The 70,074-nt window shown below is 49.0% G+C and overlaps 1 protein-coding gene across 3 annotated transcripts; it reads left to right on the top strand.

Moving 5' to 3' along the window:
* Window positions 1-17,354: 17,354 nt before the first annotated feature.
* On the top strand, window positions 17,355-57,641 carry PMEPA1 (prostate transmembrane protein, androgen induced 1). 3 transcript variants are annotated; one of them, XM_030963012.1, is made up of 5 exons: window positions 17,699-17,810; window positions 32,736-32,774; window positions 50,003-50,157; window positions 55,927-55,980; window positions 56,071-57,641. In XM_030963012.1, exons 1-5 carry the CDS (start codon window positions 17,708-17,710, stop codon window positions 56,626-56,628), a joined length of 909 nt encoding a protein of 302 aa, XP_030818872.1. In that variant the 5' UTR covers window positions 17,699-17,707; the 3' UTR covers window positions 56,629-57,641. The 3 variants fall into 3 exon arrangements, with proteins under 3 accessions (XP_030818873.1, XP_030818872.1, XP_030818871.1); XM_030963011.1 differs by having other exon boundaries at window positions 17,708-17,810; window positions 56,068-57,641; XM_030963013.1 differs by lacking the exon at window positions 32,736-32,774 and having other exon boundaries at window positions 17,355-17,810; window positions 56,068-56,870.
* The last annotated feature ends 12,433 nt before the right edge of the window (window positions 57,642-70,074 follow it).

Raw genomic sequence — 70,074 nt, 5'->3', positions numbered from 1 at the left:
GGTTCAGCCCCTGTGGTTATTTCAGACTCACCGTTGCTCTTTACTTGCTGAGGTAACTTAAAAACCTGTCTCAGCACTTGTTCTGCTCGTGCCCAGGAACTGCCCTGAACATTTATCCCAGCTGTGCAGCCAGGCCAGCAGAAGTTTCTCGTTCCTCCTGCCCTTCCTCAGTTGAGGGGACCATCTCCTCAGCAAGCAGAGCTGGACAATTTGGCTGTGTTTTGCAGAGCATCATCAGCCCAGGCTGGTGCAAACCCAGGGTCATTTATCATCTGGGGCTGTGATGGATGAGCTGATGTGAATTGGTGGCTTTGCTCCATTAGTGTTGGAACCAACTGATCTCCTTGCTGGCAGGCCCAGCACGAAAGACTCTTGGTGCCCTGTGGCACCTTTCCTTTTTGGAGAAGGCCTCTGTCCTTCAGAGGGGACTGTGAGCAGTCAGCAGAGTGACCTCTGAGATTTTGCTGCCTCCGCTTCCTGGAGCTTTCCTACTGTGCCAGGGCTCAGTGGATACTCCAATTCCTGCTGTGAGGCTGCCTCAACTCCCTGGGGACAGTGCCCAGGACCCCCAGGCAGGGGAGGCAGATCCCACAGCTACTTTGCAGCCTGGGATTTGCGTGTCTGCAGAGTGGCTGCTTTGCAGCACCAAGTTATTTGCATTTGTGTGGGGTTTTTTTCTGCCCCAGATCCCACAGAGGAGCTGCTGCCTCTCACGCAGCACAGCCCAGGCTGGCTCACCTGGTGCTTGCCACAGATTCAGCACTTCAAGTTAAAGTTAGCCCTGGCTTTTAAGGTCTATTCCAACCCATTTAACTCCTCGGCTTTGTGTGAAAAACAAATGGGAAATATAAAAGCTTACATCAGCTCCTGCAACTCGCAAAGTGAATGGGAAAGCTGCAATAAATTTACAGTCAGAAAAAGAACTCTGTGTAAACTCCCACTTTGTTCAAAGACAGTTTATTATCAAAGGATAAATTTAGGTGACAGTTGTTGCTGGGGTATTTTGTGCTTTTTTAAAATTATTACTACTTTTTAGTTATACAGCGTAATTCTTGAGCAGATACTCAAACAAGCGAGATTGGCTCATCATTCCTCTTTAATTCCACATCATGTCACTTTGGAAGGGAAATGGCTTGGTAAAAGCCAGAGAGTTCAGATACGATGCTGGCAGATCGTTATGAAATATTCACAAGACATTTAGTTTAACTTGGTGCTAATTGAACACTGACAGCACAAGTTACTCCTGCCTGCAGCAATAGTCTATCACGTTTAGGCAAGTGGCATTCCTTCCCCTTTGATGCTCTCCGAGACTGGAGGCTGTCAGGGAGCACAGTTAACAACCAGTAAACACTCGGGGAGCAGCACTGGAGAGGATCCTGCACGGAGAATCCTCCAAAAAGTGGAGAGAGTTTATTAGAACAGGGGCTGTGACAAGGTTTCCACTTTGTCTATGAAAATACTCAGTATTAAGTGAGGAGTAGCTCTAAATTATACAGTTTTTTTTTTTTTTTAATATCCTCCTGAGCGAAGACACTTAAAAGCAAGACTATTAGCAGACTACCTAATTTCTGAAGCCATGGCCCAGAAGGTCTCCTTGCCCTGAGATGAGAGGTTTCCAGGGCTGTCATAGCTGTACTGGTGTAACTCTATTTTTCTATGGAGACATGCCCTTGCTTACTTCTTTCCTCTTTATTTCTATAGCTCAACATGCTGTTTGCTGATATTTGTGACTTTGTTTCTTATTTGTCAGGTCAGCTTCACCATGGAGATTTAATAACAGGAATTTTCCTAAATTTTTAATTGTCTCTTATTCCAGAGCCAAGCAGAGTTTGAAGCAGAGCACTAATACCATCATTTTAGTCATCAGACATGATGTGTGGTCTAAATATCTTGGATAAAACTCAGTGCCCAGCTTTGTCTGAAACCCTCTGGCCATCTGTGGCTGAGATGCAGTCATCTGCCTTGGGTGCCTCAGTTTCCCAGCTATGGAGAAAGGCCATGTTGTTACTCAAGGACTTTTCTTATCTTCCCACTTGGAGGGGTTTGCTGCAGGCTCCTCCTGTGGCCAGCACAGGGGGTACCCAGCAGGAATGTGCAGGAACAGCTGCCTCAGCAGGGACCCTGCCCCCCCTGCTCTGCAGCCCGTGCCAAGCACATTTTGTCACTCTCAATGTAAATGAAGGACTGAGTGACTTCCATGTGCAGCAAAATATTAGAGAAGTGACCCAGAATATTTTTAATCTACATGAGGACATGTCCCTGTCTGCCTAACTCACCAGTCCCAGGGAGTTAAACTGGAGAGGAGTCACATATGAGGTGTTAATGAAACTGTCACTGAGTCCTGAGGTGACAGTGGCTTTGATTTCAGGAGTCCCTGTAGCAAATGAGGTGGTGACTGAGCACTCGCTGGCTGTAGAGAGGCAGCCAGAGATGCCTTGTGAAGGCTGACCTAGAACAGAGGCTGGACAGAGCTAAAGAATAAAGTAGGGATTTCTTAGGAGGCCTTCATGGATCCACCCTGGGCAGCACAAGAGCCCAGCCAGGTGAGATGAACCAAAATGGTCACAAAATACACAAGCAGTCATGGGGTCTCTCAGTTTGATAAGTTCTGCTCCATATTGGAATTAATTGTCCCATTACAGCTCCAGTCCATGAAATCCTATCCTTGTTTTTCTCTCTCCAGCCCATATTGTTTGTGCTCTTGGGCTGAGATTTGGATCATTTGTCCTTGGTCCCAGCTGGAGCAGGAATTGTTTTGTCTCCCTGCTCTGTGCACAGAGCTCACCATCCCCTGATATGAAGCCCAGACCCACACACTAAAGCAGCACAGAATCTGAAAATAGAAAAGGTAAAAGCTGAGGCATCACAGCAGTGCAGCCACTGTGACCGACCAAAGCAGCAGTAGCACAACTGGTAGTAACTATCTGAGAGCTCCATCAGCTTGGAGTAAAGCCCTGCTGCTCAGTGCTTGTACAAATGCAGGGAAAATGGGCATCTCCTTCCCCATAGCCTGATGGGAAGATACAAATGGGTGTAAACAGCCAAGGAATATAAGTTAAAATGTGAGGAATATTGCACACGCAGCAGTCACAGCACACACTGGTGCTGAGGCTGTGTTTTGTCCCTTTTAAACAGAAATCATTAGAAATGGGGAGTGCTAAGAAAGGATTTAAAGGAGGTATCTGTGATTTCTTTGGAGTTTGGGGTAGAGTGGAAGGTGAAGGATGGTTTCTGAGCTGGACAGACTGGAACCAGCAGCCTGAGGACCACTCCCCTTGCCTCCAGTGGCAGTCATGGTGAAATAGAGATCACCCCAGAAGAGCTTCTGTCTGAGGTGGGGGACACCCAGCTGGGATTGCAGAGAGGAGGGACCAGGGACATTTAAACAACTAAGAAAAACATAATTTCATTAGCAGAAGGTTTTTTCATCCCAAGCAGATTCTGGATATAAGGTCATGGCTGAGCTGAAAGCCACAGAAAGGAGCTTTCCTGCCCTGGAGTTTTACACGAGTTGGTTGTGCCTGTAGATAATGATCTGCTGGGAAAACACACCTTGCTTTCAACAAAAACATATTTTCAAAAGACAAGGATGTAACACTGGACTAGAAGAGCTTCCAGACTTCCTTTCCATAGACCCCCCACCCTTGGATTGTTGAAAATCACTCTCCCAGTGATGCTGTCCTTGGGAGGGTTGAATAAACTAACAGTCCCCCTCTGCAGAGAAGCAGCAGCAGAGGGAGGAACATGAAATGTCCCATCTTCCCCAGAGTCCTGCTCCAACCGGCTTCCATAAGCATTGCTCCTCAGGAGGGAAAACAAATGAGGCTTTCAAAACTGTTTTACTTAATTCATTTCATTCTGGGCCAGAGCAAGGCAAATAGACAGTGGGAGGATTACACTGATAAAGTTTTTTGGTTTTTTTCAAAAGCTGAGAATACCAGAAGATAACACAACAGCAAATTAATGCATATTTTAAACCCTTGTAGCTAAACATTCCCTTTTGGGGCTGCGCCAGGTATCTCGTGGTGCCAGTGAAAATGGGATACAGATGTTCACTTGTTTGGATGGAGACACTGCAATAATTCATGCCTGCTACAAATGATCAGCTGCCTCGTGCTCACAAAAAAATACTCTGATCTTTTTGTCAGGAATAAGGAAATATATCCTCTGTACCTATCTTAAGGAAAATAAGGACTGTAAGAACTGTGAAATGTGTTTGTCAGTTTTCAAGATGTAATTTCTGTTGTAGCAGCACAGCCTGTGTTGGTAAAAGTGCAACCAGCCCGATTCCAGTCCAAGGATGTCCTCATCCAAGGGGAATGAGTGTCTGGGACAGGTATATGGACCATTAAAATACCTGATGTGAAATGTGTATTCACAGAGGAGCTTTGGGATGCTGTCCTGAGACTTTTTTCTTTGTTTCCATTTCACAACTTCAGCTTTAAATATTTGCGTCTTTTTGTAGGATGAATTTAGGTGGTTTTAACATGTTTTACCTCTGACTTTGAACTCGCTTGTGGTGAAAATAACCTCACTGAAGACCACAGTAACAGTGCTCAGGAATGTGGTGTGTCTGTTTTAATGGCCATGATGGAAAAGGGAGCTGTATCCCCCAAAACCACCCAGGGACGTGAGGAGAAAGAGCTGAGGCTCTTCCATCAGGCTGCAGCACAGCAGCAGGGCTGACACTCACCTTCTGCTTTTCCATGTACAGCAGAGCACTGCAAAGCTGGCAGCTGCCGGAAGGATTTGTTCCATCCCTGAATACCTGCGCCGCTGCTTGCCCCCGTGCTGCTGTCAGGAGAGGAACAAACAGGTTCACACCTGCTGCATAGCTCGGGGTTGAAGGAATGCATGTGCAAATCTGGCAGGTAGGAATTGCTCCCTTCAAATCACTTCTTGAAATAGGAGCTCTCTGCTTTTCCTGCCTGCTGGTCTATTTTTCACTTTCTTCTTGCAATGCCTATATTAAAATGAAGATTTTTATAACTTTTTATTTAATGTTCTTAATTCATTTTCATGGTGGGGCTGTAACCAAATCCAAAGTGGCACTTCTGGGAATCCAGCCCCAGTGGTGTATGAGGGTTTTAAAGATGTGCACAGTTTTTTCTCTCACTCCCCCAATTTATTTTTTTCTTGGTAATTTTTGCGATGTGGATTTGGACCTGACACAACTGGCATCATTTGGGATGTAATGACTTTTTCTCCTGGTTTATTTGGGAGTTGTTTAACCTTTTGCTTACCTTCCTCAAGTTGTAGTTTGACTTCTAATTGAATAATCCCATTTAGAATCAAAACCCACTGAAAATCTTTGGATTCAGTGCACTTAAATGCAATGCTTTTTTCCCCCTATTTTTTTCAACTGTTTTTCTTGGCTTAAATGACTCACCAGATTTTTTTTTCCAATTTAATGAAAAGTTTTGGCATTCTGAAAGGGCATTTTTTGCAGGACTAACTGTTAACTGATTGTTTTTTCCTGTTACTGTTTACTACATCGTAATTGTAGTTTTTCACATCAGTGCAGACCATGGACAACCCCAGCTGGACATATATATATATATATATATATGCAGACTATTCAAAACTTTCCAAGAGAATTGTGGATCCCTGGATAGAAAATTTCTCTCTCTAACAGCTGAATACCTTTTCTCATTTCTCTGTGGACTCCTCGAAGTCCCCAGCCCCCAGAAGTTCACAGAGCACAGCTAAAAACTGTTTCAGGTTCATTCCCACTTGCTCACAGAATGTAGTAGCTCAGCCAAGACGTGCTGCCCCACTGGTGTTGCTTCACTGGAGCAAGTCACAGCCAGAAATAAAGGCAGGGGCTATTTTTTTCTTCTCTAAGTATGTTCAAAACATGAATTTCCATGAGTTTCCAACATAAGACCTATATCTGCATGGTAAGTAGAGTCACTTTCACTTGCAAATGAGGTTGGATCTGCTAAAAAATCTGCTAATTTGCAATAAAAATAGCATCCATCTTTGCTCTGCAAATATAGTCTCTTTGAAAACTGTCCCATTTTCAGAACTGCAGCAGCTTGTAGGATGGGAGAAAGGGGAAGGAGGAAATACCTTGCATTTGAAGTCACTTTGTGTTTCTCCAGGACTATTTCACACACCTTTAGTCATTATGCTGCGTTTTGTGTTGTCACATTAATTTTCACAGTAACAGACTGATAGAAACAGTGTGACTGCACTGCAGAAGCAAGGGAAGCTGGATTGATTGGGAGGGAGAAGGATTTGTTCAGACATAAATATCTCCTGCCATATTGAGGGGAGTTTAAAAAAAATGGCCAGCCAAGAAATTGCTTTTTTGTAGGAACGTTCTGTTTCTCTCTTTTTCCTATTTTTTTCCCTTTTAATACATGCTTTAATGTGAGAGACCAGGAACAAGGGGAAAGCAAGTGGCTATTTAATGAGTCTGAGGTGGTGGATCCAAGTGCTCTTACAGAGGGTGAAACTGCAAGGAATGGGAGACAAGGAAGGTGAAAGGGTGTGTGGAAGATGGTACTAAATAAGGAGGCCTGGTCATGTAAGGTCTTGTTGGGGAAACTGCTGACTTTCTTGCAGGTTAAATGCTTGAAGGAATTGCAGAGTCAGGCTCCTAGAAAATGAGGGCACACACCAAAAAATCAGCACCTCAGCACACAAGCAGGTGAGAAGATCAGGTGCACAGAGGAAAGCCAGTGCAAAGCCTTCTATCCCAATCTTCCTGCAGCCCAGGAAGGATGCAGAGATTGCAGAGAGGAGCAATATTGCTGTCCCTGCACAGCAGCACCTACCTGACCACCAATTTATCCCCTGGGATGGGTTCCCTGTGCAGCCATGCTCAGACTTTGAGAAAGCTGTTCCAGCACTCACATCTGCTGGCTTGGCAATGCTGCTTTTGCCCTGCCAGGGCCAGTGGGATGACCTGCAGTGCAGGCTGGAAGCATTCCCTGGGCTCCCATGGCTTTTCCTTTAAGGGAGGAGCTGAGAGATGCCTCAGCTTTGGAGCTGAGTTCTCTGCTGGCACTTGTCACTCCTTGAGTATTCTGGGCTAGAGCTTGTGGTCTGGTGTAAGAAAAGAAATCTGCCTCTGAGGAGGCTTGGAGAAAAGTCCCAGTATCTGATCAGAGGTTTTGCTATTAAGGATGGGATCAGTTGCAGCTCTAGGAATGCCTTATTCCTCACACTTCTCCTGTGCTAAGGACAGCTGGGATGGGTCACACTGTCCCTTGTGCAGCATCTGAGCCTCGAACTGAGGTTTCCACTTGATATGTCCAAGTTTCTGACACCAAAAGCCTTGGGTGGAAAGTTGCTTGTGTCTGGCTGGTTGGCACCAGGAAAAAGTCTTAAAGGAAGAACAGCTAATTGCATATTCATAATGGCACATGCTTGAGAAAAGCCCTTAATTTCTGCTGTGGTGGATCTGGAAATTCACCCCTGTCCATGCTCAGCAACATCCACCCCAGCCTCTGAAGGATGTGGATCAAGCAGAGCTTTTTGGCCCTTTTCCTTTGAGAAAGAACCACTAATTTCTTCAGTTGGAGCACATTATTTTTTTAACAAAAGAGCATGATACAGCTCTATACGCCAGTTGGAAGCAATGTGATTTGTGTCATGAATACTAATATGCATTTGATGGTATCCTATAAATTCAACACGTTCAGAAGAGCGTTAACAAGAGTTGTAGAAACCATACTTAAATTCTTCCCCTACTTTTTTGTCAATTAAAGGAAAAGGAAGCTAGTGAGAGTCTGTATTTGTATCCAAAACAAATATGGCTTGGGTCACGACAAGACTTCTGCACGCCATGCTAGACCTGGGTCTACAGCGCATGCATTGATTTTTGTCTCCATGAATCACCCTAAAGCTATAGGCAACAAAAGCTGAAGCTAGGTAGATGTGATTTCTAGTTCATTTGTTGTTCATTAGAAAGATTTTGTCTCTCTCATTTGCAGCACCCCTGCTGCTGCGTGTTCATTAGGAGAATGGAACGTATTCCAAATATTTCCTAGCTCTGGCAGGGCAGATGGTGGAAAGTAATTTTCCAAACTCTTCTGGAAAAGAATGGGGTGGGGGGGAAGGGGGGGAACACACCCAAATAACCCCAAGTCACCCCCTGCATGCCAGAAGAATTTGGTATTTCTGAGTGCAGACGTGCCGTACACTCTCTGTCTCTCTGGTTGTACAGTGCAGCATGTCGGAGTGGTGGGAAGTGTGTATGAATGGGAATGTATCACATTACATGTGGGATGTTAGCAAGGCTGGGATTTTTTTTCACAGGAAACTGCATTTGCAAAGAGCACACAGCAACACGCAGTACCCTAAAAGATGTGTGTGAAGGAGTGAGCAGGATTCATTTCCCTAAATCTTCTGGGCAACCCAATGCCTGAGGGAATCCCAGGGAGGGAGGACAGAGCCTGGGCCCCACTCCAGTTTCCCAGTCCAGCGCTGTGCAGAGGCGTGAGGCAAACTGGAAGCTCCTCAGACACCCCATCCCCAGCGCCTGGCCTGGCAGAAGGATGTCCCAGTGCTCAGACAATGGTGGAGGAAGCGGCTCTGGCTGCATTTCCCTCCTGCTCCCTGGGGAGCCAGGGCAGCACACACAAGGCAGGGCCAGATTTAGCTCTTGGATCCACATGAAACACCCCTGTGCCGACTGCTCCCTTCCTCCCTGCCCGGGCTCCCTCACGGGAGTGGAAGTGGCGCTCACAGGGGAACAGAGGGGCCGGGCCGAGAGCAGCAGCAGGGCCGGGAGCACAATGAGGGGGAAACAAAGAGCGGGGCTGTGTTTGCTGCCTTCCCGGGGCCATTCACTTCTCCTCTTGGAGCCTGTTTCCTCTTTTCAGGAGCCTCTTGACCTGCAGCTCCCTCTCCTCAGCTCAGAGCCCAAAGCCCCGCGGCTGGATCCTAATGCCTCTTCAGATCAAACCCCGAACCACTCGGAGCACAGAGCACGAGCTGTGTGTTCGCAGCCAGGATTTAAGCTCCTTGCTGCTGGCACCGGGGGCTCCTGTTTGTTTTCCAACTCCTGGGGACAGCAATGGTGCTCTCGAAGTCAATACAAACAAACCAGCAAAGGCTTCAGGCAGCGCAGCAGAGCTTATCCAAGGGCTGCCATCGCTGGGACTGGGCTGTGCTGATGGAAGGTGCCTCCAGCACTGACCTGGGCTGTCAGCTCAGGCCTGCACGCCCCAAATCTCACACAAAGAAACCTGGCAGAACACAGAACTTCCTCAAAAGAAGGAGGGCAATTGACCCATCCAAGCCAAGCCACCCAGCTTGGGAGGGAGGTGCTCTGCCAGCTGCTCTAAAGCCCTGTCAGATTTTCAAAGCTCGCTGTCAGTGATGGATTTTCAAGCCCCCTCTTCCTCCAGGCACTCTCACGGTGCAGTGAGTGGGTGCAGGTGGAGGTGTTGGGACTCCCACCGGATTCATTCCATAGAATCACAGAGTGGTTTATGTTGGAAAAGCCCTCTAAGGTCATCAAGTCCAACCATTCCCCCAATGCTGCCAAGGCCACCACTAAACCCTGTCCCCAAGCACCACATTTACACATCTTTTACAAGAGACCCCTCTGAGCCTGAAAAATCAGGAGCAGAGCTTCCTGCAACCAGGACTGTCCCACCAGCTGAGATTCAAGGGTTTATGTACCCCACATCCAACACCTAAACCCGAGTTTTAAACTTCTCTCCATCAGCTACAGCTGGCAGCCTTCAGAGATGAGCAGAGGCTGTAATTGATTCGTCAGGGCTCCTGTTAATTGGGCTTTGCTCAATTGTTGTGATATATTTCGTTCCCGATTATTACGCTCTGGAGCCAAGGTTCCTTTAGGTAATTTACACTGTAGCCTACGTATGTGTAAAAAATTTATTGCACTCATGTTTTTAATTAAAATGCATGTGATAATACTAAAAGCAGAGAGGGAGAGGGAGGGAGGAGAACACAGATTAAGTTTTTAATTGTTTTAATAGTGAGATTTGTTTCAGAGAGAACAGGGCATATTGGTTTCCTTGGAAACATTGGCGATGTATTAGCTGTATAAAATCTAGCATAAAAGATTTGAGAAAGTGAAGCCTTTAGGTTTCAACTGATGTTATAACTCTTTTCATTTGGAAAATCAGATTCACACATGCTCCCTGGAGCCCCAAAATGGTGTCTTTTTTGTGTTTTCTCTTAAACCTTAGAATTTGTAATTTCGTAGATTATCAGAATCATTAGAAATCCAAAACTGCAATAACAACAAGAAAAAAAAAACCTTCAACAATTCAATATCCCTGATTCATACAATTTAATTAGATGTGCTTGTAACTTCTCTTTGTGCCAAACAGTACCAGGCTCAGGCAAGACTCCACGTGATTTGAGAAAGAAGTGCAAAAAAATTGGCTTTTAAAAATGTTCCAGTAAAACTAGAGATTATTGGTAACGGACAAGGGGTGATGTTTTATATACATCCTGTGTTCAATTGTTTTATTGTACATCACCTGGATGTACAATATACACTGCACAGATGGCTTCAAGCTCGGGGAATCACTGAGGCTGATGATGATGATGATCTGCCTTCGCACAAAGTCTTCAAGGCCTCTATTTTTCCTGGTTTTAGGAACCAAAGGACCCCCAGAGATTCTCATCCCCAGAAATGTCAGCATGTCAGGTTTGGGGTTACAACACTCCAAGGCAGTACAGGAGATCAAATGTACATTTTAAGGGTCTTCTCATCTGAAATTAAAACACTTTCTCTTCATTCTCTTTGAAAAGCAGGCTCTCCAATTATCAGTTTTGTCTCTTTGAGAGAGGCTTCAGTTCTTTGCAGCCGAGTGGGACTGAAACAACCACTTTTAATATCTCTGATTCACCTCTGAGCCCAAACTGTGATGATACAGAGCATCTGGGGATCAAATACTGCAGAAACGCTCTCTTTGGAACAAAAGGGGGGAAAATAGACTGCAGATAAAGTACCAGATGTAGGATTTAGGACCATTGGAGAAGAGAATGGATGGCTTGGTTTTAGCATGTAAGACTAATCACTCAGTTGAAATCATTTCAGCAGCTGAGTAAATAGACTTATGGAAAAGACATTTATGGGAGCATTTGTGTTCCAGGATCCTCCTTCTCTCCTAGCCCTGCCGTTTGTTTGCTTTTCTGTCTCGCTGCTGCGGAAAGCTCCCCTCTCGCAGGTTCGGTGTGACGGTGTCAGCCGTGCCCCGTGCGAGCAGAGGGGCTGGGGCTGCCCGGGCTGCCCACCCTGCCCGGGGCAGGGCCCGGTGGGACAGGGCCCGGTGGGACAGGGCCCGGTGGGACAGGGCCCGCTCGGCTCGGGGCCGGCAGCACCGGCCGGGCCATCGCACCCAGCACCGGCCACCGCCATCAGCGCCCCCGGCTTAGGCAGCCCCGGCAGAGGCACCGGAGGGTGCGAAATGAGCGGAGCCTAAAGGAAAGCGGAGCTTAAGGGCACGGAGCAGGCAGGCTCGGCTTGCACAGGGAATGGCGGACTTCATGGTCGAGCCCTGTCTGTCTGTCCGTCTGTGCTGCCCGGTGCGTGCAGACAAACCCTGCCTGTCCGTCTGTGCTGCCCGGTGCATGCAGACAAACCCTGCCTGTCCGTCTGTCCTGCCAGGCCTGAGCCCCGGCTGTCCGTCCGTCCGTCCGGCTGGGCACGGCGGCTGCGCCCAGCTCAGGGCAGGGCACGGTCACCGCTCGACGCCCCGCAGAGGTGATGCCATATGTCCCTGCCTGCTGCGCGTACGGGCGGCTGAGCCGGTTCATGACCGGGGCAGGAAGCGCTGGCAGCGCCGCGGGTGCCGCGGCACGCCCAGGGCGCACAGAGCGGCCGCGCCGGGGGTCGGGCCGGCCCCGCCCGGCCGCGGTGGCTCGGGCGGCGCGGGGCCCGCGCTGTCCCTTTAAGGCGGCGGCGCGGGAAGGCGCGCGCTGCGCCTTTGTCGCGGCCCCGGGTCACGGCGCGGTCACGGCCCCGCCCCACGTGGCGCCGCCGCCCGCATGGCCGCGCGCCACGCCCCCTGCGCTGATTGGCCGCCTTGCGCCCCACGGCGGCCGCCGTCACTTCTGATTGGCTGAGCCCGCGCGGCCTTTGCCGGCGGGGGCGGGGCAGCGCCTGCCCGTGACACCGGGGCCATCTGGGGCTGCCCCGCGGCCTCCGCGCCATTTAAAGGGGCCGCGCCCGCCGGGCCAGGCGAGTTCGGTTCTGCGGGCACGGTCCCGCTGGGTTTCCATACGAGAGCGAGGGCGCATTCCTGGGGATACCCTTATGGTGCCCCGCGAGTGATGGTGATGGCGGGAGGAGGGGTCGGGTTCGCCCTGTGCTGCCGCTGAATGGCGATTTAAGGCAGGGGCATCTTCAGCGCCTCCTCCTCTTCCTCCCGCAGATTTCCCCGTGGCAGGCGCGGAGGGGCTCCCGGGATGGCTGCGGAGCGGGGCAGCGAGCGGGGCCCGCCCTGGGCGGCAGCTCCAGCCCAGCCCGGTGTGCCCGGGCAGGAGCACGCGGAGCAGAGCCCGGCTCTGAGCTCACCTTTAGCGCAAGAAACGAAAGCACCAAAGCGCAGCAGATGTGTTGTGACAAACACGAGCTGTGCGTGTGCAGTATTTGTGCAGGGAGAGCACGGGGTGGGTGTAGATGGACAGCAGACAAGGACAGTTCCAGCCATGAGCTCTCACAGCTGCTCCCTTCCAGAGCTGCCTTCAGCATCACTCGGGTGCTTCCTCCGATCAGCCTGAAGTCTTCACGTGGCTGTGGCAGAGCTCAGGGTCACCTCTGTGTGCTTTCCAGAGCGCCATTCCCCTCTCCCATATGCCCGTTGTTCCCTTAAGAAAAGTCGGGGATGGTTTTATGTTTGTGCAGTTAGAACTCTCCCCCCGGCACTGTTTTGTTTGACGTGTGCCATCCTGGTTTCTCTAGCACAAGGAAATGAAGTGTGCTCAGGCAGGGAGCTGTGAATTCAGAGGGTGATGTATGATGTATTTCCTACCAGTGCCTCAGTAAAATGTAAAGATAGGGTGGAGTCTTCCCAGTGATGTCAGCTGGAGTTATATCAGGCCCCAAATAAGACAAAATGGGTTAGAATTACATTCTGGTGGCTTCAGTGAGAAATTTTCATTACAAACAAATACTCACTGACTTTTTATCCCTCCTGGTTGGGAACAAAACCTCCTAAGTGGGACCCTTAACTAAAGCTGCTGAGCATCCACGTCCCCATGGCATTGTTCTCCTCTATGGCAGCAGAGAGCCTGTTCTAATTGCTGGGGAGAAAACCTGACTTTCTGGTACCAAGCAGTTAGAAAAATAAACTTAAATTGAGAGGTTAGTCACCAGAAAGTGGAAACCATGTCTGGAATTGTTAGAAATAAGGCTTGCTTGAAAATAAATATAGAATTATTCACCATGGTAACTATTGCCCTATTGCGTTAGTGCCTATCGATTTAACATTAATCCAAAGACTAATGCTGTGAAATATTTGGACTCTTTATTGGACAACTGTTTAGTTAACAAAGCTTTGGGTAGTTGTGGCGGTTTTTTTTGTTTTGTTTTTCCTTAGGTTGTCTTGAACACCATTTGACTCTTAAGGTTACTTATTTCTCAGATGGCTCTTGCTTTTCCATTACATTTTATGAATTTATCCATAGCGCTGCACTGTAATGGTCTAAGTGATGCTGGAGTGTTGCAGTCAGGAATAAAAGGAAAGATTTAAATGTGACTGCACAGGCAAATGCCTGACTTCTGGTCTGGCACTGAGTGAAATTACATTACAATCCCCAACTAGCCATGGCAGACTGCTTTGCCCATGTCCTTCAGCTTGTCCAAGGATCCCAGATGATCTCAGAGCTGCTGTGGGTGCCTTTCCATGGCTGCAGAGCCCGAGGCCCAGGGAGCAGCCTTGGCTTTCCCTGAAATTTGATGGCAAACCCAGGAAGCGAAGGGAGATCTCGCAGTTCCGGACTCATCCTGGAGCTGTCTGAGGTGTCTCCAGGGAAAACAAAAAAAGAAGTGGAAAAAAGCTGATCAGTGACAGAACACAGGAGCCAAAATCAACAATAGTATGTTCTGGAAATGTCCCACAGATGAGCAGCACCCGCTGCTGGGACAGAAGCTCTGACAAATGCATTGGGCTGGAGGCTGGATGGTGTCATTACAAAGAACAGAGTGAAGCATTTAAGTTAGATGATGTACTTTTAATTTTTACAAGCCCATCTGGGATGACTTTAATTATTTGTTCTTAAATCATGGTGGAAAAATGCTGATTATTCTTAAAGCCACATGAGTCGTTCAGATGAAATGGGGATGGTGGTAAACAGCATTTTTAAACCAGCATCGACTTGCAAACAGTTATTTTTTCTTTATTTTTAAAGAAGGTCGGGAAGATATGTGAACTTGCAGCAGCCTGCACCTGAAACGGGAGCCTTTATCCACCAGAGCTTTGTGAGCTTGTAAAAACTCCCCCTAGAACAAGCTGATTCATGGGGTGAGGGCAGGAGCTGCCTCTGCCACAGCTCCAGGGCAGCCTGGGCATGGGGTGCTGGCAGTGCCAATGCTCAGGGCACCCCATCTCCTGTCCCTGTGCCCAGGGTGACGCCTTCTGGATGGCAAAACCTTTTGGAAGGCAGGGTCGTGCCTGTTGCAGCAGAGATTGCAGAGAAGGACCCTTCACTCAAGGAACTGACCTGCCTCAGAAGAATAATCCATTCCTTGGAGCTGCATTCACTCTCTTGAGACTGTTTAAGGGTGTCCCAACTGTGTTAAAATCCAAGAATTCTGAATCAAACGTGAACTGTGGCCACATCCACATGGCTGAAGAGCTCAGAGGGCTTGGCAGTGGTGGCAGGGCTGGTGCTGCCAGCTGGGACCTCACATAACACAGGGACACGTGCAGTCCTCACCTTGACTTGTTTATGGCACTGCTATGTGTTTTGAGTGCAAAGGATGTTAGTTGCAAGCTGGTAGGCTCAGATAAGCTTCCAGCCACCTTTTCTGGCCAGTCAAGAAAGGTCCTTTGGAAAAGTGTCGCTAATGTTCAACTACCAAGTGTTTTAAACATAATATAAAGATATACTTCCAGATAATAAAAGTAGGTTGATTGATAAAGCATATCTGAACTGGAATTTGTCTTCAGAATTTTGACCATGTGTGTGCCTGGCTTTAGCTTTCTTGATGTCCTTTCTGGGGCTGGTGGGCCGAGTGTCCCTGTAATGGGGTAATGTTTCTTCCTTCACATTTTCACAAAGCATTTCTAAAAATCTGACTGCCATAAAATAAATTGAGCCCCCAGAAATAACCTGAACGAATCAGGATTACCCCTCCTGCGTTACTGACGAGGAAACTGAGGCAGGAAACAAAATATAAAATAGGATTGGGAATGTTTTATCTCCAGCTCTAGCACAGATTTTTTTTCACATAATTGCCCCTAATCTCCCAGCACATCGATTCCCACCTCTGGTGCCACCCCAGCACCTCCCCTGCCTTTGGGAATGGCATTTGTCGGATAATTCACGTGTGCTCAGTGCTGGGGAGCACAAACTTCTCACAGCCCATTTTTATCCGAGCCACACAATCCCCTTCCGCGTTTCCTTTGGGTCAGTAATTGTTGGGAGTTACCATCTGTCGAGTGGCAAAGAGTAAAAGATTAAACAACCTGGCAATTCCTTGTTCCTGCTCTCCAGGCATTTTCACAGGACTGGATGGGCTGCAGGAGTAAAGTACGGGTGGGTATTTAACATGAGTTTGTAGAAGTCATGTAGAAATGAATTCCTTTTCTGGGCAGGGAAATAAAGGTTAAACCTTAGCAATGAGTGCCACAGAATCTGACCCAAATTTTGAGACCATCCATCTTCTGTGATTGCTTCAGCTTTGTAGGAGTAGGATTTCTGCTGGTGGGTTGCCTGTCCCCACCTCAGTGCATCTTCCCAACAGCCTCTCTGGGGAATGCAGGCCCAGCTGGGGATGCCTCAGATACTCCCAAATGCTAAATCAGAGCTATCAACAGTTACAGGGAAATGTGCTTTCTTAGAAGATAACTGAAGCTGCCTTTATCTCCCAGTAACAGGATTCACCAAGATTTATAGCAGCTACTTCGCACCACTGTGGTTAAGCTTGTTTCAGCATTTTCATTATAAACCTTTGTTTTCACAGGTTTATTTCCCAGAAAAAATATAAAAATCTGTCTCGACTAAAGCTTGGCACAATGAGCCCTTAGGGAAGAGATGATGCTTTTTCCTTTTACCTGTCTTGCAGTGAATGGGGTCACTCCATTTTACAGTGTGTGGTTTGAAACAAAAGTGGGAATGTGTCGGGAATGGTTCCTGAGCTCTGAGCAGCACCACTGGCACCACCATGGGAGCTAATGAGAATTTTCACTGAGCTCAGCCATGGTCAGACTGGGTTATCCCCTGCATCTCTTTTCCAATCTTTCCCATTTTTCTGTCTGAAATGCTGCACTGGGGACTGGCTGTGTGAAGTGAGCCTGGAGCCCTGTGGCTCAGTGCTGTGGGGCCAGGGCTGAAGGGGGTATCCACTGCTGGGTGGGTGTTGTGGGGTGAGCCTGACTTTTCCAGCAGGATACACAAATCCAGGTGCTTTTGGAGCTGATCTGCAAAAGCTCTGCCAGGTCCTGCAGGAGGCTGGCAGCTGGGGGTGCCACTGGACCCACCGGGGTGGGCTCAGTGCAGGGGGTACTTTAAAGATCCATGTGGGTGGGTGGCTGGGTGCAGTACGACTGGAGCATCTCTGACGAGGAAAGCCTGAGAGAGCAGGGCCTGCTCGGACTCAAGGGATGACGGAGAGGGGACCTCATCAATGTGTGTCAATATCAAAGGAAGGGTGCCAAGAGGGACCAGGCTCTGCTCCGTGCTGCTGAGCAATAGGACAAGAGGCTACAAAACAGATGGCCAGGAATTTCCACCAGAACACGAGGAAGAACTTTGTTTCTGTGCAGGTGAACGAACGCTGAACAGACTGCCCGGAGAAGGTGCGGAGTCTCCCTCGCTGGAGATATTCCAGAAGCTTGGACACAATCCTGTGCCCTGTGCTCCGGGATGTCCCTGCCTGAGCCGGGACATGGCACACCGGCTGACCCACGGCGGTCCCTTCCAGCCTGACCCGCTCTGCGGTTCCGGGGGTCCCGCGCCCCCCGGCAGCCGCCGCCGCCCCGCCCGGGCGCTGCCCCCAGCCCCGCTCCCGGCGGCAGCGCGGGGAAGGGAAAAAGGAAGGGAAGGGAAGGGAAGGGAAGGGAAGGGAAGGGAAGGGAAGGGAAGGGCAGTCCCCGTCTGGCGCTGACGTCACGGTCCCGCCCGCGGCGGCGGCGGCGCGGCCGCGTCCCCGTGGCCGTGAATGAGCGCGGGGGGCGGGAGCGGAGCGGGAGCGGGCGGGCCGCGCTCCCACCGCGCTCCCACCGCGCCGCGCCCCACAAAAGTGCGGGGCTGCCGCGGCCGGGCCCAGCGCTGCCGCTTCCCGGGCCGGAAGGGCGCGGAGCAGCCGCGGGGCCGAGCGGAGCCGCTGCCGGGGGCGCTGCGCCGTGCCGGGTTTTTTATTTCCAATTTCTGATCGCAGCTGCATTTCCCTCCCTCCGCCCCCCCGCGCCGAGGAGGAGCCCCGGCTTTATGTGGTGCTGCCCGGGGAGCGCTCGGCGGCCGGGAAGTTCTTTGTGTCGCCGTCGCCTTCCTTTTTTTTTTTTTTTTTTTTTTTTTTTTTTTTTTTTTTTTTTGTGTGTGTGTTTAAATGTATAACTTCATGGGGCTGAACAGCACGGCCGTAGCTATTCAGCCCAATGTGTCCTGCACATGCAACTGCAAAAGGTCTTTGTTCCAGAGCATGGAGATCAGTAAGTACCAGTCCTGCTGCTCCCGGGGAGGGTGCGGGAGGTGCCCGGGCTGCGGGAGCGCCCGGCGGCCCCGCCGCGGGCGGGGAAGTTCCCGCGGGGGCTCCCGGCGGCGCCCGGGACCCTTGGCTGCGATGCGCCTTCCCGGAGTGCTTTTCCTCCCCCCTCCGTGCGAGCCCCGCTCTCTCATCTGTTGCCGCTGGGATGTCGATGCGGGTGTGACACGGCGCGGGCCGGGCTGCCGGAGCTGCCCGGGACCGGCCGCTGCCCGCCGGCACTGGGCTGAGATCCCCGCTCTTCCCCATCGCGGCTCCATCACCGCCCGCGTCTCGCCCTTTTCCCGGTGCCCCTGCCCCGCGCCTGCCCCTCCTGCGGGGGTGATGCTGGGGCGCTCCCGAGCCTCCCCGGGGGGGTCTGCGCTACCCCCGTGTAAATCCCGCTCGCCTCGGTACCGGGGGGCACCGCGGTCTGGGCACCCGAGTAGGGTTTGTATTTGGGAACCTGTTCCCCCCGTCTCCAGTCCCTCGGGGCTTTTTCTTCCGAAGGGCGATTTGGGTTTTTTCATTAATATTTTTCAACCCTCGCAGAGTAGCAGTGAGGGCAGTGCCTGACCTAAATATTCACCACTTCTCTGTGTGCTCTTTCCCTCTTGGAAATGAAGTGCACGGAGGTGAGAGAGCAGGAATATTACTGCTGAGGGGAGAGGAATGAGTTGGGCTCTTTGGCAGTTTTAAGCAAATGGTATTTTCTGTAAAGGGAAGGTTTTCAAGGTATCCCAGAGCGGGAGGGTTGTCAGGATTGTACCCTGCTAAGCACCTCGTTCAGTGCCTTGAAATCCAAACCCTGCACAGCCTAATGCAAAATGGCCCAAAAGGAAAACTTGGGAAAGAGTCTGGATTTTGCATATATGCCTGGCACTGCGACGGGGCAGGCTGGCGCTCGGTGCGTGCAGGGAGAGCCAGCTGAGCTGTGCCTGTTTCTGCTAGCGCAGGGTCTGCCCCGTTACCTCCAGCGGGGCTGCAGAGCATCTGTCCCTTGGTATTTGGGATGGCTTTTGTCCAGCGTCGTCTGCCTTCTCCTTCTCCAGCTTCATCCTTGTTTAATTCAGGTGTCTGAGTCCCGGAGAAGGTCTGCAGGCATTTGTATACTGGGTACTAAAATGCGTTCATTCTGAATTTTAGCATAAACCATACCCTTTGTACTGTATGCACTTTTAATCTTGATTTAATCTCATTCGTGTTCAGACAAAACTAAGCTGGATTTGCCTGATTTTATTAACACTACCGGTACTGAATAGACCATTATTCTTCCCTGACTTTAACAGGCCGGGCTAGATGTGCATACCAATAGCAGTGTATAAATAATGAAGATACAGTTCTTTTTTGTGTCAGCCAGTTGCTGAACATAAACTGTGTCCCACAGAATCCCAAGGATGAGACTTGGTGTCTGAGCAAGGCTCATGGTTGTGATAGAAGTTGTGAATTAAAATGTGTAATGTCTTTTGAAGAAAAAGCTTCTATTCCAGTCTAACTCTTGGCATGAGGTTTTGTTGGAACAACTCAGGCTTTTAATTTCACTCTTTGACTTTTTAGAAATGGCATAGTTTATAATTGTTCCCCCCATTTTTGTCAGGGCTTGGTAAGAGGCAGGTGCTGCTTATGGATGGGGGGTGTGAGAGACAGGGAGCAGTGGATGACACCGGAGGAGACCTTGCCTGGACTGGGAGGGATGTTGTGGGAGCCTCGTGCCTGATGCTCCCGAGGTCCTTCCCTGACTTGTCCCCTGTCCTCTGTCAGCTCTGGGGTCCTGACACTCCGGCGCTGAGTTCCTGGGAGCTTTGGGGTTAGCTCCCTTATTGCTGCCCTTCCTTATTTCATGTTGGAGTAGGTTTCTTATCACCGATGTTATTATTTATTTCCTGCTGATGGCGGGCAGCACTGGCTCACCTCTGTGCTACAGGAGCGCTCTGGTGGCACTACAGGGGCTGTTACCTGATCGCCTCCTGCACCTGGCTCCAGTGGAAAGGGCAGAGCGGAGCCTCCCTGAGATAAATTCATTCTACAGCGTTTTTCCTCCTCCAATCGCTTGATTTTTGTGTATCTTTCTGATACGACTTTGAGGGAACCTCAGAGCAGCTACCACCAGATGCTCCTTAATTTTTCAGCCAGAATTTTCAGTTACCAGGCAGGAACGCTTCAGGAAAGTGGCACGGGGAGGAACACGCAAACTCCTCTGATTTACAACCCTCTAAATAGGTTAACTGTCCAAGCGATGCCCAAACCCCTTTTCCTCGCAGCCTTCATTCCGTATGGCGGCTGCGGCGCTGCGGTGGAGGCAGCAGCTGGTTTCTGTGTGTGGCGCTCCCAGATTAGGATTAGAAAAGGGTTTTTTGGGGGCGGGGGCGCGAGTCTCGCCCGCCGCCGGGCTGCAGTGCCAATACGCCGCGCGGTGCTAAGCAGCCAGACGTCTGCAGCAGTGGGCTCTAATCGCCTCGGCTGCCTGAAGCAGGTCAGGGGTGACCGGCGTGGCGGAAGAGGCTGTAAATAACTAATTATTGGCGCGGGGAGCGGAGCGGGGCGCTGTGCCTGCCTCCCCCCCCCCCGGCACCGGTACCGGCACCTGCCCGGCCCGGGCATCCCGCGGGCACCGGGGCATCCCTGCCGGGGCGGCTCTCGGCACAGGCTGTGCAGCCACTTTGATCGTGCAGGATGTTATCCGAGGCGTTTGGGGTTTTTGGGAGGCATCCTTGCATCTCCCAGGATCGAGGCCGATCCCCCCAGCTGCAGCGCCCGTGAGAGCAGGTTCTTGTCCAAGCCATGACTTCTAGGTTTTCACGTTCTTTGGTTGAATAACAAACCAAATGCATATGGCTCAACCAGGGATCACGTCTTCTTTCCACTTTCACAGTGCTTTTCTGACAAATGCATTTCTTTCCTGACACTCTATCATTGGCAGTTATGGCTTATTCCAGGGCTGAGTGGATATGAACCACGTGCTTCTTTATTTCCCCCAAAGTTTTCCTTATGCAGGGAAGCCAGAGCTGCTCCCAGCACTTCAGCAAGCCCAAAAGTGCTTGCACAGAGCATGTTCAGTTTGTGGCATCTCAGTTTGACCTCAGCCAAACCAGGGAGTTCCCTATGATTGGCTCTGGTTATGTGTCTGTGGTAAGCTCTGCTTTTTGCTGAGATCAGCATACCAAGGTGTGATCCTGGAGGAGCTGAGCACGGCTGGCTTTACTTATGATGGCCCAGGAGCTGTCCGTGTGTGCCCTTGGCCATCCCAGGGGAGCCAGACTCTCTGCAGTCCCAGCTCTGTGGGTCCCACCTTTCATACCCAAGGAAAGGCCTGATTCCCTGAGCCTGGAGAGCACAGGGGTCTTTATTAAAATTACAGTTTATTTGTGCCCTCAGGTAGTGATTTTGGTCTTAGTGTTTTATAATTGATGTCGAATGGGAGAATGGAAAGATACAGAGGGGGAAATGCATGGGAAATAGTCAAACTTTGTTCTTTTCCTGTGGGTGAACACCTGGATTGTGCTGTGCTGCACAGCGGGACTGGCACACGGCACCAGAGGTGATCCTGTATAATTGGAGGTGATCATTTATAGTGCCAAGTGGAGGCAAGACATGGCTCATTCTTCCTTTTCAGTCAGTGTCAGGGTGTTTGCTGCAGTGAGTCCTGTTAGCTTCTGGTGTGGAGGCATCCTGCACCCCCTGAATGTTTGCCTCCATAGTGTGTTTTCAGATCCTGGCTGTGAGAACACCAGAACTGAAGGGTGTGTGAGGAACAGCAACATTTAAGGCAAATATTATTTTCCATAAAGCCAGGAATTCCCAAGGTAGGATCTGGGATTAGCTCTAAATTTTTGGGGTATTGAATTAGCTGCTACCACTGCTTCTTTTGTGAATGGAGAGAAGAGCACCCACAAACACGTTCTTACTTTTATTTGCTGTTGCTTATAAAAAAACCAAATAATTTTATATTTCCCAGTTGAAAGTTGGTGGTTTGATAAATCCAGTTTTAGAATGATTTTGTAAACATAAATTATAAGTGGAGAGACATGAGGAGACCTTTCCAAGGGAAGTACCAAACTACATGGTGTCACTAATAAAGGGTAATTACAATCCAGCTCCTTTCCTGAGTAACTCAGTGTACAGTCATGTCTGTCGATGTTGTTTCATTCAGGTAGCAGCAGCTGTCAGAATTTGCTAAGCCTAATTAGTAAAAAAAAATTAATTTATTTGCAGTGATGTCTGATGTGAAGACTTCCAACCAGTTTGCTTCCTGGAGGGAGATCCCGTACTGGTGTGGGGTTTGCCTTATCAGATCCCTCCTGTTCTCTGACACACGGTGTGTCTGCCCCTGGCGGGTTCCATCAAAGGGACAGAGCCAGGCTGGAGAGCTGCTGAGGACGAGGTACAAGGGCCACTTCCCTGCAGCGAGTGGAAACTTGGTTCACGCCATGAGCACACTCACAGATGGCCATAAAGCACAGGAATCATTGGTGTCCCTGGCGTGTTTTCATGCAGTGTTCTTCCTGTCTGTGTGGCTGAATTGCTGGGTGATTATTTTATAACTATTTTGGGTGGCAGGAGGTAGGTCACTCGGGCAGGTCCCAGGTGAGGAAATGCATCCCAGACCTGCTCCGTCTGTGAGTGGCGCGGCCGAGTCCGGAACAGGGAGGAGTTCTGTGGCAGCAGGATCTGACCCCTCACTTCCATCTTCCAGAGCTGATCAGTGGCTGCTGCATTGCTGCTTCCCTCTGCAGGGAATGCAGTGGTGGTCTGGGAGCTCCTCCAGGAGCGATGGGTGAGTGAGGAGTGAAGCGGAGCGGGACAAGGGCAGTCCTGGCGCTGAGCATGGGAGCAGCTCCCTGAGTGCCAGCACCTGGAACCTGGACACAGTGCTGGGAGCTGGAGAGACCCTGCACACACACACACAGACCCCTCTGGGAGCTGGAGAGACCCTGCACACACACACAGACCCCTCTGGGAGCTGGAGAGACCCTGCACACATGCACCACCAAGGGCTGACAAGTTTTCAGCGCTTGAAGAGGTCTCAGGGTACTCTGTGTGTGTGCATGCAGGCATAAACATGTCCATGAAACTTAATTTAGTAATACAGGAAAGTGGCTCCAATGAACTGGTTAATGAAGAAGTTGGTAACCAGAGAAAGGAGTTGTGGGGTTTGGGCTTTTTTGATTTTTTTTTTTTTTGTTTGTTTGTTTGTTTTTTTTTTAAGCAGATAAATTTCATCTGTAAGAATTTATCGTTCAAATCAGAGGATTTGGGGAGCTATTGAGAGTAAAGAGAGCTTTGATGATTTGGCAAGGAATACAGCTTCTAAGGCAGCACTTTGATCTGCATTTTAAATGCTTCTTTGTAATGACAGTTTCACAATTTCTTTTCTCATTTTGAGTCAGTTTTGCAGAGGTATGTTTTGAGAGAAAATAGTAACAGCACACATTATTCTTTTTGGCTTTGGAGCCAGCTAGAACTTGTAGTTCATCCCAGATCTTTTGGCTACCGTGGTAAATTTATGATTGCACCAAAAAGGAAATTAGTAAAGATGTTAAATATTATCAAAGCTTTGCAAATCTTTTGAAATCTCTCCGGTGTGAAAACTAAACTTGCATTAGCATTTCTGCTGCGGCATGTTGAGCAGTGTTTATCCAAGCATCCACCTAATACTGCAGGTTCCTGATTTAGCTTTTTTTTTCCTTCTGAAGGACACGCTACTGTTTAGCACATGCATCCTTTTAGTCTTGCATTGCAGCTGAAATCTTGGCTCTGATGGCTCGAGCTTTCTCAAGACAACCCTACTGGGAACCTTTTTCGTTCCCTTCTATCTACAGCACCTCCTCAGATAAACTCTTGTTGGAGGGAGAAGGTTGTTGGTGCCTACATGTTCTTATACAAGAGAGCTTGTTGCATTAATTTATGTATTATGGAGAGGGGTAGGAATTGGGAATGTTTATTAAGGTTTTAATTTAAATTTTCCATAGCATCTTGAATCCAGTTTGGGGAGAGGTTTATACCTCTCATTGGAAATCAGCAGCCTCAAGCATGAGAACAAATAACCAGGTTTTCCCAAATTGGTTTAGAGCTGTGTGGCAGCTCTTCTGGTGCTGGTTCTGGCCTCTCCTGGCTCTGATGAGCTGTACCAGGCTGGCAGCTCTCTGCTTGTGGAGCAGGTGTGTAAAACAGGGCACAGATTTCATTTGCAAGGTAAATTTGCCCGGGAAGTTGGGTCTTCAGTAGATGCAAAGGGTACTGGTAGGCCTTAGATAAATAGAGCTGTGTGTACATTTGACTGGCATCCCTCCCGAGCTGTCAGTGGCTTGCTCAGTGGGGCGTTATCCCTGGTTTTGGATCTCTCTGGTACAGGGTGCTGATTTGGAGCATGTAGCCCTGAGACATGTCAGTCACCATCCCACTCAGATATGTACAACCGGGGCTCTGTCTGTGTTCAGGTTGCCATCCACTCCACCTTCACTTTTAGATTTTTTTTAACTAAATGCTGCTTTTTCACTGTGTACAGCGAGGCAGCAGTGCTAGAGGCTGTGATCCATCAGTGTCCCCTTTTTCTCCATGTAGTCAGACTTGCCATCTCTCCCTGGTGCAGGAGTAGGCTAATGCTCCATTTAGGAGGGTGTGTTTTTCACTGTGTGTGGTGTGTGTTAGCGTGTCCCAGACTGTGCTGTTACGTAAAGACACCTTGCACATCGTTGGAAACTTGCCTCACAAGTTGTCAGTGTTGGTGGATGTCCACAGTGCTTTCAAGTGGTTCACACATTTGTGCTTGGTGTATTCAGTCTCGCACATCTCTTTAATAAAATGCCTCAGACTGGGTAATTTTTCACTTGCAGTATGCATTCAAAAGCGTGCAGTTAGCAAGGAAAGTGCTCTTGCACATGGCAGTTCTCTGGACCATTCCTGAGACCCTGCTGGAGCCTGCAGAGCTCAGGGATTGTGTCTGTGATGGTTTGTGCTCTTCAGCAGGTGCAACAGGATTTCCCACATTTGCAAACTTGGCCCAAGCAACCCAGCAAAGCAGAATTTAGCCTTGGCGGATGAAAACTGATTAACCCCCAGGCTTGGAGCGTACCAAGGATGAAAAAAGTTACTGGCACAAAAATCAAGGCTACTTTTCAAAGAATATGTGCAAGACATGGCTTGGGGATTTTTTTCCATCTCTTCATTCTGTCCAATATGTAAAGTAGCTGGTTTGTTACTCTAACCCCCTACAAATGATTGTCAGTAATAATTCTGTAAAACTGTGAATCAACTCTGCATGACTTTGTGCAAATAGACTGAGTAATTTCTTTGTTCTTTTCTTCTTACTTTGTAATTGGAGTCTGTAAAAGCCCAAAGGTTTGGTCTTGTGGAAAGCATGATTCATTTATTGGTGTCTGTGCCGACTAGTTATCTTTCAGTAATTCCAGAGTGCTGCTACAAGCCAAGAGTGATTCATACATGGCTAAGTGCACAAACAAATGGGGTCATGGCCATCTGCAGAAACTTTTCTAATCTATTTATGGTATCGGAGAAAGAAGTGGGTGTATTAAGGATGATGGAATAGGTGTCAATTACATTAGTGACTATAACTGGTTAAGTAACGCTCACCATTACTCAAAACCACATCTGCTCCTTGCTGAAGATCACAACAGCAGGTCCTGTTTAAATGTTAACGCAGCTCTGATAGAAGAGATGGATTAAGTGTCTAGCCTGCCTCCTGAGGAGCTCCCCATCCTCACAGCTCTTCTGCCTTCATTGAGATTCAGACAGGGATCAGGAACTTGCTCTGGGAATATTTGTCGTGACAAAGTCTGTCTCTGCTGTTGCAGACCTTGGTCACTGTAAGCTCCACACACAGAATTTGGCCTTTTACTTCACTTGTGTTGATGGTCAGGGTAGGGTTTGTCATTGGCACACCAGGCAGAATGGCTGTGCAACATCTCACAGTGCTGCTCAGGTGGTCAGTTTTCATTCCAAATGCATTTTCAGTGGTTTAAAATCTTGAGGGAAGATGACCAGCATCTTACAATGTGGCCTTTCTCTACTTCTGTCCCTTTTCACTAATTATGAGAATTAATTCTCCCTTTGTAACTCTGATAACGAAACATCCCTGGCTGCAGCTGGGTCAGATGTGCTCTGGTCAGGTTTTAGGCTTTGGCTTTTAGGCTCCTGCCCTGCTCAGGGGTGGAGGAGCTGTGCCCAGGGCTGGAATTGGTTGTGAGGAAGCAAGAGTTTGAGATCAGCAATAGGGAACAGGAGGGCAAGAAGCACTCCAGATGCCCATGGTTGAGGGTCTCTGGTGGGTTCCCTCTGGACCTCTGGTTGCCAGAGCCTGCCTGCTCGTCGTCCTTGCATGCTGCAGCTGCTTTTGCACCTGAGATATGTCCATCCAACAAGATCTTGCCCTTGCAGAGCATGGAGTGGTCTCACAGTGTGTTAGAACCATCCCATGTCTGCAGGATGGATGAGTGTTGCTCATGATGAGGTTTGGAAGTGGCCATGGCCTCGTCTTCCTGAGCCCTGGGAGGGCTGGACAGTCACTGCTCAGTTTGATTTCAGAGGACTTGACTAGAACACAGAGCTCACAGACTCCAATTTCTGTAAACTGAATTCAGGCATCAGCACTGGCCAAAAATATGGGAGAATTTGGCAATGCATCGTTGTTGTCCTTTCGCTGATGTTTTGAGCACTGTGTTCTGCTGCACCCTCCCTGCACGTGCTCCCATGAAGGGAGACAAGGCCTGGCTGACACCCTGAGTTCTCTGTGGAGGGGGAAGTGACCCAGACTTTTGCCCAAAGGACTGATGAGCCTCTCCTGATGTCTGAGCAGCTTTCTTCTCCTGCCCTTGCTTTACTTAAGTCAACAGATTGTGTAAGCCACATTCGAGATTTACCTGCAGGGCAAGTGGGAGAGGAGCAGTGCCATTTGGATGAATTCCCAAGAGACATCTAACCACCACTGTGTGTTCAGACTCACATTTCTGAGCGAGTCCCACAACAGTCCTGAGCCTGCTCATTGCCTCTTCCATTCTTCCATCCATGGCTTTGGCTGCCCAGGACGAGTCCCAGGGAATTTGCCGGCTGTGGCCGCTGGCTGGCAGCTCCCCTGCGGGCTGGGCTCTGTGCTGAGCAAGCTTGGAAATTCTCCCCCTTAGTGGTTTCTGTTTGATGTTATGATTAATGTCGTTATTTCTTACAAAAACAGAAGATCCCCCCAAAGCAGAGCGGCTCCCACAGCCTCCTGTGTTTCCCACGGTGCTGAGGGTACACAGGGCTCACCCTTGGAGCCCTCCACTCTCTTCAAAGGGTGAAACCCACAGCTCAGCAGCTGAAATGATCCATGGCTGGGCCTGTCCTTGATGCCTGCTCCAGGCCTGAAACCAGGCTGGATTGCCTTGTGCTCCTCACAGGTATCTGTGCAGTGAGACCTCGGGAGTCAGTGGTTGTCGGTGTCCCCTGTGCTGGCTTGGCTGCAAGCGCTCACCGAGGGCAGATGTCTTTCCTGGAGAGGCAAGTCCTGCTCCTTCTGTGTTGTTTTCATTATTTCCACCATTATTCCACTTTACCAGGGGTGGTCTCTTGGCTTCAGTAGCTCAGAGTAGCATCTACAGATTAGGCTGTTCATCACTGAGCTCTGAAAGTGCCTTGTCCTGCTAGGTGCTCTCTTCAGGACGCTGAAGAAACAACATGATTGATGGGCACTTGCTTCACACAATTCAGGGAAAATTTATCTTAAATTGCAATTATTTCCTGTGTAATAAGCAGGAATCTCATTTTTGTTGTTACACTTACATTACTCTAATGGGACTTTGCTTGAATGGGAAGATTTGTTTTTGAATTCAGTGTTTCCAACTGCTGAGACACACTCAAGGTGTGTAACGCTTAATGATACTGATCACTGGTGTGTAATGCAATCAGGGTTTATGTTTCTCTAGTGTGGCGTATTCATAGCAGTATATACACGCTGCACCTTCCTCAGCTTTTTCTGGGAATGCAGGTGCTGGCTGTCCTGTCAGCTGATGAGCCAGAGGTGGGCTCAAAAACAAGGAGAAGGGGGCAGAGGTCTCTGATGGGGGCCCTGTGCCAGGTGCAGAACAAACTGCAGGGTTACAAACACATTCTGTCCTGCTGATAGCTTTTAATCCTCATCGTTCTCATGGGTTTTCTTGATAAATACACTTTTCAACCTCCACTGAGTTGCCATCCAGGCCTGAATTGTAAGGAACAATAAACATAATGGACAGGCTCAATTTAATAGATTTCGCTACGAGCTTTTTATTAGTGCAGCTTTTTAAAAAAAGAAGGAAAAAGAGATGACTGCATTTATTTACTTGAAGTGCAGAAAGCAGCTCTTTGAAATCCAAGGGAAGCGTGCCTGAGTGGGCTCAGTTCAGCTGGTGGCTGTGGAGTGAGGGAAGGATCCATCCTGCTGTGCTGCCCGGTCTGGAATGGGTTAACAGTGCGTGCAGATGTTCAGGAATTCCTCTTTTGACTTGACCGTGGGGTTTTGCTGCTCTTCAGAGCACAAGTGCTCTCCAGTCACAGCAGGTTCGTGGGTTTGGAGATGCCTTTCATCTCTCCTGTTCTTGCTGCATGCCTGGGAAGGGATCACGCTGTATCTTGCTGCCATGTGTCTTCCTTGGTTGTGTTTCTAGAGATTTGCAGACCCACATAAAGCATCCATTAAATTAAGCAGAATGGCCTTTAGAAAGCTACGTTTCGAGTGGAAGAAATGCTTTACGTAACGTAGGGGTATGTGAGGGGACCTAAATACAAGCTTAAATTGGCTGTTACGAAAATAGGTATAATTGGGTTTTTGCACAGTGATTTTACAGCTCCTGAGTTTAATGTCCTGATGAAATCCTGCATCCAGTCCACGTGCGGCCAAGGAGATGGGGGTTGAGCAGCCTGAGTAATGGGGCTTGTTCTAGGAACAGCCTTGCCCTTGATTGCAAAACTGGACATACCTGTCGTTGGCTGAGGCTCTGTCTGAGAGGTGTCTGGGGTGGGGTGGTTCCTCTCACCTGCGTTTGCCCTTTGGTCTCTCCCCTCAGCTGCCCCGTGTCAGGGCAAGGGGCATCTCCCACCGTGGTGGTAGCTGCTTGCAGGTGAAAAATGCAGCTGTACCCTCCTAACTGGGCACATGCCAAGAGCTGCAGCTTTGTTTTCCAGCCAGATCAATGCAGTTCGTTGAAGTCGTTGGGTAATTTAGTAGCTGGAGGCGCTTCTGTGGGCTTGGCGTGGGAGCGACTGCTTGGCTTCCCCCCTCAGGAAGGCTGGGAAGGGTTTCCCTCTGAACCCAGGCTCCCCCAGCTGCATCCGGGCACAGGGGATGCTGTGGGGTCGTGGTCCAGCCATTCTGGGATCAGGAGCCTGAGGAAGTGGAGGATATCACATTTTGACCTTGCATCCTCATATTAATCCCGATGGTTTTTCCTGTTTTATTATTTGAAGCCTTTCCATTCATCTGTCTGGGGAGACAGAGTATTGGCTCTCCTGGGTGAAGATTGACACATCCTCTTTTAGAAAGCTCATCCCAAACCAGGTTTTCTCCATAGAAATCAAGGTGCCTTCAAATCCTGTGGCGGGAATTGGAAGAATATTTTTTTTATTTGGTCTATCTCAGGCCTGAGAGCTGGTTTCCTTTCTGGCTTACTAAGATCTTGCAAGGATGAAAAAAATCTGTTGCTTTCTTTGGAGTCTCTTAGCCAAGGCATGGAGGAAAGCCTGATACTGTGAGACAGGGTGGAAAAAGCTGAGATAGTATTTGCTACTTCTTTGAAAATATCCCTTTTTAATTGTCTAAACAGCATTTCAAAGAAAATCTCTGCTCTTCTCTATGTTCTTCCAGCATTATAATTCTATATAATCACTTTTCTTTCTCTAAAAGAATAGAGTGTGATTTTTATTTTTTTTTTCAGAAGGGAGAAGGGATAAATTCCAGATGTTGCTGGGATACACTTTTTGCTTCTGTTTAACGTCTAGTGGCTTTCAGTAAATATGCTTCAAGAGGTGGGGCTGGTGTTTTTATTCCAGGACAAATCATTTACAACAAATCCCATCTGCTGATGGGGGGAGAGCATCTCCTGGGTGTGACCTGGTGGGGTTAGAGCTGATTCTGCCAGAGACTGAGGCTGGCCCAGGTGCTCCTTTGGGGTCTTTGCCCTTGGTCACTCATGGTCTTTAGGCTGCCCTTCCCACACCACTGCCCAGCTCCTGCTCTGTGAGCACAGGGGTGGTGACCCTGGAATGGGAGTGGGCACTTCTGCTCTAAACTGGCACAGGGCGTTTTTGGGAGCAGCTCTGCTCTACAGGCAGGCCTGGCTGGGTGAGGGCTGTCACATCCTCTGTGCTGTCCCACAGGGGATGAGCAGGACTCTCCTGGCAAGCCGGGTGCTGGTGTTTCAGCCCAGCAAAGAACATCCAGCTTCTGGATCCAGAGCTCTGCAGGTGGGCAGCCCTTTTCCCTCCTTTCCTGCCCTTTCAGTGCATGCCATGCTTGTCCCTGCTCTGCAGCCTTGCAGGCTGAAGCAGCAGTGATTTTCCAGCATGTGTTGCACAGAGGCGTTGTGGGACCAACACGGCAGCTCCGTTCCCTGTTTCATGTTTTCACCTGTTTAGGCAAAGCACATCCCTGCTTTGTTGGCAGCCTGTTGCGTTGCACAAACAGTGTAAGACAAAACCACGAGCAGGTGTTGGTCCAGCCAGGGTAATTACTGGTTCCATGCTGCTGCTGGTAGGCAGAGAGGCTGAGCCACCCTTCCCATGGAGCTGTCTGGCAGCGCTGCGGCTGCAGAAGGGCTCCAGGCACGGCTCAGCCACTCCCTGCATCTCTTCCCTGCTGCCGATTGCATAAAAAAAGTTTATGCATATAAGGAAGGAGGGAGGAGAGCTGAGGGTGGCTCTGGTCAGGTTTAAAGCACCGACTTTATGTGCCAATTCTCATTTGCATTTAAAAAGTTGGCAAATGCATGGCTGAACCTAAAGGGCAGATGTGAGGATGGGAGAGGCAGGCGTGCTGAGAGAGAGGGGGGAGAAGCAGCATCCCAAAATCTTGCCTGACTTCAGAGGGTTCAAGCTGGCTTCTCCCACACATCCCAGACCATGGCCAAACATCTTGGATGAGATGTGATGGGGAACACATGCCCACACGTGCACAGGGTGTCACGCTGCATCACCTGGGCTGTGGAACAGAGAGGGGAGAGGCTTTGCTTTCTACCCTTTCGGAAATGTAGCCAGAGAAAAGCTGATCCTGATCCAGCCAGCTGCATGCACAGGGTCTTTTTCTCAACCTTTAAATTTCCTTTGGACTCCCACCCTTTTGGGTCTCCCAAGCCATTTTGGCATCCACTTTTTCTCAGACTCTGCATTTTACTTTTGGGACTCCCACCCTTTTTGGCCTGCAGTCTTCTTTTGGCCTTTCACTCCTTTCCAGCCTCCCACCCCTTTCCAGGCTTTGTGCAGTGAGCTGGCTGAGCAGGAGGAGGAGGTCCAAGCTTGTTGCCACACGTTGTGTTTGGCTCGGCAGAATTCCTTTCTTTCCTTTCCTGTCACGCTCGGTGTCGGTGCCCGTTCCAGCAGGGTGGTGGTGGTGCTGCTGCTGCTGCCCATGGGCCTGGAGGCTCAAGGCTGCCCATGTGCATTCAGGTGACACCTCATGTGTGCAGGCCCTCTTTGGAACACCTGCCCGTGAAGCATGTGAATCAGCCTGACTTCCCATCAGTGAGCCCAGCCTGCGACCCGTCGTTATTTAGCTGCTGCAGTAATTTACAGCAACTCTCTGATCCTTAATCTTTTCCTGGGATTAAAAAGCTGGTTTTCTCTGTCCTCCCAGGTGCATTGAAAGTAACTTTTTACAGCTTTATGTGAGAGCAGTGATGTGCTGATATATCCCTTGAGCCTGCTGTGTTGCTGCAGAGGCAGGTGCAGTGTGAAGAGCAGGCTGTGTGTCCCTGGCCCTGTGTCTGGCAGTGACTGCCTCCCTTGCTCTCAGGTTAAAGGCCACTTTTATAGGCCAGTAGGGCTCCTTACGGTCAGACTGCACTAATTAGTACCAATTAACCATTATCAGTGACAGACAGTTCTTACAGGCTTCATAAAAGAACCCTGTATGTGTTTCTCTGGCGAACCTCCTGTGGGATGCAGAGCTCCCAGCCAGCCCAGAATGTCTCAGCTTGCCAGGCACTGGGGAGGATCCATGTCCTGTAATCCCTTCAGTGTTGCAGGCAGTCACACAGTGATGGGTGAGAGAGAAGTCATGAGTTGTCTTTTGTTGCAAACTTTTTGCTGCTTTGTTCTCCTCACTTGAAAATACATCTGCTGGGCTAGAAAATACAACTCCTGGGGTGTTGTGCAAGATTTTGCTGTGGCTCTTGCTCTTCAGCGCTGCACAGCCACTGCCCCTGCTGTGGGCATGGGGTGTCAGGAGACCCTGAGCTTTCACCAGGCTCAGCTCTGTGTGTTTGCAGAAGAGACAGAATGTGATAAACACTCCAGCAATGCCTTGAAGTGCAGAGTGCTGCCCTGGGCCATGGACAGGCAGTCTGGCAGTGCTGGATGTGGCAGGGAGGTCTCTGGGGTGGGCTGAGTGATCACAGAAACTTCACAAACCTCTGTGAAGGTTTGGCATTGCCATCAGGCAACATCAGGAGAGCGTCATGGGGAAGCAGGGGAGAGAGGAACGGGACCTTGTGTGGCAGTGTCTGGTGTGGGAAAAGCAGGTGGGGTCATTATCCAGGAGTGGTGGCCCCTCTGGCACTGCTGCCTGTGGAGATGGTGGGAGCAGGTGATGCTGGCCAGGGGAGCTCTGCCAGGACGAGTCCCCAGGAGGGGAGCTGGGGTGTGTGTGCAGCCGCTGTGGTGGCTCCCATCACTGACGGATCCTTTCTGTTTTTCTTTCAAATGTCTCCAGGCACTGAATGTTTAGGTCGCACCTTTCCAGGTAAACTGGGTAAGTGAAGTATTTCAAGAGTTGCCAAGATCTAATTACGAAGGCTGATTGCATGATTGCAGCTGCTGTACCGTAAACACCCCGGTTACTGCTCCACGCCACGGGTGGGACATTGCTGGCCCCGGGAGCAGCAGGTACCTGCTCCTCTGCTGCACAGGGGGATGCAGTGGTGTCTTCAGCGGCTGACTGTGCAAACCTGCTGTTCTTTGTCTGTCCATACCTGGCTGCACTTTGGTAATCCTGGATGGGATTTTTTTTTCTGCTGTTCAATGTAGAAACGTGTTCAAAAGCTGAGTGTCATTTTAAACCCCAAGTACTCTTTTGTTTGCTGCTACTCTGGCAAACTGATGAGCAGTGTTACATTGAGGAAAGAGACTGTCACTCTATTTTATGAAAGTAGTTGACATCCTGCACCTTTTTAAGTCATGAGATGTGGGACCTCAGCTGAGTGTGGCCAGAGATGCTCATGTTCAACACAGACAAAACCAGGTGTTGGAAGCCCTGTTAAACCAGGCTCCCGGATTTGAGCTGAACCTGTTTGCAAAAGAACCTTTAAAAAGACACTGCTATAATGTTTATGGGTCTGTCTCTCAGTTTAGAATCGAGTTTATGACAGTACCTCAAAACTAAGTGTCTTTGCTCAATGTGGTGTCCCAAGCCTTCTGGGGAAGAACCAGCAAAATAAATTGTTAACAAGTGGTGAATGAATGATTTTAATAAATGGCAAATCAATTGCTATAGAGCCTAGAAAGTCAATAGAGCTTATGACCTTGGCTTATAACCACACTCGGATCCTTAACATGCCTATAATGCCTACAAATCATTCACTAGGCTTTTATCAAGCATCAATTAGTAAAAGTCATAATCTAAAATAAGAGGGGAAAAAAAATTATTTCAGTTCCTTTATTTCAAGCCTGGTGGCACAGTTTGGTTGCACAGCAGGATAGCCCTTGCTTATGCAAAAAAGCTGTGAGACACCACCGGTCCCCCAGCAGCGTTATCGTTAGCGTGGTGCAGACATCAGGCAGGGGAACCACGGGAGCCTGAGGCTGGGATCAGCCCTGGAGCTGGGACACTCACACCAGCCCGCAGGGAAGCTGTCCTGCAGCAGTCAATGGCTGATTTACATTTATTTTATATTAATAACTTAAGATCTCAGCAGATCAGGCGGGCAGGGGTAGCCGTGGTGTCCCAGTGCTCTGAGGGGCTGCTCGGGGCGTTTTTGCTCCAGCAAAAGGTGTTTGGCTGTTGCTCCGTGGTTGTAAAACTCACACCCGTTTTCTTGTGCTGTGATTTGGGAAAGTGTGTGAGCGGGGATGTGCTCGAGCTGTGCTGCTCGTCCTGCTCTCCCTGGTCTTCCCATTTTGTGTGTGTGTGCTTGTGCCTCGGGGAGGGAGGCAGAGATGCAAGTGAAAACATGTGGTTTTCTTAGAATATAAATAACAGAAAATTAAGTATAATTTTTGTTTGTTGTAGAGTCATTCCCTGCAGTCTCCAGTTGTTTGCTCCTTTGCTGCACTCCTGTACTCTTTGGTTTTTTTTCATCTTACCAGATGGATGCTGTTTGGAGTGTGCTGCAGGACACTTTAGTGATCTTGCTGCGGGGTTAATTGTGCGCCCAGCGAAGAGCTGTGCTTGCAGACATCAGTGCATGCCCAGGCTTCTGAAAGCCCGGCCTGCCAGACGGGGCTGCCTCTATCAGACGGCTTTTTGCCTCGCCTTTGTTGTCTGGGTCCTTGTCTGCAGCTCCAGCCTGGGCCGGCATTCCCAGACATCGCCACCTCCACCACCCGCGTCCTCCCGGAGCGTCCTGGTGCTGCCTGCAGGGCCAGAACCCAGGGGGAGATGCCCCTGCCCATCCCTGTGCCACCTGGGTAAAGCCCTGCACGTGGTGGCTCAGAACACCAAACCTGGGCAGGGAGCAGCACTGCCTCCTTCAAGGGGGGTTTGGTTTCCACTGGGCTTTTTTTCCTGGGTTTTTAAGGTATTCCACCATCTCCTTGGTAACTCCTGGGTGTCTGTGGTGTGGATGTCAGGCTCTTGGATTCCTGTAAATGACTTGTGGGTCTCTCTTGTGCCTGCTGAGAGGGAACAGCTTGGCTGAGCTGCAGCCTCTGCCCAGATCTGTGCACTGGGGCATGGTGAGGCACCACTGTGTTCCCTCCATGGGGAGTAAAAGAAAAGGTGCTGCAGTTTCTGGTGGATTTTGTGTTAGCCCTCCTGCTTCTCACAGAGGGTAGCTTGGAAATGGGTACAGAGGGGGAAGGAGAGAATGTCCTCAACAAATGGCTATTCATCTTATTTAGGAGGAGATGCATTCCTTGAACTCTGTAAAATCAAAGGGCAGGGTGGAGGGTTTACACCAAGCAAAATTCACATAGCTGAACATGTAAGTACACGAAAATATGTGATTTCTTAAAAGTTTGGGTGAATTCTGGGAGAAGCTGGGTCATGCTCTGCATTCACTGCAATGTGAAAATGCCAGTGCGCACCATTCTTTACTTTATTGTTGTGGGTTTGGGCATTTTGTTATATTAGTCTTAAATGCATTTGTTTCCATAGCTGCACACTGCTGATAAAAATCCCAGTGTGGGATCTCTCAGTCTCCCAGTGCATGTGCACCAAAAATAAATCCCAGGCAGTTGTCAGGAGATGAGCTGCTGCCATGGCAGGTGCCAGGCTGTGAGGAGGGTCTGGCTGGAGCCTGCTGAGGCTCCAGGTGTGTGGCATCTTGCCATAGTGTCCATCCACTGTCCTGACACAGCTCATGGCTCTGTTGGTGCCTCAGTAGTCCCAGGGACCTGGGGAAGGAGTTACCACAGGACTGGTGATGTTTTGGAGATGAGGTAGGAAGCAACAGAGGCAGGGGGAGAAGAAAGTCCTTGTCCCTCACCTTTTTGTTGTGTAAGGTATGGCAGTGGTGAGGTGTGCTGGTGGAGGATTGGCATCTGGCAGCTACCAGGATACTGAAACTCCTCTCGTGCTCTGAATTCCCTGCATTCACCATCAGCTGTTTGTAAATCACCTCTCAGCAGAAGGAGGTGGGGATTTAATAGCTGCTTAAACAATCTCAGTTGCTGCGTCTGGTTTTGCTTGGTCTCAGGCTGTAACTCCAGAGCTCCAGCCTGGAGTTGGCAGAAGGAGGGGGGATCCCTGCAGTGCCTGAGGTGGCTGCTGGCTGTGCCCAGGGTTGCAGGGTCCATGTGGACGGTGCCACTGGGCCAGCGAGTGTCACTGGTGCTGGGTTGGAGCGCATCTTCCAGGGATTTACCTTTCCTCCAGGAACAGTGAAACAAAAGGGTTTTGTTTAGCCCAGAGTTCTGATCTGTGGGTTCCCGGGTTTGCCTGTGGCCCCACTCTGTGCTGGGTGTGCTCGGGGCAGCTGCTGCTCCTGCTGCCTGTGCTGGCATGGTCAGGGCTTGGTCAGGGTGTGGGATCACCCCAAAACTTTATCCTGGGGGCACATGGGGGTGGTTGGCCCAGAGTGCTTCCCCTCACTGCTCTGCCAGGGGTGTCCTTAACCTCCCCGAATGCTCTCTCTCCTTTAATGCATCTTTTTAAGTACTGGGTAATAGTGTTTTCTTTCTGGCAGAGACAAACAAGGGCTTTTAATAGGTCTTTTATTTTCTCTTCGTGCAGTTCCCTGGCAGTAACCTGCCATTAGCTCCAGCATTTATTTAGGGTATTTATACTTTTATATGTGGGGACCTCAACACTGGGAAGCCAAGGGGTTTGATGAGGGTCACCCAAGAAATACGTGTTAAAGCTGGGACTTCAGCTTTTTCTGAATGCTGAGCTGACCTCTAGGCTTGGCAGAGAGGGAACATCTTGGTCTGTCCCCTTTTAACTGAGCCAGACAGGGAAAGCAGAAAATAAAAGCTCTGTGGAAGGAAGCATGTATTAATTTTTGCTCTTTCCTGTCGGCAATCCGTGCAGGGCTGGGATCGCAGGATCTGCGTTCAGGAGCCTGAGGATGCTGTGTGCGAAATACACGGAGGCAAAGGGAATTCTGACGGGCTCCTTCACCTCCATGGCTTCCAGCAGCGCTGGGAGGTGGAAGCTGCCCTGCAGACCCTGCAGACCCTGCAGACCGTGTGTGCTGGGGAGGAAGGGCAGGGCAGGGCAGGGTGGGCTGCGCTGTGCGTGCCCCCTCCCCCGGCAGCGGTGCGGGCGCTGCAGCTGGGGCTGCCCCGCAGCGCCTCTGTGCCCGCCTTGTCTGAGCAGCCCCAGTGTGCCGGAGCACAATGCTCCCTTCACTCCCCGGCAGACTGGAGGTCTAGACGCTCTCCCTGCCTTTTGTTGTCAGGGTCACAGGTTAGGGAGCGTTCCCAGCTCCTTTTTCCCTCCGCCGATCAGGGATCGCTGCCCTCATGGAGAGCTGCGCTGGGGCACCCCTCCGGAGGGAGTCACCCCGCTACCCAAACACACTCAGACTTCAAATTATTGTGGCAGCTCCCAGAGAGAAATGTGCTTTTGAAAGGCAGTCGGGATCACCCCCACTCCAGTTCTTGCCGGCACAGATGCTCAGCTGACACCAGCTAAATAGAAACCTTTTAGCTCTTGCCAGTAAGTCTGGAGCAAACTGCCAAAAAGCATCGAGGACCAAGACACAAAACGAAGTCAGGCCTGAGCAAAGTACTTGCAAAGGAAGGATGGAATTGATGTGTTCTGTCTCTTGATCTTTAGCACGTGAGGTGCTTCAGTCTCGGGGTGTGTTTCTTTTTTTTTTTCCCTAAATACAATGGTGGCATTTTAAAGGTTTTCAGATAGAAAGTAAGTAAGTCCCCTAGCAACAAAGGGAAGGTTTTTCCCTTAGTGCGGGCTTTTTTAAGCATTTCTGAAATTTTCCTTCCCCCTTAAAGACAAGTTTGTCTGAAGGAGACATTTTAGTGGCTTTTAGACATATTTAGAGATGGAACTTGAACCTGTGATGTTGTCCCTGCCCCAGCCCACCCTTGTCAACCTTGCCCTGGCCAGGAGGTGCCTCTGGAATGCAGCCCCTTGTCTGGAGAAGGGAGGTGCAGAGGAGGAAATGGTTTGATAAAGAAGTTAGGAACAACTTTTTTTCTTCTTCCTGGCAAGAAGACGTAACAAAAAATTGGCAGGTTCATGCTTTTTAATATTGAATTAAAATCTATTAAATAGTCACAGAGAGCCAAAACCTGAAATTGCTGTTAGGCACTGCTCTTGGTGAAGTGAAATGCTTCTGGATCTGGCTCACTTCTGCATTTTGTGTGTGTGTGTGTTTGTATCATGTGTGAAGAATGAGTCTATGAAGCTCAGATAGAGGTTTTAAATAGAAATAATGCTGGCAGCTCTTTCTCCCTGAATCCAGGGCTATTATGTGTCTGGCTCTTGCCAGCATGAATTGCAGAGGAAGTTCATGTGAACTCCCTGGCTGATTTGACAGCTGCACAGCCATGGTGGGTTCAAAGCCCAGGCACTGTTGAGCAGAAGTGATGACATTTTTTGGTGTTTCTTCTTTTCAGAGGGTGAAGATGGACCAAGGGAGCCTGTTTCCCACCCCAGTCCTGGCACAGGCAGGGACAGGCACGTTGAGCAGTGGTGGCCCAACTTCTTCCCCAAAGCTTTATCCGTGGTCCAGATGCTTCCACTCTCAGGGGGGTGTCACTGATTTGTGCTGCTTGGGGGACATGAGGGGGACACAGACCATCCCACTAGCAGTGGTGGAGACCACAGAGCCCCCAGAGCTGCCCCTGTGGGAATCCTGATGCACCTGTGTGCAGTGGGAGCAGTTTGGGGTTGATTCCTCTGCAAACCCGCAGTGCAGCGAATGGTGCTGCTTGTACGGGGCGTGGGGGGAAATAATGTTAAATTAAACTCTCTGTAAGGGAAGAAAAGCATCCAGCCCCATTCTTTACTGCTCATTTTAGTAATTTCTTCCAGATAACCTACACATCTGTGTCAGTGCAATTAAAGCAGAAATTCTGTCTAATGAACAGTTGTAGCCCTTGGGCTATTGCGGAATGAACAATGAAGTTGGAAACAGTCTTATTAAAATAATAATTAAGAAACAAGGGTTGGGAGACAGAGGGAGGTGCAGATGAGGTGGTGGTGGGATGTCACAGGGTGAGGAGCAGAGAAGAACTGAATTCAGGCTGGTTCTGGACTTCCAGGGGTGACTCCCACCATGGCCCTCCCCTGTGGAAGGGACTGGGAGGTGAGGCTGGAGCTGGGGCTGGGCACAGGGTCATGCCAGGGGCACTTGGTCGTGCCATGTCCCAACAAAGCAGTCTCAGGCCAGTCTTGCACTGGGGTGGCTGTGGCCTGGCCCTGTCACGGGCAGTGTTTGCCCTCCCGTTCAGCAGATCAGTGATTTTGCCTGTGTATTTTATTTTGAGTTTTTTTGATTCTTCAACAATTGATAAAGTTCAGAGAGGAAGGAGAGTGTTTTTTGTGTTAGACAGGATTATATTTTGTTTTGTTTTTTCTTCCAGAAAACCATCCTTTCTCTGTAAAAAACCCAACACTGAACACCCACATAGTTTGCTTTAACTTTATTTTCTTTTTTGCATTCCTGAGGACTGGGACTGAGCAGGCTCAACTGTGTCAGTGATGGGGACTGGCCAGTTTTTTTCATGTGATACAGTTTATTCTTTTGTTTCTAAGTAAATAAAAACAAAAAAAATTCCTTTTCGGTGTTGTTAACCCTTGAGGTTATAATACTGTTTCTCCAGGATTCATCATTTTATGCCAATAAATCAGTTAAAACTTGGAGCTGGCTTTTTTAAACTTAATACACTCCTATTTAGAAATGCATGTGCTGCAGAAAGCCACTGACATCTCAGATTAATAAAATAAATTAAAAAAAATCAGCAAATGCCATAAAAAAAGAGGCCAGACAAATCCCACTGGAATGATACATTGGAATGATTTTAGTGGGATTTATATCTATGAGCTGTGGGGGTTTTGTGGTTTTTTTTTTCCTTTTGAAATGGTTGTGAACCAGAGTGATTACTTATCATTTTCATTTTAACTCCATCTGACAAATCGTTTTAGATGGAGAAAGCAATACTGCGTCTTTAAATGGCTACTCTGTCAGCGCATCTTGCAGGGCTTTAAATGCCCTTTGTTATCGCAGTCTAGACAGGACGCAGGCGGAATATTTGATATGTTATAAGGCAGAGATGTGACAAGGTTGAATTAATTTACTGGCTTATTTAAAGCTGAATTTCAAAACATTTTTCCTTACAAACTTGTTTTTTTTTTCCTCTCTCTATCCTATATATTTTTTTTCCAAGTTCGTGCAGTATGTTTCAACTGTTTAGACTGGGAGAGAAGACATTGGCTTACTGCAGCCTGCAGTACTTTAATTGCCCTTTTTATGACTGTCTAGACATCATGCAGATGCATGTTTGTGGTGAGAAGACATTTCCCCCTCTGGTTATACGATAGTCTGAAACCTTTACATTCCCTATCTCCTTACCCCCTCTGCCTCGGAATGCGCCTTACTCCCTCCATCCCTGAAAAATCACTTTTTTCCCTCAGTTTCATTTTTTTGAAGGACACTTCGGCCCCCGTTTTCCTGCTCTTTTCCCCATGCTGGTGTGCAAACGCTTGGCGGGGATGGCGGTGCGAGGCGGGGATGGCTCTCGGTGTCGCCGCTCCGGGGGTGTCCCCGCAGCCCTGTCCCCGCCGCGGGTGCGGGTCCCGTACAGCGCACACATCGGCGGGGCTTTCAGTGGGCGCGGAGTTTTAGTTATGCAAATCGATGCATTAATTAACCCCGTTGCTATAGCTACTGCTTTATTGTTAAATGCAGTGAAAAGGGGACAGGCTGTGTCCATGGATAATCCTCCCGTCGGTGCTGTGCCCTCTCCCGCCCCGCCGAGCGCCCTGCGCCCTGTGCGGGGCAGCTGCCGCCCGCATCCCGCATCCCGGCGGGCAGGTGGCGGGGCCGGGATGGGCCAGCCGGGGCTCCACCGCCTTCCCCGAGCCCTTTGTGGGCGCTGACCCGGGGGTCGGCTCCCCGCAGCCCCCCTGCCGCGCGTATCTGGAGATGGGAAGGGGGAGCGGGACAATGGGGCGGCAGGAGGGACGCAGATGGGCCGGGATGGGGATGGGGATGCTTGGGGAGGGCAGGGATCCCCGATGGGGATGGGGATGCTCAGGGATGGCTCCCCGGGATGGGGATGCTCAGGGACAGGGGCAGAGCATCCTGGGGTGGGGATGCTTGGGGATGGGGCAGAGCACCCTGGGATGGGGGTGCGGATGCGCGGGGATGCAGAGCACCCCAGGATGGGGATTGGGTTGCTTGAGGATTGCAGGGAACTCCAGGATGAAGATGTTCAGCAAGGGCAGGTGAGCCCAGCCCTGTTCTTGGCCCCAAACCCCATCTGTGCCTGGCCTTTCTCTTTATGTGCGCCCTAAAACCTGCACATGCAGAGCCCCCCAACGAAACAGACTTCGCAGCAGATCTGTTGTGGGAGTTAAAACCTTTCTCAGGCTGTTGCTGCAGCTGAGGTGGAAGTAAATTTATTACCTTTAATTTTGTCAGATTTGGGGCGGTTGTACTCACCTCCCCCATTCACTCTGGTGTGTGTGTATATATATAAATACAATTTTTTTTCACATCTCTGTGAGAGTGTGCACATGCATTCGCTCCCATCTGGTGGTAGCGACCAGTTCAGACCAGTTCAAGAACTGAACTTGAATCCTGCGGTGACCGGACACAGTGTGCCTTGTCTGGGCATTTGCATGCATTTTGCATATTTTTCCCTGCAATGCATAATTTTGCCTGTAACTTAAGATTGTCCTTGTTCCCTGGGAGTAACTTGCCTTGTGAAAGGTCACTCCTCTGGCGAGCAGGAGCTGCAGAGTGGCACAGATGTTAACTGGCTGCTTGGGAAGAGGCAGAGCAGGGAGTGTTTCCCGTTTTTTGGCCCTGGACCGTGCTGAGGAAATCCGGTCGCAGTTGCAGCCCTGTCATGACCTGTGTGGCTTTGGCCAGCTTGCTCAATCTGCGTTTCAACACCCGTCTGCGAGCCAGGGCAGCCCCTGTGGCACTGCTGCCCGGGGCTGCGTGTCCTGGAGCCCCTGGGGGAGCTGCAGCCTCAGGACAGGGGCACGCCACGGTCCCAAAACCATTCCCAAATGTCAAGGGGCTCCTTGGGGATGTGCTGGTTGACAAGGGAGGTGGTGTGAGGGAGCCATGCTGATATGGAGTAGAAATGCGGGAGGAGCACAGGTTACCCAGCTGCAGTTCGGGGTGTTTTGTGGCTTTTCTGCACCTCAGTCATGTCCCTGAGCAGGGTGCTGGGTGTGAGTTTTGATGGGTGTTGTGCTTGTGACAGGGAGGCACAGGCACTGCTGCTCTCTCTGTCTCGCTCAAGGTGCCCCTGCAGGAGCGCTGGTCCCCCAGGACTTGCTGGGCACTGTGACAGGGGCTGGGTGGCACTGGGGCGCCTGGAGCTGCTTTGGGCTCTGACAGGATCATGGCTGAGCACACTGGGAATCAACCAGTTGGTTTCCCCAAGAATAAGTGGAAATGGAAACTTTCTAATGGACAGCCAGGCTGGAGAGGCGCCTGGTGAAACATGGTGTATCCAGCACTTGTTCAGCTGGGAGAGGCTGTGGTTGATGCTGATGACATCCACAAACCCCCATCTGCACACCCCCTGCTGCCCCCCTGTGCGCTGGGGTGTCACACACACAGCAGGACAGCCTGTGCCATCTCCCTGCCCTGCTGCTGCCTTTCTGTGTGCACAGCAAGTGCAGCCTGCTGGCTCCTCGTGACCTGCAGCCTTCAAGGCTCCTTGTTGTGCTGGGCTGGGTGGCAAATGCATCCCCCATTCCCGGGTGTCCCCGCGGCAGCAGGAGGAGGGAGCAGCTCCAGCACTGCTGGTGATGCGGCGCAGTGGATGCGGCCGAGGGAGGCTGCAGGTGCCCTGTCAGTGTGAGGCAGCTCCCTTGCATGGGAGACAGGGCTGGGAGGAAGCTGGAATCAGAAACCCAATCCCTGTAATTGCCGTTTGCTTTCTGGAGAGGGGGCAAAGCCCTCCCTGCATGGAGCACTTGCTCTCCTTGGAGCGTCCGCGTCTGGCAATTTGTCTGTCGAAACAGATGTGGGCAGCGACAAACATCTATTTCTATAACTAGAAACAAATTTGGTAATTGCCTCTTTCAACAGGACTTGCTCAAGCAGGAAATGAAATTCCTAAATGGCAGTTAGCAAAAGTATTTATAGCTAAGTTCATAAATGAGATGTGCTTTCCTTTGTCATGAGTTTCTGCTGGGTGGAAGGAAAAAAAACCTCTACAGTAGCAAGCCACATATTGATCAGGAGTGTTTCCAGGGTATACGAAAATACTTATTTATTAATGTGTTTATTTTTACTGGCTGTTAGAAATACCCCTGACAAACAAAACCTGTTTGGTCTTTCAGGGTCAGCTGGTGGGGTTTGATCCAGATATTGTGTGCTGTGTTTTTTCACTCATTATTTGGTAGATTTTTTTTTCCTGGTTCAGGCTCGTTATGACTGCAGATGGTAAAATCTTGTTCTTGTGTCCCTCTCTCTTGGCGCTCTTGTTCAAAGGGGTGGGTGATGTTCTGCCTTCACCCCTGCCCAAACATCATCCAGGCCTGATGCTATTGTGCTTCCTCTTGGGAAGCAGAAGGTGTTTTGGATCTTCTCAGCTTGGTGGGGGCCATGAGCCCTGCTCAACATTTTCTAGTGAGCAAGCAAATTTACCTGCCTTTCAAGTGCAAAATCAAAATGACTTTATTCTTTTAATCCAGTTCAGCTGTTCTCACCCTTGGGAGTAACTTCAAAAGCCATGCACTCCTTCCAGTCATCTCGGTAGGCTGGGATCAGCCTGACTGTGTGTGAAATACCTCATCTAAAAATCCTGGAAAAGGGGAGGGTGAGAGAAATAGGCACAGAAGAGAGAGAAGGGGTTGGCATATGCAAGATTTCAGAGGGCTGGTGTGTCCCAAAGAACCTTGTTAGTTCTCATTGCTCTGAGGGAGCTGTTTCATGTCTTTAGGAGTTTCTCTAAACAAGTGCCCAGCTGACGGGTCTCTGCTCGGAACCCAAAGCGTCCTGGCTGACAGAGCTGCTGACCCTGGCTCTCACTTTTGCCATTTCCCTGTAAAAGCTGAGTTCTGCCATGCTGATCCTGCCTCTGTGGCCCTTGGATGTGTGTCCCACTCCCTGCAGCTGCCACGGAGCTGGGTGAGCTCGGGAAGGTCTCCTTCCGAAAACAGGCCCAGTGGTGCTGCCAGGGGAGTTGCTGTGGTTTTTAAGCACTAAAAAATGTTCTGAAGCGCAAGCAGTCTGATATTTCTGTGACTATTAAGCATGAAATAAGGCTGTTTCCTTTAAAACAAACAAAAATGGGGGTGGGGGGATGAGGCCATCATTTGCCAGTGACTCAGAGGATGTGATGCTTGATTACCTGGGTGACATCTGAAAAAAAAGAACTATATTAAGCACAGTTACGGCCCAAAGCTTGGCACTATGAACAGGACTTCTTGAGGCTCTATCCCCCTTTTTCCAGCAATGTTTTTATTTCAACTGGCTCCTTTTCTGAGTCTCACTTGCTCCCTGCCCTCCTGCCCCATCTCAGCCTGTCATCGCTGGCTTGCAGGGTGTCATTTCTGCTCGCTGCAGAATTGGCTGTGCTGAATCCAGAAACGAAGTTTAGCTGTTAACTCTACTGATGATGCGTGAAGCAGGCCCAACATGATCTCTTCCCAGCTGTCCTGCCTGTTGTCACAGGCCTGATCCTACTTCCCTTGGTGTTGCTGCAGCTTCAAGGTGCTGCCAGTCAGTGCCAGCAGCAGCACTATCAGTATTGAGATCAAATTCTGTATCTTCCCCTGCTCCCTTGTAAACAAACAAACACAATTGTTGACAATCTGATGGGCCCTTCTATGTGGTTTTATGGAGGTATTAGAAGACAAATGTAGCAGATGCTAATACAAAAATAGTGCAGTAATGACTTTGCCTGCTCTGATTGTTTCTGAGATGACCTAGCAGATGAGCGAGGGTGAGTAATCTGCCATCTGAAGTTCTTTGTTCTTTCATCTCTTCTCTGCTGTCCACAGCCTCTGAAAGGGAGAACACTCTTTAACGAGAGTATGTGTGTGTGTAAGAATGTGTAAGAGTGTGTGTGAGAGTTTGTAAGAGAGAGTGTGTGTAACAAAGTGTGTTAAGAATGTGTAACTGTGTGTGAGTGGAGTGTGAGGTTTTTATTAATTTTTTTCCTTAGGAGTTATGGGTAGTGCAGCTACATTTCTTCATCTTAGCTGTTATCTCCTGAGTAATTTCACTTTTTCTCGTCACTTCTCACGCAATTCCAGTACATACAGAAATTGTAATTGAAGCTCAGGGATGACTGGTTTGACCTGCAGATGTGTGTTATACCTGGCTGAAAGCACAGGTCATCTTGGCTGGGACCTTGCCTCTAAGATGTTCTGTCCACCTGTAAATGATAGCTGGAGTGTCTGGAATGATTGCAGCAAAATACAGGTTTTGGTTTGGGTTTGTTTTTTTTCTCCTTTATACTTGTGGTGGTTTGGAGAGTTTGTCTTCTGCAGAGATATTCTGTGTGGAAGGAAGACCATCAATAAAGTTTATAGGAGGCGTTTTATGAACTGAAATGTAGCTGTAAAAGGCAAGGCAATGCATTTAAAGTGTAACCCAGCCTCACCTCCCCTACGGCTGTAAGGATGCTCCCAGCATCACCATTGACTCAAATCACTCTCTGTCCTTGTAAATATATTAATTAATTTGAACCTGTGGGTGCCAGTATTTTGTGGGTGCCAGTATTCTGTTTTTAAGGACTCCAGGAAGCTCCCAGATGCACCTTCCTGCAGCATCTCCTGTGGAGCTGTGAGCGTGGTCTGCAGCGTGGCCGGCCCTCAGTGCGGGACCCACACATAAATCCAGAAATTTGAGACACTCCAGAGCTTCATGGTGTTGGTGACTGGGCAGCAGGGTGGGCAGTGTGACCGTGTCACAGGGGTCCGAGGATGAGGGAAGAGACGAGGATCTGACTCCATGTTTCAGAAGGCTGATTTATTATTTTATGATATATATTTTATTAAAACTATGCTAAAAGAATAGAAGAAAGGATTTCATCAGAAGGCTGGCTAAGAATAGAAAAAGAAAGAATGAATAACAAAGGCTTGTGTCTGGGACAGAGTCCGAGCCAGCCGGACTGTGATTGGCCATTAATTAGAAACAACCACATGAGACCAATCACAGATCCACCTGTTGCATTCCACAGCAGCAGATAACCATTGTTTACATTTTGTTCCTGAGGCCTCTCAGCTTCTCAGGAGGAAAACTCCTAAGGGAAGGATTTTTCATAAAAGGTGTCTGTGACAGGGCAGCAAGGGCATGAGCTTTTTATAAATACAGGAGAGTGGAGTGCGCAGGCTTTGGAAGCAGCGAGTCCCCATCACTCATTCATACATCTCCATAACCCCCTTGTCCAAGGCCATGGTTTGAAGTGGCAAGTGAGCAGTGAACATGAAGGATGGGAGGTGACAAGTGCTTCTCCTCAGTCACGAATGGCCCATTTTGGGGTGCCGAGAGTCTGGGGAAAATGCTGAGTTGCAGAAGGGCTGCACGCACGGTGCCCGGCTCCCGGAGCTGCCGCGTCTAGACAGAAAACACGGAAAAGCAGGTTGTGTCACTTCAGTGTGATGTCTGAACCTGTTAGTTTGAAACGTATTCTGGAATAAAAATTATGCAAAATTAAATTAGTGTGACCTTGCTTTGCATTTGGAGGCGGAATATGCCCATCTTGTAAAGCCTAGTGCATTTATAACACTTCCCTTGGGGAAAATTACAGAGAGAAATGGAATGAGGTCTCTTCTAATTGAAAAGTGACAATGATTAGGAAGCCAAATACAAAATGTGTTGAGTATTTTTTTTCTTGTTTTGTTGTGTGTGTGTTTTTAAGAATACCAGTAGAATTATAAATTATGTGCTTTGCAGTTTGTCTTGTTTTTCATTCCCCAAAGGCTTTTTATTAGCATAGCAGCTGAATTGCACTTGTATAATAGCATATTAACTCAAACTTTGGGTTTTTAATGATCTTTCTTCATTAGTTTGACTGAGCTGCTTGGATAAAAATCTTACTGAGCATATCCAGCTTTCCAGTGTGTTGGGTTTGTTTTCCCTTCTGCAGAAAAGAAGCCCATGAAGACAAGTTAAAACAGAGGGTGCGCTGGCAGAAACTTTGGTGCCTCGAGTGGATATGAGTCTCTTGAAACATGAAAAGCAAATTGAGTGTGTGTGTGGCGTTTTTTTTTTTTGGTTTGGTTTGACTTTTATTTTATTTTTTCCAAAGGCCAGATTGGGCAACCTGAGTGTTCTTGGGATTAAAGCAGGATGGGTTCGCTCCTGGGCATGGTAAGGCTGGGCTGCTCCTCAGAGCCTGGGCTTGGGGTAGGGATGGGGCAGGAGGAGCATCCCAGCTGGAAAGCAGCATCCTCTTTGTTCTGGTAATCATCCTGTGCCTTCCTGTGGCACCTCTCCCTGTAATCCCCACTTTCAGCAGTCCCAGAGCACTGAGCATGGATGAGACACTGGTGTGTTGTCCCAGATGCTGATGGAATTCCCACTCTTCTTCAGGCTCTGCTGGTTCTGTGTCTGTGTGTGCAGGAAACCTGGTTTAGGTGACACATTTGTAAGTAAGTGACACATCTTGTGTGTTCCTTCCTGGGAAGGAATTTCCTGGGCCAAAACTTCACCTGTGTCACTGAAGCATCAGGACCAATTCAGCAAGGTTTGGTTCATTTAAGGCATCTCTTGTCCTAGGAAAGGAACTTTCCTTTATTACTACTTTGGCCTTGTTTTTCTTTAGAAATATAACCCCTTTTAACAGAAAAGGAAGTTTTCCATCACCAGCTTCATTTATACTTTTTCTTGTGTTTTCTTACCATGACCAAAGCACATGCTGCATTTTGAGGCCGAAGTGACTCATCTTCTTAAAAACATTTAGGGGGGGTTTTGCTTAGTTTTTTCTTTTCCATAATGATTTGTGCAGGAGATGGGCTCTGCAGGCTGGGTGGCTGCTCTGCTGCCCAGGGGGAGGGCAGGCACAGGGGCTCTGGGATCTGGCTCTGCATGGGGGAGCACCCAGGGGAGCTGTGGGGTGCCCTGTGCCTGGCTGGGGTGCTGGGGGATGCTCTCAGTGCTCAGTTACACCAGGACATGTCTCTGCGATGTGTAGGGACACCCTGCATGGTGGGGGTGACGTGGGAAGAGTCATTGTGCCTTTTTTCAATGGTTTTGCATCGTCCCCTTTCCCAGCCCTTTAGGTTTTGGTGTTTTGTGCCTGTGGTCAGTCTGGGTTCTGCTCAGGAGCAATGAGCTCCTGTTCCAGCCAGTTCCTCCAGCACAGGGCACCAGGGGCAGCTTTTGGGTCCCACAGATGAGCTGTGCTGCTTTGGGGCTGGATCAAATTTATGGGAATGTGGTTTTCTTCCATGCTGTTCCTCTCACAGTGGCACTTGGTGGCTTGTTGGGGTTGCTGTGAAAGTCCCAGAGCTTATCTTTTATTCTAGCTAAAAAGCATTTTTAAGGCAAAACTCCTGTACAATGTTTGGCTTTTAATCCCTCTCTTCCCACCCCGTGTGCAACCTTCCAGAGGAGAGGCAGCTGCACTTTAGGGGTGCTGGAAGGATCTGGGCTCAAAGTCCCTCATCCATCCAGCTCCAAGTGCCAGATAAGGCTCCTGCTTTCAAGGCATAATTCTGCTTTCTGCAGGCAGTGGGCAGAGCTGGTGGAGCATTTTGGGCAGTGGCAGAAATAGCTGCTGTTTAGCAGAAAGAGCTCCAAGGTAACTGGCAGCGCTCACCACCTGGACTGTTTTCTTGACATTTATTTGCTTTTACTGGCACTCAAATGCCACCTGTCAGGAGAAAACTTTCCATTAAAAAAAAAAACGCAACAAAAAACCTAATAAATTTTCCTGACTCAGCAGAAGCCACCCCAGCTGGTATGAGTGGTGCCCTTTGAGGTCTGATGGGCCTTGCTGTGTGTCTGCAGATATATATGTGTGTGTCTGTATAGATTAAATATAGATGGCAGCATCCATGATAGCTTTGGGCACGGCTTTCCCAAACTGGATTTTATAGCTGTCGCTGCTGAGAAGCAAACAAGCTGAAATCCCCAGAATGATTGAATTTTGCTGTCTGGCCCCTCCTTTATGCTGGGCACTGGAGTTGCTGCTGCCCAGTCCTGGGCACTGCCGGCCTGAAGGGGAATGGGGGGAGTGACTGAGCAGTTTGGGAATGGCATGTACTCCCTGGGCGCCAAATTCATGGAAGTAATGACCCAGCACAATGTTTGCCTCCAGTACTCAATTTTCCTAAGCCTCAGAGAGGTGTGAGGAGTTATTTCCTTAGGAAATTTTAGGAGCAACTTCTCACTGCCTCCTGCCAAGTGTCTGCAGAGTTAACCGGATAGTCTGTTGTTTGCTTGTTGGTGTTTGTTTGGAGGGGTTTTGGCAGATTTCCTTTCTGCCAGTTCAAGCCACTCAAGCTGCCGCTGTCAGCTGGCCGAGCCCTGAGCCGGGGCTGTCTGGAGCTGCGGGATGTGGCCCCGTGGCAGAGCATGGCACCCATCTGGCGTCTCACCCAAAGGCAGGAGCTCTGCCCCCCTGCTTCCTGCTTCCTCTGGTGGGTGGGCAGCCTTGGAAATGGGGGCTGCCACTGCCTGCTGTGCTGTGCTGTCCCCTGGGCCACCACTGTCTGACCCCTGGGACAGAGGGGATGTGTGATGTGCAGGGATGTGCCGAGGAGGGCTCGGTCCGGTCCTCCCGGAGGAAGGAGCAGTGGTAATGGGAAGAGAGCTGCAGAAATTTAGCTTGCTTTTAGCTGAACTGTTTCATTAGGGTGAATTCTGTTGGTTCATGGCTCTGCAGCCCCAAGAGAGGCACTTGAGGCACTGGGATGCTCCTGGTTTTGTGACACCTAGGAGGTCTTTGGGAAGTCCAGCCTGTGCTGTCGCCGGGAAACACTGCAGAGTTGATTGTCTGCAAAGATCCCTCCTGGAGACTCTTCTGTGACACTGAAAAAGGGAACGAATGAGGCTTTTGTGGGCTCATGGCACACAGAGCCCACATGTGAGAGCTGTGGCAGGAAGGGTGCAGCGCTGTCAGTGTTGTCTCAGCCACTTCAGTTGTTTCTTGTGCTCATTTACCTGCTGCTGTTTCTGATGGCTCAAAATCTGTCTGTCTCTCTTGCAGCGGAGCTGGAGTTTGTACAGATAATCATAATCGTGGTGGTGATGATGGTGATGGTGGTGGTGATCACGTGTCTGCTGAACCACTACAAACTCTCTGCGCGCTCCTTCATCAGCCGGCACAGCCAGGGCAGGCGGCGGGACGAGAACCTCTCCTCAGTAAGTCACACCCTGCTCTTCCAGACACACCTGACAGGTTGTGTTTGGCCCTGGCATCATCTGTCTCTGTTTTGGGGGTGAGGGGGCATTTTAGGGGTGCCTCTGGCTCTTTAGGGTGCTGTGTGTATGGACAGCCATAGCCTCTGCCTTTGCCCTGAGCTTTGCAATTTGGATTTTACATTAGTGAAGTGCCTGCACAAGGCTGTTCTTGGCATGTCCTGAAACCACCATCCCCAGCAGGTTGGGGTTCATCTGCCTTGGTTTAGCAATCCCAAACCACCCAGTCCTTTGGCTCCAGTTAGTCTAAAGTGTCTGTATAAAAACTTCCTGGCTGTCCTGCAGAGAGCAGGAAATCCTCAGTAACTTGCTCCAGTTTTCACCAGTGCTGCTGCCATTACTGCAGTGGAAGGGGCAGAAATCACTTGTCAGCCAGACAAGCAGGGATCTCTCCAAGGGGATGTGTGAGAGACTTTCTGAACCTAGGCTCCCAGCTCCATAAAAGCCTGAGGAGAAATGTGTGAATTGTACCTCTGACAGGGATTTGAGGGGAAGCCTCACCAGCCTCAAGGCAGATGTAGGTTCATGCTGTTTCCTCAAATGTAGTGGCTCAGAGAGACTTAGAAGGATGTATAGAGAAAAGACATCACATTTTCTTGAAGGGTGAGCATGTACTGTTCACTGCTGCCTCCCTGGCTTTGTCTTCAGTGCAGGGATGTCTTGTACAGATATTCTCTTTTTTAGCATTCACCCTGAAGGGTCTTAGAGCCCTTTAAATAGGGCTCTCTCCAGGTCACTGCTGCATGCCCCCTCCTCTGCAGGCTGCCAGGGCAGGCTGGACACCCTGCTGCTGCTGTGTGCTGCTCTGTGTGGGGCTGTGCTCCCCTGAATCAAATCCATACTTGCTGCAGGAAAAGGATCAAATACAGAGATTGCTTCGGGGTTTTTGTCTTCTATTTTTCCATTTTCTTTCCTCTAATGTTTTTTTTTTGAGCGAGATATCTAAGATGTTTCACCAACCCAGCCTTCACTGCAGTTGCAGGCTGCCCAGGGCTGTCCCTCGTAGCTGCTGTTTGTCACACACCACACACAGCAGACAGAGGTCCCTTCTTGCTCCCTTCTTGGCTGCTTTTTGAGGGGGATGCCCCATGGGAAGGTGAGCTGCGCCAACCCCAGCCCAATTAACCCCTTGTTGTGTGGGCTGTGAGCGCTGGGCTGTGATCCCAGCTCAGGGTCTGTCCCTGCTGCAGTGGGATGGGAGTGCTGGGAATGCCTGATCCCACGGGATGCCTGATCCCACGTTAAACCAGCTGGTGTGAGGGTGGAGATGGCTCAGGCACCTCCTGCTTTGGGGCTCAGAGCCCAGCTCCCCACACATATCCCAGCTTCACACGGAAATCTTACGTTCCTCTTACGGTCCCGTGCACCCACTTCCAGCAGCAGCAGGGTGTGGGCATCCAAGCACATGAGTTATCAAAAATAGCAGAAACATTGTTTTCCCATTTTCAGATTCTATCACTGTATTATCATCATGTCCAGAATGTTTTACCTGCACAATGCCAACTGTGTCGTTTTACATTTTCAAAGTTCAGCTCAAGCACTCTTTATTTTAATACAGTAATTTCTGTGTTCTTAAGTGCCCTGCTTTTTATTTTCTTCAAAAAGAGTTCAGAAGGCTAACATAGAAAGAAAAGAGAAAATCACATGGAGATTGACCAGAAATTTCAGATTGAATGAAAAATTGACTCTTTAAAAAACAATTCCTTTTCCCCCTTTATTGTTTTTTTCTATTTTAAATTTTACCAAGCCAAAATTTCCAGCCATTTTTTGGCTCAGCTCTGTTACTTATTCAGCCTTCAGACACATCAGTGTTTAAATGGCTTTCCAGCAGTTTTGGCCACTGTGCATCTGCTCAACCCCAGTGAGAATGTGGGGTCTTCAAAACCTTTTTTGGAGCTAAGGAGAGAAATAGGAATGTATAATTTTTGGGTTTTTAAAAATTTTTTCCTATCTTTATGGTTGTTCCCCATCTCCTGCCCTGTCCATGCTGTGTGTGCAGCACTGATGGAGTGGCAGCAGAGATTCCCTGTGGTCCCAGCACCCTCCTGATGGGACAGAGAAGCCCCTCGTGTGCTAACGAGCAGGAAGCTCGTTACAGGGGGATCCAGCATAATAAACACCTTAAAGGCAGCACCTTTCGTGTCTGTCAGTGCAAAACAGTCTGAAGGAGGGCTGGAGCCTGGCAGGCAGAGGCCACGCTGGGCTGGATGCTGGTTGATGCAATCCATTAAACTTGCACTGAACTTTTTAAATCCCAAACTTCATTTTGGTGTCGTGACCGCAGACGGGCACTGGAGCTGCATTCGCGCTTTTCATCTGCTGAAATATTAAAGCAGTTCATCCCATGGTCAGGGTGCTGCTGGGTCTGCTGGAGTTGTCCTTTTTTGTTGCTGCAGCTCAAAAATTACAGCTGAAGGAGAAATTAATTTCCCTAAAGGGTTTTTTAATGCGGCTCTCACTGGCAAGCAGTTTTTGTATTGCTTCATGCATTTCTCCATCACCGTTCTTGCTGTACTTAAACTCTTGTCTCCTCATGACAAGTACCTTTTATTTTCCAGAACTAAGAATATTTAAGAAATGCTACTGATAAGTTTTTTTTCCTTTTAGAATGGCACTTTCTCTGCACCTTTGTAACAGTGGTATCCCACTCCCCCAAGAAACTGTACCTTTGTGTCCCCCGAAATAGAAAACGAGTCTTCCTGAAGGCTCAGAGACTTAATCTGCACCATGCAGCTTTACAGAGAAAATTCTCTGACATCACTAAAACAAGGAGTTCTAAAAAAAGTTGAAGATTGATGTCTAAAAAGACATTTAAAAGTAATTTTAGGTTTCTGCAGCAAGTCCTGCATTTCTTGTGGAGGCTTTTACAGCTGTGTTGCTCACCAGACAGCAGAATCTCACCTTTCATTTCAGAAACCTGTGGCTTTCTAGGCTGTTCGTTGTTAAGGTGGATTCAAGTCCTAAATATTCTGAAAATCAGAGGTGGGTGAGGAGGGGCTGAGGATTTGCAGTGATGTTGCTCCTGCAGTTTTGCTTGGCTCAGTGGGGCTGTGGAGCCATCCCAGGGCCAAAGTAAAGGCTAAAACCAGGATATATTCTGTCCTTGAGGCTTTGCCCTCCTCTCACTACTGATTTCCAGCACTTTTTATCTTGCTATGGAGTTTTTAGGGGAGCTGAGCTGCTCCCTAGATGGGTTTCATGGTAGTGTATGATGCAGGGGTTGGTTTTGGGGAGCATTGGGTGCCTGTGGTCAATTAGCTGTGGGCACAGGAGTCCTGGGAGAGGTGGTTAATAATGGCTGCAGAGATCCAGCTCCTACAGAAAATGGGTCTCCTGTCTGCTCCTCCTCTCTCTGCACATCCCATTTTAATGCTGTTTCTGCTACTCTTCCATCCACGTGTTGCCCAGGGCATCATTCCCGGACCGCATCTGCACAAACAGATGAATGGTGTGTGAGCCAGAGCTTTGATTCCAAACACATGGGCAGGATCTTGGTGAGGCTCTCGCTGCCTGGGCACTTGGGGTAGGGCATGTTTGGGGTAGAGCAGCCCTGCCCATCACCTGCCACAGCGGGATGTCCCAGCTGAGCCTGGCAGGGCTGGGAAGCACCAGGAATCTCAGCAGCCGCCCTCGTGGGAGCTGGCTGACATCACTCCCGGGAAAGGGGGGAGCAGATGGGATATTGCCATGGCACTGCCCACTGCCAAGTTAAATATAAAACATCTAGCAGAAGGCAGCGGGGTACTCGCTGCTCAGGAAGTCTGCCACGGGGGCACGGCAAAGTAAACACAATTTTGGGAGTGCTTCCCGCTCCTGCCCACTGCTTTGGTGTCCTTTGGGATGAGGTGACAGGCTGGCAGCGCCTGTGGTGGCGCTGGAAATCCTCCCTGGGCCCTTTGGTGTCATTTGGAGGTGAGGATTTGTCCTGTGGCACATGCAGCTCCTCTTGGATCTTTTGGCTGCTGGGGGAGTTTGACTGCAGACTCTCCCTGCAGGCAAGAAATCCGTGTAAAATGGACCAGACTAAACAGTCCATGCCTGTGTAAACAATTGCATGGTGGAGTCCCGAGGTCTGGAGTGAAACAGGGTTGTCTTGCTCAGGAAGGGCCATGGGGCTGCAGCTCAGCCAGCACATTGCTCAGCTGTGGCCAGGGAGCTGCTGGCATTGTGGCACTTCAGCTCTGCTCCAAGGAGGTGCTCCTCAAAACCCCATGGAGAAGGGGGAAGGCTCTGGGCGGTCTCATTTCCATTTATATCGCTGTTTTCCTTGCACTGGCACCAGCCCTGCCTCGAGGTGTGTGTGCAGAGCTCAGCTTCAAAACCCAGAACCTGATGGATTTTCTCTGTACCTGATACCACGTCCTATGCCAAAGGAGAAAGTACATTCCAGCATTGGGGAAAAATGAGAAAACAGGAGGGTGGGGGATATAATGGGTGATTTCTCTGGAGATTTTAATGTGGTGCTAGTGCTGTGTTTGGGGCAGGTAGAGAAATAGGAGTTCTCATAGGAGGAAGGTGTGTGGTTTCCTCAGACCAGACTCTCACTGCAACACTTAAAGGGAAAAAAGGGGTTTCTTTTCCCCTTGGCATTTTTTTTCCCACTGGTGCTAAATACTTCTGCCAGTGCCTGGCTTACTAGTGCCAGAACTGGAGATTCACCTGCAAGGAGCTGGGAAGTTCCAAGTTATAATTACAAGCCTTCTGGCTGTTTTCCTCCAGCTCTGCCTGCCAGAGGGATGTTGCTATATGTGAATATTAGCAATATTTAAATATTGCAGTTCCTAAGGCAAAAAAGTCTGGGGTGAACTGTGCGTGCTCAGAGTATCACCAGCAGATGGGAGGAACCTTTGTTTGTTTGTTTTGATCATGAATTGTAAACTAGTCTCAGGGTTTGGGGGAAATTGTGGCTTCACCCTGCCTGGAGTTGTTGGCACTGAGGTTTGGATCTCAGGATCAGGGTGATGCTTGCAGTATAAGAAAGCCTCTACACTTCATTCCCTCAGTCTATTTAAGTCAAGGACCACTTACACTTTGGGAAAAAATACTCTGAAACCATCCTGTTGCTACAGAGTTTTTTTTTTTTTTTTAGCCAAATCAAAATTAGTCTTAACATTTGGTTATTCACTTATTATCTTTATTTTCCCATGATGTCCGTGGTTGTGAGCATCAGAATGTGGGTGTGAGGGTTTTTTTTTTAGTTTGGTTTTTGTTGGTTTTTTCTTTCTTTTTTTTTTTTTTAATCTTGTCATTATTTCATGGAGCATTTTTTGATGTCTTGTGAATCACCCACGGCTCATGGATCACAAATTGAAAAATACTCCTCTGGCATGTTTGAACCAGGGAAAGAACCATGCTGGGGGTGTGGGGGTGGCAGGGGGAAAGTCTGCAAATGGGAGAGGGTTGTTTGGTAGTGCTGTTCTCATCATTCATTCTGCAAACAATCCATTAAATGGACACTGAGGTGCAAGGGAAGGGACGTTTTGCTCGGAAGGAGTGTTTTGAGTGGCCATGTGGTGACACTGGAGCAGGTACCCACACGATGCCCGGCACACACGATCGTAGTTGGAGATGCTGGTTGGGGTTGGTGCGGGCAGGCAGGAACGCGTTGGTGGCAGTGTCTTCTCTAGGTGACAGCTGGCACAGGCTGTTTGCAGCAGGAGCTTACACCCCTGGCATCACTCACCCTGGCCTCTCTTCTCCTTCCCCACGCAGGAGGGAAGCCTGTGGCCTTCGGAAAGCACCGTGTCGGGGACCGGCATAACAGAGGTGAGAGCGCTGCCCGTCCCGCTGTCCCGCTGTGCCCCAGCGCCTCCCGCCTCTCACCCCTCTCCTCTCGTCTCCTCTCCCTTCCAGCAGCAGATCTACACCCCGCGGCCCAGCGAGCGCCTGGCAGTGCCCTCCTTCCTGCAGAGGGACCGCTTCAACCGGTTCCAGCCCACGTACCCGTACCTGCAGCACGAGATCGACCTGCCGCCCACCATCTCGCTGTCGGACGGCGAGGAGCCCCCGCCCTACCAGGGACCCTGCACGCTGCAGCTGCGCGACCCCGAGCAGCAGATGGAGCTCAACAGGGAGTCCGTGCGGGCCCCCCCAAACAGAACCATCTTCGACAGTGACTTGATAGATAACTCCGTGTTCGGGGGGCCGTGCCCCCCCAGCAGTAACTCTGGCATCAGCGCCACCTGCTACGGCAGCAGCGGCAGGATGGAGGGGCCGCCGCCGACCTACAGCGAGGTGATCGGCCACTACCCCGGCTCCACCTTCTACCAGCACCAGCAGAACAACAACGGGATGCCCCCCATCTTGGAGGGCAGCAGACTCCATCCCTCACAGATCAATGGCCTTGAGAGCACAACGACGACGACGACGGCGTGGAACAAAGAGAAAGAGAAACAAAAAGGGCACCCCTTTTAAAAAAAAAAAAAAAAAGAAAAAAAGGAAAAAGAAAAAAAAAAGGCAAGAAAGTAAATGAAACACTCTGCACTTCTCATTAAAAGAAAAAGGAGAGAGAGTTGAGGAAGATGAGCAAAGAAAAAAAAAAAAGAAGCCCTTCCCCATCTCTCCGTGTATAAATATTTACTTGTTATGTCTGGTCTGAATGCACAAGCCTACCAAGCTTGCAAAAACATTTCTTTATTGAGCTGTGTCTAGACGTTTAAAAAGGAAAAAAAAATTCAACTGTAGTCTTTTTTTTTGTTTGTTTCTAGTTGGGCTGTGTGTGAATGCTTTTTTTTTTTGTTTGATTATTTCACTTATCTTTAAAAACAAAATATTTGCACAAAAACCATTTTGTTTAAAGATCTGCAATATAAATATATAAATATATATTAAAAATAAGAGAAAGTGTATGTGTAAGGAGCAGGAGTATTTTTGTATTAGAAGAGGCCTATTCAAAAAAAAAAGTTGTTTTCTGAACTAGAAGAAAAATGGCAATTTTTTGAGTGCCAACTCAAAAAGCATGTATTACATTGTAAAAAAACAAAAAACAAAAAAAAAATCAAAAGCAGGGGTTTAGAGTTATTTATATAAATGTTGAAATTTTGCACTATTTTTTAATATAAATATGTCAGTGCTTGTGTTGGTCAAAGCCTCTATCATGTCTACCATGAACCTGTTAAGGGATCTAAGTGGAAGTGAAGAACAAAGTAGCTGGAAGGGGAGGAGGATCGCTGGAGTGGAGATGCCAGCCCTGGGAGGAGCGGTGAGCGAGACTGCAGTTTATGCAAATCCTTAATTTCCAGAGTCCCTGCGCATGGCCGCCGACAGCCACGGCTTTTATACATTCCCTACAAAGCAGGAGGAGTTGGTGTGTGTCTGTCTGTCATCCGGTAGGATTATTGGAGTAACAAGGTAAAATGAAAACTCCCTGCTTCTCACAGTCAGGAATGACTGAAGCAGGCAAAAATTACTTGATTTTTTTTTTTTTTTTTTTTTTTTTTTTTTTTTGACAACCTCTAACTTTTTGGAGGGGAGGGTGGTGGGGGTTGAGAATAAACTTCTGTGTCTGAAGGAACAAAAGTGTTTTTTGGTTTATTTCTTTCCATGTTCAACTGAAGGGCCCTGCTGGAGCCAAAGCGGTGGTTGTGGAAGTCGATGTGAGGAACTGGTAACGCACCCACTGGCTGCCCTTCAGCTGGGTTTAAATGTCTCGTTGAAAGGACGAGGTGGAAAGTGTGGTGGTGGTGGTGAACATCATTTTCATTTTGTTTCAACCTCCCAAACCTCAATTTGGGATGAATGGGCGCAGCCGTGTCCCGCGGCGCTGCCGTCCCTGGTTGTCGCTATTTTTGATGTTTGTTATCCAGTTAAAGAGGCACCAGGTACAGTAGATGGAAATGAATCTGCTCCTGTGTTGTATTAATTAAAGGCTACAAAAATAATGCTTAAGGCTTTAGAAGCAATCCCCCCTTACCTCTTCTGGGACGTCCTCCCCCCCAGGTCCCGCTGCCTTCCCGCCGGGCGTTGCGCGTGGTTAATTTCTCTCGGTTTTGGAAGCGCTTTGTCTTGCTCTGCCCTTGTTTACATTTTCTGTCACCTCGGTGTCTGGTAGGGGCTTCACCCTCGTGGTGAATTTGTAGGTGACTGAGTGAGTGAGTGGGAAACCTGAGAGAGCGAGGGGGAGAAGGCAAAAGGGAAAGATCCCGTTGTGGGTCCCGAGCGTGAGGAAGGGTCGGTAGGGAGCCACAGAGAGCGAGGATTTTACAGGGGGGTGTGATTTGATTTCCTGCAGGATGCTATCTAGTAGAGTGACATAAATGAAAGATATAAAGGCAATAACTATTGTTTTTAAGCAATTTTTTTATTACTTGAAAAAGAAAAAAAAAACATTACCATGAGAACGGTTTTGAAGTTCTGACCATTTGAACAATATTTATATGTATTTTAAAGAAGATGATGAATAGCTGAACTTGAAGTTTGATCATTATTTTTTTGCTTTTTGCCTTTTTTTTTTTAATTTCTGCCTAGAAATAATCCTGTACCTTCTCAATACTTCAAACTGCTTTTCCACAGCTCTTGAAATCTTCATAGTTTTACAGTCACGCAACCTAAGTTTTGATGACCTAAAAAAAAAAAAAGAAAAAAAAAAAGGAAAAAAGCCACAAAAAATAAAGTAATGCAAAGGAATAAATCTAGTGTGTCATGAAAGGTACAAAACTGGTGAATTTGTACGAGTTTTTAAAATGTATCTTTCCTTTATGTAACATGTCTATTTAGTGCCTTATTAAACAAACAGTAACCCTCCCTTGTTAGAGAGGGGGACACAGAATCATCGTTAGCAGTACAAGTAACCAGCGTCTGGTCTCTTGCTCCTTTGGACCTTGCATTCACTTTTCCAGTCCCTTTTTCCCGGAGCAGCTCCCTGTGCCTGGCCACACCTGCTGCTCCCTTGGCCGCTGCTCTGCTCCGACTGTTCTTAGGGAACTTGAACACGTTTTATGCACATTATCCTACCCGGGGAGGTAGGAATCTGTGGTGGATATTGTAAATGAGATACCAACCAAAAGAGAAAGCGAAATATAATATCTACTGCCCTCTTGAGCCAAAATGCGTGAATAGTGTTGTTGGGGTTGGGTGTGTTTGTTTTTTTGTTTTGTTTTTTTGGGGGGAGGGAGGGGGGGTGTTGTTCAGTGATCTGAACTAGTTTTGTTTGCTATTAAAAAAATACGGTTACCTCAGCAGATTTTGGGTGGAATATGCATCACATGTTTAAAACTGAGCAGTGAGTAAAGAGGTGGTGTGGGGACCAGAGGTTGTTAAGAAATGAGATTGTCTTGTCACAGGGTGTCACCTGGCCACCAAACCCTGTGGAAAAGTCAGGGAAGTGGGCAGGGGCTGGATAGGCACAGAGGGGTAGTGGGAGAGGGTCTGAAGATGCAGTGCAATTGAACCCAGCTCTCATGCTTGAAAGTCCTCAAAATTTCAACCAATTCTCTTTTCCCCCTATTTTTTTCCCTCCCTCCCCCATCCTCTCCCAGTGTGAGCTTTTATTTCTCTAGTGTCACCCCAAGCTCTGCGCTTGAGTGATCAGTTTGTTGAGTTCCTGGGTCCAGTTTCATTTACCTCTTTCTCTAGTTTGGGGAGCTTAATGAGTGTGAAATGGGGTGGCTCATCAACACCAAATTTCTGTTGCAAATGATGCCTTTCAGCCCATCCATGCACAACCCCCAAGCTGCCACCTTTCCCTGGTCTGCTGCAGCTCCAGTGGGGAGAGCCCCAGGTCTCAGGCAGTGGGTGCAGCTCCTCAGCAGAGCTCAGCTGTTATCTTTCGTCTTTCTTCTGTCCATCCCTCTCTTTGCAGTCCTGAGAACTGTGTATTTCAAGTGCAGATACCAGATCTGGGGCCCAGATCGACTCCAAGTTCTGAATGGGTGTTTAGAAATAATGGTCTGTTCTTTTTTATTATTATTATTATTATTGTTGTTGTTATTGTTGTTATTATTATTATTACTACTATTTAATGTTACTTTTTGCCTCGGGGTCCATTTCTTCCCCATTCCCATGTCCTGAATTGCCACCAAGGCAGGGAATTTGCTTTGCACACCCTTGCTGATGTTCCTCTGGCCTTGGTGCAGCTCAGTGGAGAGCGGTGCTAGAGTGTCCTGCAGCTGCCAGCACAGAGATTCAGGCCCCTTAAAAGTGATTTATTTTTAAAGAAATACAGAAGAATCAAAGCATTGCTAATGCTTAGCAACCTCATGTCCTAGCCTGCCTTTTTGCTCGGAGTTTTAAGTCATGTTAGCTTTAAAAGGGGTTGTTGATCTTACAGAGTTTCTTAGCTTACAGTACGGCAAACAGCATCCCTAAAGTGCCCCCAAACCTCACTGGCCTGGAATGGGAACGTGGCTTTGTTGATTCTGGTGGGGTGGAAGGATGGGTTTCATTTGGGGCTGACACTGGTCAAACACAGTTCCCTTCACAACCCTTGGTTACACCGGTTTGAAGACTCAGCTTTACTAATCCAGTGTGTTGTTTCCATACGTGTTACAAAATTCATTCTGTCTTAAGTGGGGTCTAAGGAAATCCAATTGCTTTCTGGAGAATCACCCTTTTGTATGTGTATTGAATTATAAAATTGCACTAACTGCTATATTAAAAAAATAAAGAAATCAAAGCCCAGTGTTTTTCCTAAGGATTGGGAAAAGGCTGAATCAGATGTGTAGCATTAACAGTGCTAGGCCAGAACAGAATGAATTTTAATCTTTTCTGTCTCTGAACTGCTCAGAGATTTTCTGTGTACAACACAAAGCTACAAATAAAAACAAGACAAAAAGAAGTTTTCCAGAAACTGCGCTTCAAATTTTTGCTGTACTATAGAAGCTCATGAAGGACAACATTAAAGTCCTAATTTGCCTGCCTTATAGACACATTTCATTGTATTAATATTTTCTTAAACTTCCAGTTGCATTGTGTTGGCTTTGGAGTTTGTTATAGGCAGTCCTGTATCCTGAGTTCTGTTCAATTTAACCTTATGTAAACTATTGACAGCACATGCAATGCAGTACTTATCTATATTTTGCTGTTTTAGTATGAATATGTACTCTGATGCCAATTTACAAAAATCTGTTGTAAACGCTTCTTGTGTACCAGTAACCAATAGTGGCAATTATATGTCATTCTAAAAGCTGCAATACTTATACAATAAATTTTACAATACTTTGGAAAATTTGCCTTCACCTTTTGCTTTGTTACCCAAAAAAAAAAAAAAAAAAAAGAAAGAAAAAATCAGGGTTTGTCAACACAATGTAATTTCAGTTTTCCTATTTTCTTCTGGAATGTTGGAAAATGAATCTGCTCAGTTTTGGATATTTGTGTGGGTTCCCCTCATTCTGAAGCACAGCCCCAGTTCTGCATTGCCACCTGTGGAGCTGTAGCTGGTTCCTGGTGCATCTGCATGCTCCCTGTGTGTGTGTGTGTGCACGTACAGCTCTTTCCTTTGGAGCAGATCGGGTGCATGGAAAGCTGTTTCCTTTGGAGCAGGTCAGGTGGCACAGCTCCAAGCCCAGAAGAAGCATTCCTGGTTTGCACCACTCTGTCCAACACTCCTGGTCCTGCCTTTCAGCCGAGAACGTCACTGATGGTCAGAAGGTCTTAACTTGAATAACGTCAATCAACAAGAGCTGCACAGATTGACTCAAATCCTAAGCACAGACAATTTGTGTGACTTTTTTTTTTTTTTCCTTTCTGAAACTGTGGTCAAATTGCAGTGATCACATTAAAGCGATTGAAAACTTGTCTGTTTGCAGGGGGTTTTCTTTTGTGTGTCTGAAGGATGGATGTCCCGTGGATTCACCCAGACCTCGGGTTTCCCCCTGGGCTGAGGGATGTGTAGTCATTAATCCCTGGGGTTTGCTGCCAGCTCTGCCCAAGCCCTCAGTCTCCCCAGCCCTCCTCTCTGGCTGGTCACAAACCTCTGTTCCAGGTGGCAGCACTGTTAAAAATGTTAAAGTTAAAAGTGGCCCCTGGCTTTGACAAGCAGCTCCACCACAGCTGCTTTGGATGGGCAAGGTGTGGACACTTGGCTTTGCTTTGGGCACAAGGAGCTCCTGTGGGTTTCAGCAGGATGCTGGGGTGCTCTGCCTGTCCAGTTATTTGCAGCACAGCCCCAGGCTGATGGTCAGCGGGGAGAATATCTCTGGTAAGGAATGAAAGCAGCTTAATTGCACCCCAGGGAGGAGAGCCCCAAACCCACCCCTGTGGCTCCGATTCTGGAACCGAGCCTCTCGCCTCCTGGTTGAGGTTTGTTTGTGGGATTCCTGGTGTCCTCTGTGCATTGCTGCTGGAAGGACAGCCCAGGCTGATACAGTGCTGGAAAGCAGCTGGCCTTGGCTGGAACACTTTTCCCTGTGGTAGGAAGTCAGATGATTTTAAGGCTGTGCCAATGCTGTGACCCCAGCGCTGGCTCGAGCAGCTCCAAACCCTCCTTCCCATCTCATGCCCAAAGAAACACCAAAACACAAGATTTCTGAGAGCAGGCAATGCCTCTGCCCCAACCCCAGGATCACAAATATCCAAGTGGAATACAGCCACCTTGCCCCAGGCATGTGGAGGCAGGGACAGGGCAGGGTTTGGTTTGAGTTGCTGTTTCAAAATTACATTTTTGGAATCACAGCTGAAACCAACATCTTCCCACAGAAAAAGAGAACTCAGCTGAAACCACATTTTCCAAAAGGGAATTTTTTTAAATGACAAAAAAATCAAGTTCAACCAGAGCAGTGCGTGGGAATGGGCAGAGGTAGCTGTTACTTAGCTACCTTTCCATGTCTGCTGAGGAGATCTGGGGACACTGCAGCACCACTGATTGGCAAAAGAGTATTTTTAATTTTTTGGGTTTTGGTCAGGTTTGGGTTTTTTTCAGCCCGATGGAAGAAACAATTTTGTGACTTTTGGAAACCACAGGTGGCAAAACCTTCGATTTTAAACAGATTTCTGTGCTGCAAGTGGAATGGGAGTTAAGAAATCAGGTTCAGATTTCCCCTGTGCTTCCAGCATCGAAGCCCTTCTTGCAGCTCTTGTGGGCTCCATGGTGCACTGGCTGGAAGGTGCAAATTCCAACTGCAGAGAATTTAAACCTCATAGAGGCACTTTTTTATTTTTTTCTCTTTTGTCTCTATATTTTCTTGTTTGTCCTGATCCAGCTCTGCCTCTGCCATCCTCAGGAGTCCTGTCCATCCTACTCCTGCTCTCCTGGCAGATGATCCATTGCTCAGGCTCATGCCTGTGTTTAATCTGGGTTGTGCCTTCAGGGCACGAAGCAAAACCCCTCTGGGGCTTGTCCAGCTCTGGTCTTGGCACTCGGGGATGCTCCCACCAGTGATTCCATCCCAGGAAGGACAGGGATGGCTCGGGGTGCTTTGGGGAAGGTGTGAAACCTGGCATCAGCCTCTTGCTTTGTAGCCTGCTCAAGGATCATTTCCCTGGGCTGATTGACTGGAGGTTTTTCCCTCCATGCCCTGTCTCACCACTGAGGGAGGGGGAGCCTTGAGCAGGGAGAGAAACCCTGAGTAAAGTGGCTGGGAACAGATTCTCCCAGCAGTGATGGGTTCCACTGAGATTTGTTAAGAAAGCAACGTGCTGTCGTGGGGATCCTGCTGTTGACTCTCCCAACTGCAGTGGGAATTTACTCCAAACACTTGCTGCTATCCCTTAAAAAAAAAAAGTGAAGAAATTCCCACTGCTTTGGCATACAACAGGGCTGTGTAGCAAAAGCAAAAGAGCAAAAGTGCAGACAGGAGAGAAGAGCCCTGCCCTGCTGCCCAAAGGTCCCTTCATTTAAGGTCTGATGGGGTCAAAACTGATTCCCCCTCCCTCTTTCCCCTCTCAGGAGCCCTGCAGACAGCTCTGCCCTCTCCTTGGAACACTGTGCAGGAAGACTCAGGGGCTCTGCTCAGGGACAGGCAGGGATGGGCAGGAATGGGCAGGAATGGGCAGGGACAGGCAGGAATGGGCAGGGATGGGCAGGGATGGGCAGGGACAGGCAGGAATGGGCAGGGACAGGCAGGAATGGGCAGGGATGGGCAGGAATGGGCAGGGACAGGCAGGAATGGGCAGGGATGGGCAGGGATGGGCAGGGATGGGCAGGAATGGGCAGGAATGGGCAGGGATGGGCAGCTGGCCCAGCTGGGGGATGTGGCCCAGGTGGGCACAATGTTGCCATGGCCCAGGAGGCAAATTTAAGCAGCTCCAGGGAAGGGGGAGGTTTGCTCTGGGGGTTTCTCTGCTCTTCTGCAGAGTCAGAGCCACAGGAGAGAGAATCTTGCAGAGAATCTTTCCTGACCAGGTTTCTGAAGCTGCCTGGATGATGTGAAGAAAAGATAAACCCTCTGAAACAGCAGCCACCTTTTTTTGAGTTGAGATTGGGATTGAAGGCATTTTTAAGGGTACACAAAAGTGGGTTTCAGGCTGTCCTGGAACCACACACTGCCAGAGCTTGCTGTCTGCTGGACATTATCCCCATGTACCCAGCAGCTCAGGCTGGTGCCTGCACCACTTTGGAGCTTTCTCCCTGTCTTCTGCCCACGGAGAGCCTGTTGTCAGGTAAGGCTGAAAGGTGCAAAAATGAAATTTAGAGCTTTGGCTGAGCAGAATGATGGCTCTGCACTTGGACATGAAGCCTCCGTGCAGTGAGCTTGGAGTGGGGTTTGCAATGCAGAAATGGGGGAGAGCATTCAGTGCAGGATTCATCAGTTGTGGGTGTTCATTCCCCCCTTGCTCAGTCCTGAATCACTTCAAATGCACGTGGTTGCCTTGGGATTGATTGTTATCAGCGGCAATAAATCACAGTCACAGCAGCCAGGGGTGAGTTTTGGATGCCAGTCAAAATGCAGCTCCTCAGAGTATTTATCTCTGCAAAGGCAGGGAACCTGGACACTGAACAATTAGATCAGCCTGGCTCTGTGAAGCTGCATTTGATTAAGAGGGTAACTGCAGTACAGAGTTATTGCTGGGTGTTGCTGTGCATTGCTAATAAGCAGCCTGGATTTAGAAACAGAGAGGCTGGAGGTGGGAGCATGAAACCCCTCTGTGCATCCCTGTCCCAGCAGCAGCAGCAGGATCCCCCCTGTCCCTCCTGCTCAGGCACAGAAAGGACACAGGAGTGGCCTTTGCTGCACTGGAATTGTGCCACAGGTGTCCTGTCCTGCTTCTCACACCACAGGAGCTGCTTCCAAGGCCTTTGGGATGGGTACACCTGGCCCTGAGTCTGCTGTGTGTCCCAGTGCAAATTCCAACTGCAGAGAATTTAAACCTCATAGAAGCACTTTTTTTTTTTTTTTTTTTTTTTTTTTTTTTGCTCTTTTGTCTCTATATTTTCCCTGTTTGTCCTGATCCAGCTCTTCCCAGTTTCCACTGGAAATCCAGGAATTCTCTCCCAGTTCCCAGCAAGGGATGGGCTTGGCCACAGCTGCTCCAAGGCAGCACCACTGAACCCACATCTGCAGGGGCAGAGCAGCCAGCTGCCTTTCTGCATGAGGTCTTCACTGATTTCTGCTTTTTGGGCCCATTGAGGTGGGAATTAAGCATCCAAAACACTCCAGCTCTAAAGTGGTCATGCAAGCACCCAGTCCTGCAAGACCAGCCCCTTCTGGGTGTTTTGGGGAGGGTCTCTGCAGGTCTGGGGTGACCAGCAGGGCTGGTGTGAGTGTGAGGAGGATCTGGGTTGGGTTTAACTTGGGGTCAGTGCACACCAGGGGCTTTCCCAGGGGACATGAGGGGCTTCACTCACAGCTTTGCTCCAGACAATTTATTAATGTGCACACACTGATGTTTTTTTTCCTTGAATCTCAAACCCAGGCTCTGCAAGGTTCAGATGAGCAGAGCCAGGTTAACAAACAAATGTTGAACGAGCCTGATGGGCCCCACTGCCCATCTCATCTCTGTTTTTCTCTTGGGAGCTGCTGTTTCTCTCTGCTCTGCTGAGCAGGCCTGTTGGTTTTCCTTTCTGAGGAGGAAAGCCTGAGGCTCTCCAAGAGCCTGGCCCTGGTGCTCTCCCTCCCTGCTCCCAGGGCAGCCCTTCTGTGGGCATGGAGGTGCCTGAGCTAAATATAAGCTGTGGAGGGGAAAACAGGGGGAGTTGGAGGAGGTTGAGTGAGAGGATCTGTTTATTTTCCCTCTGATCTCTGAGCCCTGTTATGTTTTATTGCTTTACAAACAGGAGGTCTGGAACGCTTCCTTCCCTCCTGTGCCAGTGCAAGGTCAGCTGGGTGCACAATTCCTGCACTTGAAGGAAAAAATACCAACTATTTACAGTAATGCTGTACGAGTGGCGTGAAACTGGAACTCTATTTACTTTCTCCAGGCCAGGTTTTACTGTAAATGCCCAAATAAGCTATTTATAGAAACAATTTCTGTGTATCTGCTCCATACCTGGATTCCACCCTGCTGCTGAGAATTCAGATCTGATGAGTGACCTGTGGCACAAGAGCAGCTTTGACTGCAGAAAACCCCTCTGGAAGGTGATGCAGGCAGGTGCTTTATGTGCAGTGGATCTCAGGGAAGGTGAGGCACCTCCAGCACGTTTGTTCCTCCCCTCTGCAGGAGGATGTGGTGCCCACAGCCTGGCAATGCTTCAAAAGAAACCCATTTTGGGGTGTGTGGTGTTTGAGCTGGGTCAGGGAGCAAAGGGGCAGGACCAAGGAATGTAACTCAGATTCCTCATGCTGCAGAAAAGGCTGCTATGAGGTAAGGCTTTAAGGAAGCAGACTAACTCAAAAAAATGTGTTCAGGTTTACTCAGCTCTCCCCATTCATCAGAACATGCCCAAGCCCTCAGTGAGGTTTCAGCTCGGAACCGAGCTCTGGGACTGAGTCATGAGCAGATGTCACTGCTTGTGAGTAATTGCTGGAACCAAATGTCAGCTTGGAAAACGGGCTTGAGCTCTTCTCTAAAGGTCCTGGTTTATGGGAAAAGGCAGTGGTTTTCCTTTTGTGCTCTGGCTTTCAGTTCCCTGTGTGGGTAAAGCACAGCCAGAGTCGCTGTTTCTGTGCGTGGGAGTTTGGCACCCAGGACTCTGCTCCCTGCTGCTTTCTGCCCTGCTCCTCAGCCTCTGCACTGGCTTCAGGCCTTGGGCGAGTGGGACAAGTGTCATCCAGCACAGGTACATGTTGCTTTTAAAGAAATGCTGCATTATCAGCCTCCCACAGCAAAATTCCTGCCTGAACCTGAGGCTGTGCATCCTGCTGTTCTCCATCCCCACCTGCTCTCTCTGTGCTCTGTGCTCCTGTTAGTCCAGGACTTGCCCATGGCTTGAGGGCCAAGGTTCAGCTGCACAAACAGCCCTGTCCCCCAGTGCATCCCAAGGTTTCCATGGCAAACCCAGGGGTGACACTTCCACCGCTGTGATCCCTGACCTGCCTGTCCTGGATATTGTAATTTCTTCTCCGGATCTGGCTGAGCTACTGGGTGACAGGCTAGAACTCGAGTGGAATCAAAATTGCATTTTAATTGTAAACATTTGTCCAGAAATTAATGTTTCTGAACTAATGTTTCTCTCCGACCAGCGTGTTCAGAAACAAATGACTCTCACTAATTGATTTTCCCCTGTATAACGGGAATTGGACACGTACAAATTCAACCATGCATAATTGAAAACCCCCCTCTTTCAGCAGGTATCCACATAATCACTCAACTGATGTGTTTGCTTGTCCTCTGGCAGATATCACCTAGGACTCACATGGCTGGCTGGAGGGGGCTAATTTCTCAAATTCTTGTTCCTTGGGCTGGATTAAACATTGAAAATCACTATAAACAAGCTTCTATATCTAATAAATTTGCTCATAATCCCAAACATGTACGATGAGGGAATGTTACTGATGCCTTCCTCCTTGGGAAAGGTGTATTTTATACCTTCACACCTCTGAGATCAGTAATGCCATTTGTCCCAATGCATAGAACAGTTCTGAGCAGCTGACGGACTCTGCAGTGCAGGCAGAGGGATTTGGCTCTGCTGTGCCAAACCAGGTGCCCCAAAGCCCAGGAGCCTCCCAGAGAGCTGACAGCCCCAGGGAGTGGGAGCAGGGAGAGAAGGGAGTGTAAAATGAGCTGTGAGACCCAAAGGCTGTGATTCACTGTCAGAGGCAGGTGAGATCCTGCCCTGCTGCAAACCAGGTCCCGAGGGTGACACCACATTCCAGGCACTCCAGGAGGGTGAGGAGCAAGTCCTGCTGTGTAAATGGGGGTGTTTTAGGGGAGCTGTGGGGTCAGTGGGACGGTGTTAAGCAATTTTGCCTGCTCCAGTAACACCCACAATGGGTCCCAGCAGAGCTTTACAGGAGTTTCCCTGGGGTGCTTTGACCTCTGGTACCATCAGCCTTAACAGGCAAAACTAATCAAGGTCTGCTCAAAAGTAATTTTGCATCACAGCGTCTGTTGAGGAGCAGACAATCAGGTTTTATTTATTTATTTGTTTGTTAATAAAGCTGTGTAACAAAGGATTTCATCATTCCAGTGATATTGAATGTAATGTGCTTGCAATAATTAATGCCACCACTAATGGAGGATTGGAATTTTGCCTTAATTATATCATTAAGACACATTTCATGCATTCAATTGTTTTTGTAAAATGACAGCCAACCTCTCCTGCCTCATATTTCCCATTTCCAGATTCAATTACTTCCCATGCAAGGGCAACCTGCTAGTAATGGCCTCTCACAGTTTTTGCTTTCCAGGGGAAATCAAGTGGGTTTTTGGTTAGATATGCCAATACTTTTCAGGTTAGCAAAGCTTTTACGTGTTGTTTGTCAATGTTGGTGATGAACAGATGCACTGAACTCTCCCTTCCTCCTTGCTGGCCTGGATTTAATGAAAAATAGGGGTGGGGGGAAGGGGGAAATGTGTCAAGACAGAACAAGAAGGTTAAAAATCAGTCACAGGCTTTATCACGTGCCCTGCTGCACCTGTGGGAGGTTAAGTTTGGGTAAAACACACCATGTCTGATCCAAAATCAGGAGTCTTGGAATCAGCAACTGCAGCCTTACAGGGGAGGATGCTGTGATCATTCTCATGGGACACCCCCAGCCAGGAGGCTCAGGGCTCTCTGCAAAGTCTCCTGCTTGTTCTTTGGCGCTGCATTTGTGTCTGCAAGGCCAGAATCAGCAAGCCCAGGCTCCTGGGGAGGCATTGCAGAGGTGTGTCAATCAGTGAGGTCCATTGTGCTCCAAACCAGGAGCCAGAGCCCTCGGCATGGGGATGCACACATGGGTTTGTTTGGGATGAGTAAATACAGTTTTCACTGGACAGGAATTTATAGTTTTGTCTGCAGCTCCCAGCTGCTCAGGGGGATGGGAGTGGTGTGTTCCTCTAGTCTGTGCCTTCTCTGACCAGCTCTTTCCCAAATCTGTAATCACTGCTGAATAACTACCTAAAGGCAAAATTCAGGGCGAGGATGGTAGGAAATGGGAATCTCTGCTGCAATACAGAAAATATTAAGTTGCCTTGAGGGTAATCACTGCTGGATTTTGGACCACGTGAGATAAGCCAGAATCTCCCCAAATGCCATCCAGGTGGCAAAGCCAGCAGCCCACAGCTGGAATGTAACAAAAAGCAGGTAAAGCAATGGAGGAATGGAGTGGATTGTGCAGACAACAGAGTGGGAACTCCCATGCCAGGAGCAGACTCAGCAGTTGGTGAATAGTTTGAAAACCTTTCCAAGTGGTTCCTGCAGCACTGGCTGTGGAGTGGGAGCAGGCTTTTGTTCCCAGACTGTGACCATGCTGCCCACTCCAGGAGTCCTTGTCCTCAGTGAGCTCAGTTTGTTGTTTGGAGCCCAGGGGGAATGGAGTCAACTGTGCTTCCCTTCCCCTCTTTCTTCCCATCCTTTCTTGCTTGGTGTGTGAAAGAGCTGAAGCCTGGCCAAGGCACAAATCC

Source organism: Camarhynchus parvulus, chromosome 20, assembly GCF_901933205.1.
Source record: "Camarhynchus parvulus chromosome 20, STF_HiC, whole genome shotgun sequence".
In the NCBI taxonomy this organism is placed as follows: domain Eukaryota; kingdom Metazoa; phylum Chordata; class Aves; order Passeriformes; family Thraupidae; genus Camarhynchus; species Camarhynchus parvulus.
The sequence above is the reverse complement of the archived record's forward strand: the minus strand, read 5'-3'. Positions and strand labels throughout refer to the sequence as shown.

Excerpts from the sequence above, each read along its gene's own strand:
- PMEPA1 (XM_030963011.1), top strand. The coding sequence starts at position 17,708 with ATGTATAACTTCATGGGGCTGAACAGCACGGCCGTAGCTATTCAGCCC. Across the intron at positions 17,811-32,735 it reads GTTCCAGAGCATGGAGATCA|GCACTGAATGTTTAGGTCGC; the intron begins GTAAGTACCAGT and ends AAATGTCTCCAG. Across the intron at positions 32,775-50,002 it reads CACCTTTCCAGGTAAACTGG|CGGAGCTGGAGTTTGTACAG; the intron begins GTAAGTGAAGTA and ends TCTCTCTTGCAG.